Consider the following 71395-nt stretch of genomic DNA (forward strand, 5'->3'; position numbering starts at 1 on the left):
TGAATCCACATGGTTTGTATATGCCTCTTCCTGTTCCTTCTATTCCTTGGGCAGATATTTCGATGGACTTTGTTTTGGGATTGCCTAGGACTAAGAGGGGGAGGGATAGCATTTTTGTTGTTGTGGATCGTTTTTCTAAGATGGCACATTTTATATCTTGTCATAAAAGTGATGATGCCGTTTATATTGCTGACCTCTTTTTCAAAGAGATTGTTCGCTTGCATGGTATGCCTTCTACTATTGTTTCAGATCGCGACGCTAAATTTTTGAGTCACTTTTGGCGCACTCTATGGAATAAGTTGGGTACAAAACTATTGTTTTCTACTACTTGCCACCCACAAACTGATGGCCAAACGGAGGTAGTGAACCGCACTTTGGGTACCATGTTGAGAGCTATTTTGAAGAAAAATTTGAAGATGTGGGAAGAATGTTTGCCCCACGTGGAGTTTGCTTATAATCGGGCAACACATTCTACCACCAAGGTAAGTCCTTTTCAGGTAGTGTATGGTTTTACCCCTCGCGCTCCTATTGATCTTTTGCCTTTACCTACCACTGAAAGAACACATAGTGATGCTAGTGCACGTGCTGATTTTATTCGTAAGTTGCATGAAACAACTAAAATAAATATCGAAAAGATGAATGAAAAGTATAGAATTGCTGGTAGTGAAGGTAGGAAAGAAGTCAAACTTGAACCGGGTGATTTAGTGTGGTTACATTTAAGAAAAGATAGGTTTCCAGAGTTGCGTAAGTCTAAATTAATGCCAAGAGCTGCTGATCCTTATAAGATAATTGAGAAAATAAATGATAATGCATATAAACTTGAGTTGCCACCCGAGTTCGGGGTTAGTCCTTCTTTTAACATTGCAGATTTGAAACCTTACTTGGGAGCCGATGATGAGCTTGAGTCGAGGACGACTCCAATTCAAGAGGGGGAGGATGATGAGGACATCACTCCCTCGGATACATACAATGATCCTCCATTGAACTTTCAAGGTCCAATCACAAGAGCTCGCGCACGACAATTAAATTTAGAGGTGAGCTCGTTCCTAAGCAACTCTTTATATAATTTTGAGAATAGATTACTACCTAATGATTATGTGTTGTTTAGGAATCATGGAGAGGACAAGGAAACACATAGAGGAAGGCTTGGAGGCGTGGAGGAGCAGCTAGGACGTCCAACAACAGCAGGAGGTCCAGTCCAACTCGAGTCCGAATCAGCCTCGGCCTCCAGGACCAGCGAGCAATAAAACGGACGCCCAGGACGCATCCGGACTTCGTTTTCGACGATTCACATATGGTTGGAAAGATAATTTCATAAGGAAACCAATGGAGTTGGTTTGAGGTCCAAATTCCTTCTGAGTCAACGGAAAACGTCGAAACAAGTCAGCATCCAGAATCTGTCCCGGTGCTGCGTCACCGTTTTTGGTCCGTTGGGCCATGTATCGTGTTGGAGTCCATTAGGGACGCGTCTAGGGGTCCTTGGCCGACCCTAATCCTTTATATACAGTAGCCGCCGCCCTAATTAGGGTTGGGTTTTGCTTAGATTATTCTGTCAAGAACAGTTTCGCCGTTTCGTCGGTTTGTGAGACCCCAACTCGTGAGATTAATCATTCATCTGCAATTTGGTTGCATTCTTCCTTGTTCTTGCTTGTGTTCTTCGATTCGCAGGCAAGGATTTTAGCCTTCTTGGTGAGGTCAACCGTGCAACGCCGGTTGATAACCAGAGGAGACGTGGTGCTGCGATTGCGGGGTTTCGGATCGTGTTGTTCGGAAGCCGGATCGACTTGTGTCTCGTTTCCACCAAATCGAGAGTTACCAGAACCTTTCGGAAGATCGGGAACCCTTGTTCATATTAAAAGCCTTAATTGAGTAGAGCCACCAAGTCATTAAGGTAAGACCTCACCATAAGCCTCTCTTCCGGTCACTTGCCGCTATCTTCACTTTGGAGCTTGATCCACCAAGGCAAGGGTCCGTGTCCCCGTACAAGAGCCTTGTCGCCGCTCCACATCAAGTTGGAGGGTCAACAAGTATGTGCCACCAAGGCTCACGATGCCGGCGAGTCACTAAGACTCCAAGGTGCTAGTATACCACTTGGTACAATGTAGATCACTCCTTGATCCACTCTCTAGGCAGCAACACCTAGCAACAACTCTCTCTAGGCCTATTCGTACTAATCACTTTCTAATCATATGCTTAAATGCCTTGGATGATCACTTTTAACACTTTACTGGCTTGGATATCTTCTCAAGTATCTATGAGCTTCTCTAGACTCCAGCACCTTCAAATGACCGAGTGGAGGGGTATTTGTAGCCTTAACCTTGTAGACTAGCCATTTCCCCAACGTCTCAACTTTACTATATACGTCGAATGATCCGATGTAGACAATGTTGAACTCACCGGACCATCCGGCATGTACACCATCCATAAACTAGTCATTACACTCCACTCAAACTCAATCTGAACATCAGATATTCCGGTGTGTTCATCAACTCCATAGCGAGACCATCCGACATGTAGATCTTGCTCTGCCAACCGAGCTATTTCTTCTCTGCACAAAACACTCTAGCGTATAGATCTTCAGGGCACTAGACCATCTAGCGTGTAGATCTTCAGTCTTCCATAGTTGCAACCTCCTCTGGAATAAATGCTCTGGCGCAACCCTCCGGTGTTTACAACTCAGATTGCCAAACCATCTGATGTGTAGCTTCATCTACTCCTTCCTCTGAAAATGCTCCTGCGTGTACTCAGTGTTAAGCACCGGACCTTCCGTTATGTACAGTTTCCATGAGCTGAAATGTTCTGATGTGTACAAACTTCTCTACGCCGAACCATCTGGTGTGTGCAATTTCTCTAGGACTTCTTCAATTCAATCAACTTTTGTCCCTGCTTCGGTGACTTCTTTATGTATTATATCCATAAGACCTACTAATGCATATACTTGACAAGTATGTTAGTCCTGTTGACTATATTGTCATTAGTCATCAAAATCACATACATACCCCAAAAGAACCATGCTCGCTATAATCTCCCTCTTTTTTTAATTGATGACAACACAACCAAAGCAAGAGGCAAGTAGATAATTTCCAAATATAAATGAAAGAAATAACGAATATCAACACTTGAATAATATCTTACCACTTTGTTTGGATACATGTTCTTACCACTTTTATCCTCCTTTTGTTGTGGCTCCTCCTTTCTCTATTGCCACTATCTCCCTTGATCAACCTATGCAAGAATTCTCCCTTTGTCAATCTTGGCATCCCTAGGCATCTTGCTTCATTACTTATTCTCCCTTAGACATGTCATCTTGCTTTGGTCGCCAAAATTCTCCCCTTTTCTTAATAATATCAAAAAGGCTATAACATATATTGAACTAAAGGGAAAATGTTAGAGCACTTGGGAGAGAGTTTCAAAAATCAAGATTCGATAACAAATTGTACAACTTGTAGCAATGCAGTTGAAAGGATTATATGGATACCAATTGAAGATAAAAATAATAGATCTCAATTCATGAAACTCACATAATATGATCTAAACTCCCCCTATATGTGTTCATACATATGATGAGGGTGTAACATATGTACAACTAGACAATATATAAAGATAGGAAGTTTAAATCATATTATGTATGGAGATAGCTTAAATGTACAAATTAATTGTCAATGATACCAATTAAAGTCTTTAAGCACTGCATACCTTCAGGACTTGTAGATTACTCTATGATACTACAAAGGATATCACTTGCAATATATATTAGTCTCAAAATCACAACCCATAAGATATGCTCCCCACAAATATGTGCATAAAAGTATTGAATACTTGTGAAAGATATGGACTTGTCATTGATAACAATAGAGAGGTTACCCTATAGGTTGATTCATGACACATAAAGGATACTAAATATAAAACTAGTGTCATATAAAGAATCTACAACTAATAAACCATATAATTCGCTCATATGTTAGAGAGAAACACAAGCAACCTACCATATGAAAAACATACACTAGGTGTTGCAATAAATTGAAATATGTACAAGCAATCCTAGACAAGTCAAATGTTGTCGGAGGGTGAACTCCTGTCGCAGGGATCCCGAGATACCCCTTTTTAGAGATTCGGCCGGGGGGATGATCCTGAACGAGCTTGTTTGGGAAATAAGCGGGAAACGGAAATAAATGCAGTGGCTGGTGGGAGATGATCGTCCTAGTGCGAGAAAGATGGGTGCACCGGGGTTTAGACAGGTTCGGGCCGCACGGGGGCGTAACACCCTACTCCTGTGTGAGTGCTATATCTATCCTTGAAGGAAATTCTTCAAGGATGTATCTGGTTACAAGAGAGAGCCACTTACAGAGAGCTTGAGGCTCTCGTATTCTAGCTTGGCTTGAGCTGGTTCGAGCGTCTGCATCCTCTTTCTTTTTTCACCCCTTTTACGTGTTCTCCATCCTTTCCTTTTATAGGCGCGCCGACCTCGACATATCCTGAATGGGAAAGAGGGGGTGCGAGTGCCAAGGTGCCACGGAGAAAGGCGTCATCATTCCGTCTTGGCGAAATGACAGGGGCGGTGGAAAAATGCGGCGCGCATCCGACCACCCGCCACTGTGGATGCCCTCGGGCGCCATTAAGGGGGCCCACGGGTGCCCGGTGCGCCCACCCTGTCTTGTTCTTCTGCCAGGGCAGGGTGGCAGGCGGAGCGCTTCGATTCTGGCAACGTTATCCCGAGGCACCCGGATGAAACGGGACGGGACCCGTGCATTTAATGGACCCACGCCCCCCTGCCAGTGCATGGCAGGGTCTGACACTGGGGCGTGGGCAGCTGAGAATGTCAGGATGTCAGGCCGCGCGTGCCTATTAAATGCGGCATTGGGCCTTTGACTGGCTGACACCCCGACGATGGGACCCTTCGGGTCGTCGGACGATCTTGCGCGAACCTTCGGGGAACCGAGTCCTCGGGGGCTGCCACGTGCAGCCCCGAGCACTCTCTCCCGAGCACTTCGGTGAGACTTTCGGGGAACCGAGTCCTCAGGGGCTGCCACGTGCAGCCCCGAGCACTCTCTCCCGAGCACTTCGGTGAGACTTTCGGGGAACCGAGTCCTCGGGGGCTGCCACGTGCAGCCCCGAGCACTCTCTCTCGAGTACTTGGGTGAGACCTTCGGGGAACCGAGTCCTCGGGGGCTGCCACGTGCAGCCCCGAGCACTCTCTCCCGAGTACTTGGGTGAGACCTTCGGGGAACCGAGTCCTCGGGGGCTGCCACGTGCAGCCCCGAGCACTCTCTCCCGAGCACTTCGGTGGGACCTTCGGGGAACCGAGTCCTCGGGGGCTGCCACGTGCAGCCCCGAGCACTCTCTCCCGAGCACTTCGGTGTTTGGATCATCGGGGGACTACAGTACTCGGGGATAAGTGAGAAACCTTCCAAGCACTTCCTTCCCGGTACTTGGACTCTGCGGATCATCGGGGAACTGGGGTGCTCGGGAACCTAGAGGCTACGGCCCCGAGCACCTTCCCCCGGGACTTAGTTTCTTCTTATCCTGCAGGGTGGACCTCGCGGGATGGTGACATGTGGCGGATGGCCGGCCCGGTCTCGGGATTCAGGGGCCCCTGGTTCCTAATACACCGACAGTAGCCCCCGAGCCCATTGGTAGGCGACGGGACGGAGACTGCGAATGGGCCCTTCGTCGCGGCCGAGGCCGAGGCTGGCGCAGACGCCATGTGGCAAGCTTTCGAGAGGTGGCCCTTGCGGACCCAGACCTCAAGTATGCCCCAACGGGAAAATGAGTGGACGCGTGTCCACACAACTTCCGAAGGGTATGATGACCATACGGGCGGCACGCGCGGTCGCCGCGCAGATCGAGGAAAATACGCCTGGCAGCCGCTGACATCGCGCGATCGGCGGGAGATTCGCCTGGCAGTTGCGTCGATCGAGGCGACGCTTCGCCGAGCGAACCGTTTGGGCGGCAGTTTTTGAACTTTGAGATATAAAAGGGGGAATGGATCGGTCCGTTCCCCTCTTTACGCTTTCTCGCATTTGTGCTCTTGTCTTCTTTGTGCTCCGAAGCCCTTAGGAAATTCTCAGGCGACCGGAGCATTCTTCCTTCTCTCTCTCTCCACCACCAAAACACCTTCCATCTTTGCCGAGATGACGAGGGTTGGAGGACGACGCCGGGACAAGGCTTCGGATAGCATCTTGCCGGAGTCTCGTCTGAGAAACGAGGAGGCGGCGGACAAAATCAGGAAACTGCTGGTGCCGGAGGGGCAAGAAGGTGCTGTGGTGGTGAGGCCGGCGAGCCTGACGCCGGCGACGACCGTCCCTGGGCGGACCGTCCTCTTCACCTCCTTTGTGGCGGCGGGGTTGGTGCCACCGTTCTCCGCCTTCTTCCTGCAAGTGCTGGAGACGTACGGCATTCAGCTGGTGCACCTAAGCCCCAACTCTGTGGTGGTGTTGGCGACTTTCGCGCATCTCTGCGAAATGTTCATAGGGGTGATGCCGTCGGCGACGCTGCTTCGCCATTTCTTCGTCCTTCAGCCGGTGGGGAAGAAGAGGGGGCACTCCACGGCGGACATCGCGGGGTGCTGCAACCTTCGGCTCCGGGACGGCCTGGGGGATCATTACATTCCCCAGGTGCTGCGCAGCAAGTGGGAGGAGTGGCGACGGGACTGGTTCTTCGTCGACGTCGACCCCCATGAGCGCCTCGAGCTGCCGGAGGCGGCGGCGGAACCTCGGCAATCGACGTGGGAGGCGCCGCCGCCAGAAGACGCGAGGCTGAAGCCGGTGTTGGAGCGCATCCTGGAGCTGCGCGAGTCTGGGCTGACCTCCGTCATGGTGGTCGTAGACTTCCTGCGCCGTCGGCTGGCGCCCTTGCGAGAGCGGGCCCAGCCGAGTTAGTTCTATACCGGGTCGGAGGACATCACCAGGACCCAGATCGGCGCGAGCTGGGATCTGGGGCAGGCGGAACTGCGGGGGATGACAAGGGTGATCACCGGAACGGAGGACATGGGCCGGACGGAGCTCCCGTGGCCGGAGATGGCGCTCTGCGCCAACCCCAACCGGGTGGCCATTATGGCGGGGCTGCCGGAGTTCGACGCCCAGGGGCCTGTGGACCGGCCAAGAAGCCGGAGTCCCGAGGCCTCCAAACTCCCCGGGCTGGAGGAGCTACTTGGCGAGGAGGTCGCTGGCAGCTCGTCGCGGGCTGGCGAAGGGGCCGCCGCAGGCGGCAACCGCCGTGCCAGGGAGGAGGGCGCCACCGAAATTGTTGAGGAGGTGGCGCCGGGAGATCGGGGAAAGCGTCCCCGGGCCCTGATCCTAGTGCCAGACTCTCCGCCGTCGCCAACGGCAGCGGCGGCATTTCTGGTGCTGGAGCCGCGCCTGGTGCAGATGGGGCCTGCACCGGCGCCCGCGACCCGCATGGCGGAAACCGAGACCCGCGCGGCGGCACACGAGGCCCGCACGGCGGCGCCCGAGGCCCGCGCAGCGGTTCAGCCGAGCCCCCAGCGGAAGAGGCGGCAGGAGGAGTCCGGACCGACGGCACCAGACCCGGACATCAGGCTCCCAGCGGCCAAATGGCGGTATCGGTGAGTCTCCTTTCTTGCTTTTCCATGGGCATTTCTGGCCCAAACTAAGCTTCAGTATTTTTCATTTGTCTCCCGTAGGCCGACCGCAGGTGCTACTGCGACGGAGAAAGAGCGGGCGCCGAGACCAGAAACGAGCCCGTCTGCAGCTCCGACGGAGGCGGGCACCGGAACGGTGGAGGCGCCAATCGTCGTGGCGGCCAGCGGAAGAGAGGCGGAGGCGACGGCCAGCGGGAGAGAGACGAAGCAGCCATCCGAATCTTTGGTGCCGGCGGAACCTACCCCAGGCGCAGAGCCCGGGGCGGATGATGGGGGAGGTGGATGCCCTGCCGGGGCCGGTGGACAGGGCGGCCGATGCGGGAATGCGGCCGCTGTCCAAGTCTTCGGCGCCGGCGGAGCCTACCCCGGGCAGGCAGAGCCCGGGGCGGATGGCAGCGCGGGGCCCTTCGGAGAGCTCGACCCCCCTGGAGGCACTCCGCGGAGAAGCCTGGGCCCCACCGGTGGCGGGACAGCCCGCCGACCCTTTCCTGGTCGCCATTGAAGGCGTCCAAGTAGCGGTCGGGCGGTTGGGCGCAGCGGTGGAGGCTAAGGAGGGGGAGCTTGAAGCTGAGCGCGCCCGCCTGGCGTGGGAGAAGGCGCAGCTGGCGGGCGCCCAGGAGGAGGCCCGCGCGGCGGCCGCGCGGGAGCAGAAGCTCTTAGATGACATCCGTGCGGAAGCCACGCGGGAACAAGAAGTTTTGAAGATCGCGCGGGCAGAGGCCGCGCGGGAACGAGAAGACGCCGCCCGCCTGGCTGAGGCATCAAAGCAGCAAGCTGCCGAGGCCCTTGCCAGGATGGGGCAGGCGCAGGAGAGGGAGATGGCAGTCGCTGCCCGGGAGCAGGCGGTGGAGGAGCGGCAAGCCGAGATGACCCGCCGGGAGGGCGCGGCCGAGAAGACGCGCGCCGACCTCCAGCGCTGGGAAGACGACCTCCGGAAGATCAGAGAAGAGATCCACCGCTGGGAGGAGAATGTCTCCATCCGGGAGGTGGACAATGAGTTGTCGGCGTCGGACCTCGACGCCCGGGAGAATTCGGCGGCCCAGAAGGAGGACGCGCTGGCCCGGCGGGAAGGCGAGCTGAGTCGCCGAGAAGGCGAACTGAGTCGTCGAGAAGGCAAGGCTGATGCGGCGGCGGCGGCCATAGAGACCAGGGCGGAGCAGAGCGCGAAGCATGAGGCGGAACTGGCCGCCCGCGAACGCGCTTTATCCGAGATGGTGGCCAAGACGAAGCAGGCTGCCGCCCTCGCAGCAGTTGGCGGTTCTTCCGGTCCGGTCGGGAACCAGGGACTCGAGGCGCAGCTACAGGCCGCCAAGGAGAAGCTCGAGACCACCTTTGTCTCGCGGGTCAACCTCGAGCATATGCTGGAAGATATACTCCGGCGGATGCGGCGGGCCGTAGAGAAGGGTGGTCTCGGACGGCTCGTTGGAGGCGAGAAGGGCGATGGCCCCGCACGACAAGTGTTGGGGCTGCAGCAGGTCTGCGAGCGCCTCGAGGCCCTGCCTTGGGCAGTCCAGGAACTCGCCGCCCGGGAGGGACGTGGCTTGGCACATGCAGTGGCCGAGCACGTTCTGGCCTGCTACCGAAGCAGGGACCCAAACTTCCCGCTGGAGCCGGCGCGGGAGGGAGTGGTCGAGGCTGAGGGAGAGGCCGCCCGGGTAGCGGTTCGGAGTACCGCCGCCATGGTGGCGGCCGGCTTTAGGCGAGAGGTGCCGCCGCCGCCAGCCCCCGGGGACGACTCAGAGGATTCAGCTGACGCCTCTGCGGCCGACTAGATCTTTTGTAGTCTTTTTTCTTTTGTTGTCTTGATGAATGTAGATGTAGGAGTGAACTTTTAGAAAATGTCTTGTATCTATCCTGTGAATATTAATGGCAGTTTTTCCTTGAGCTCGCAACTCCAATTTCTCTGAGTGTTTGATGCTTCTTCTGGAATTTTGTCCGGAAGTCCCGGGGAGTACTCAGTCGGGCCGTTCCCGACCTTCCCGTCCCCGAGAATGAAGTTATCCGGATCGCTGCTGCTGGCGTAGTCGGCCTTCGAGCTCTCGCGAGTCCGCATTTGCCTAAGTTAAGAAACAAAGACACAGACTTCCTTGCCCGGGAGATAGATCGATCCTGCTCGGAACACGCCATACCTAGTGAACACTTTTTCACTTTGCGACCACTCAGTTAGTAGAAGGGAGACGCGTGCGAGCGAGAATGTGACCAAGAATCCTCGTGGTCCGGTGGTGCCCAGGCTTTAAAACGGGTCGGACCGAGCACTGACAGCCCGCCCCCGAGGCCTGAGCTCCGGACTACTCGAGCAGCTCGAGTGATAGGATTACCCAGGGTACCCGAGGACTCGGTAGTGCTCGGGGTCCTTAAAAGCGGACCGAACACCACGACCACCACGAAGGGCCTCGGTAAGACATTACCGCACGCGCGCTACTCCTTTCTAAAAACCACTCTATCGTTCTGGAAAAAAGTAGACACGTGGTAGGGTTTTTGCGTGCGAGGAGACCACCTCGCCGAACAGATTAAAGCGCGAGAGCCCCCGAGAGTGACTCGAGGACATAAATTTACTTAAAGCAGACTTGTCTGAATATAACCACTCACCGGACAGCTATCGGCCTTTCGGCCAACCGATCCAGGAGGGGTGTGCTTCCGAGCTCGGGTGCCCGGGGACTTGATTCTTTCAACGGAGCGCCCGAGTGCCCAGAGGCATATGAGGCTCCTGGGGTCGGGTGATCTCGACCACCCATGCATAAGTGGTAGGATCACCCGAGGACCCTTGGGGCCGACCAGAGACTGGGGCATCGAAGCCCTCGCGGCCGAACTGCTCGCGATTGCCAGCCTGTGACTTAAGAGAGAATATAGAATTTCTTTGTCTTGTGCGCTCTGTTAGTGCGGTACTTGCTATAGACTGCTCTCGTTTTCGACCCGAGACCTCTCGAACACCCAAACCGACGGACAAGAGTGGGCAGAGGCATAACCCAGAGGTCCTATGGTTCGATGGCGCCCGGGCATGACAGACCAGACCGAGCACCAACAGCCCGCTCCGGGGGCCCGAGCTCCGGACTACTCGAGCGGCTCGAGTGATGGGATTACCCAGAGCACCCCGAAACTCGGTAGTGCCCGAGAGCCTGCCACGACACCGAACACCACAGCCTACCATGCCGGACGTAAGTCAGCGGCGACTGCTCGCATGCATACCGGTTGGGATTCTTTTATCAGCGGGGAAAATGAGAGAGCGAACTTTTTCAGATTAAACATACGGAATCCAGAAAAAATATTTTGACATAGTAATTGCTCACCCTCAGAGTATGCATGCACTCGAGGGGAGCCCAGAGTGAGCTCGGAGGGGAGGACTGCTTCGGCGCCATAGACGAGGAAGAACGGAGTCTCCCCGGTGGCGCGGCTTGGCGTAGTCCGATTGGCCCACAGCACGGCTGGCAGCTCGTCCACCCATCCCTTCCCGTGCTTAGCGAGCACGTTATAGGTACGGGTTTTGAGGCCCTTCGGTATCTCCGCGTTGGCGCGCTCGACCTGCCCGTTACTCCGAGGATGAGCGACGGAAGCGAAGCAGAGCTTGATGCCGAGATCTTCGCAATAGTCCCCGAACAAGGCACTTGTGAACTGGGTGCCGTTGTCGGTGATGATCCGGTTCGGGACGCTAAAGCTGCTGGTGATGCCGCGGATAAACTGGAGTGCCGTGTTTTTGGTCACCTTGATGACTGGGACCGCCTCCGGCCACTTGGTGAACTTGTCGATAGCGACATATAGGTATGCATAGCCCCCGATTGCTCGGGGGAATGGACCCAGAATGTCCAAACCCCAGACCGCGAAAGGCCATGACAGGGGAATGGTATGAAGAGCCTGAGCTGGCTGGTGAATCTGCTTTGCATGGAACTGGCACGCCCTGCAGCGCCGAACCAGCTCGGAAGCATCCTGGAGAGCTGTAGGCCAGTAGAAACCTTGCCGGAAGGCCTTCCCGACCAGCGTGCGGAACGATGAATGGCCACCGCACTCGCCCTCGTGGACCTTAGTGAGAAGATCGACGCCTTCTGCCCGGGAGATGCATTTCAGGAGGACACCTCCTGCGCTACGCCGGTAGAGATCCCCATCTACTATGGCATAGCGTCTGGACTGCCGAGCAACTCTTTCGGCAGACGCCTCATCCTCGGGTAGGAACTTTTCTTTCAAGTACCCTCGGATGTCAGACATCCACGAGGCATCTTGAGAACATTCGGCGAGCACAGCGCACTCGCCAGACGGCGGCGCCCTGACGGGGCTTCCCACTGAGGGCACCGCCGGGGTCCCCTGAATTGAGTTCGAGGTTTCCCCTTCATCCTGTTCAGCAGGCAGGACGGAAGGCCGTGCGAGTCTTTCTTCAAAGACTCCGGCAGGGACGCACGCACGTGAGGAGGCCAGGCGAGAGAGCTCGTCGGCCGGAGCATTGTCGCGATGAGGGATATGCCGCAATTCGAGGCCGTCAAAGCGTCTCTCGAGCTTCCTGACTGCAGCCACGTACGTCGCCATTTGAGGATCCGTGCACTGGTACTCCTTGGATACCTGGTTGATGACCAGTTGGGAGTCCCCTTTGACCAGGAGGCGATGAATCCCGAGCCCCACCGCAGCTCGGAGGCCGGCGATGAGACCTTCATACTCCACCATGTTGTTGGATGCGCGGAACTGCAACTGTACAACGTACCGGAGCTCTTCACCCGTTGGGGAGGTGAGAACCACTCCGGCCCCTGCGTCTTTCAGCGAGAGGGAGCCGTCGAAGTGCATGACCCAGTACCCGGGCGCGTCGTGCCCGGGATAGGCAGAGACCTCTTCTGGGATGACGCAGGGGACGGGCGTCCACTCTGCCAAGAAGTCGGAGAGCGCCTGGCTTTTGATTGCCTGGCGACTGACGAAGTGTAGGTCGAACTCCGCCAGCTCTACTGCCCATTTGACAACGCGCCCGGTGCCTTCCCGGTTCCGGAGAATGGGTCCCAGTGGATAAGTGGTAACCACCGAGACCTTGTGCGCCTGGAAGTAGTGGCGCAGCTTCCGGGAGGCGATGAGCACGGCATAGAGTAGCTTTTGCACCTGGGGATATCTTGTCTTGGCTTCCCGGAGGACTTCGCTGACGAAGTACACCGGTCGCTGCACCCGGCGAGCCCGGACGGTGGCTCCACCCGGGGGGCTACTGCAGCCCCCAGGGTTGGCGGCACGGTCGGGGCTGGCCGGGCACTCGGGCTCGACTCCTTGGCTGGGAAGAGCAGTGTGCTCGGGCTCGACCCCTTGCCCAGGGGGAGCCGCGAGGACAAGTGAGTGGTCGGGGGCCTCTGGGAGCTGGGACCCAGCACCCGGCCCCAAACACTCGTCGCGCTCCACCACCAGCACTACGCTCACGACCTGAGGAGTGGCCGAAACGTAGAGTAGTAGGGGCTCACCTTGAAAGGGAGCCACCAACACGGGTGGCGAAGTAAGGTACTTCTTTAAGTCGCGGAAGGCCTGCTCGGCCTCCGGCGTCCAGTCAAAACGACCGGATTTCTTTAAAAGCTTGAAGAGGGGGTGCCCTCGCTCCCCGAGCTTGGAGATGAAGCGCCCGAGGGCTGCCATGCAGCCGGTGAGGCGCTGGACCTCCTTGAGTCGAACCGGGGGTCGCATCTGCTCGATGGCCCGGATCTTTTCTGGATTGACCTCGATCCATCGGCCAGAGACCAAGAAACTAAGGAGCTTGCCCGCCGGCACCCCGAAGACACACTTCTCCGGGTTGAGCTTGAGGCGGGTAGAACGGAGACTGTTGAAAGTCTCGGCAAGGTCCTCGAGCAGGGTGGCACGGTCTCTGGTTTTGACCACGAGGTCGTCGATGTAAGCCTCGATGTTACGGCCAACCTGCGAGTCAAGAGTAATACGAATAGCGCGCTGGAAGGATGACCCAGCGTTGCGCAGGCCGAAAGGCATTGACATGTAGCAATAAGTCCCCACCGGGGTGGTAAAAGCAGTTTTTTCCTCGTCCCCTACGGCCATGCGAATCTGGTGATACCCAGAGTTTGCATCTAGAAAGCATAAAAGATCGCATCCCGCAGTTGAATCTATAATTTGATCAATGCGAGGTAAGGGGAAGGGATCTTTAGGGCAAGCCTTATTTAGGTCGGTGTAGTCCACGCACATGCGGAGCTTGCCATTGGCCTTTGGGACGATGACTGGGTTTGCTAGCCAGTCGGGGTGGAGGACTTCTTGGATGAATCCGGCGTTGAGGAGCTTGCTGACCTGCTCGCGGATAAACTCCTGGCGCTCTGGCGCCTGCCGCCGGACCTTCTGCTTCACCGGGCGGGCATCCGGACGCACCGCCAAGTGATGCTCGATCACCTCCCTAGGGATCCCGGGCATGTCGGACGGTTGCCAGGCAAACACGTCTACGTTAGCCCGGAGGAAGGCGACGAGCGCGCTTTCCTATTTGCTGCCCAGGTTGCTGCCGATACGGACAACCTGGGTAGCGTCTTCGCCCACCACGACCTCCTTCGTTGGAACAGAGGTGTCGGCGGCGAGTCGGGGTTTGGATGAAGAGGGTCCCGGGCCCCCTGTAGAGCCATCGACCTCGACCTGCGCTGAGACCAGAGCCATGTATGACTGTTCAGCGCAGGAGACGGCGCCGCAGGAATCGGCGAGCACAGAGATGGAGCCTGCGGGGGCGGGCATCTTAACCGTAAGGTATGCATAATGCACGGCCATCATAAACTTGGCAAGCGCCGGACGCCCGAGGATGGCGTTGTAGGGGAGAGGGAGCTTCGCGACATCGAAGAGGACGCACTCCGTGCGGAAGTTGTCCCGGCTCCCGAACGTGACAGGCAACTCAACCTGCCCGAGGGGCAGGGAGTGCCCAGGGGTCACTCCACAAAAAGGGAGCGACGGCTTTAGGCGTCGGGAAGACACCTGCAGCTTCTCAAAAGCCTCCTTAGAAAGGAGGTTGAGGCCAGCACCACCGTCGATCAGCACCCTGCCGACCTTGACATTGCAGACAGTGGGCGACACTACCAAAGGTAGTCGCCCCACGGCTGCAGTACTGGCGGGGTGATCAGCCATGCTGAACGTGATCGAAGTATCCGACCACCTTAGGGGCCTTGCGGCCTCCTCGCTCGGGGTTGCCGAGCACACCTCGCGTCGCATGATCTTGATGCCACGGCGCGAGGAAGGCGTATACGGGCCCCCGTCGATGAAGGCGACGGTGTGCTCAGGCTCCTAGAAGCCGAGCTCGGTGTTGTCGGGGGCGACCTCAGTATCGCCTCCTCCACGGGACTTGTCGCGCTCCCTCTGGCGCTGCTCCACGAGTCCTTTGACCGTACGACACTCCGTGAGGTCGTGCCATCTGGACTGGTGTATGGGACACCATTTACCTGGCTCGGGCCCCGCGGGAGCGGGGGCCCTCGCTGGAGCGGGAGCTCGGCCAGGGACCGAGGCTCTCGCTGGAGCTGGCGCCCTTGCTGGAGCCGGGGCCCTCGTAGGCACGGAGGCCCGAGGAGGAGCCCGAGCAGGGGCCCTAACGGGGCGTCGATCGACACCCGGCCGGCGCTCTTGCCGGTGATCGGGCTCTTGCGGCACCCTGTGAGCGGGGACCTGGGTTGGCTCAACGGGAGCGGCCTCGCGCTTCCTTCTCTTCTTCTTTTCCCGCTTGTCGGAGCGGGAAGAACTTGGCTGGTCGGAGGCGGGGGGAGGAGCATGCCACGCCCTGGCCTCCGCAGCCATGGCGCACTTATCGGCCAGTGCGAAGAGTTCCGCAGTGGTCTCGATCTCGTGCGTACCTAGCTTTTCGAGCATCCGCTCATCGCGGACGCCCTGCCGGAAAGCAACAATAACAGCGTGGGGGCCACTCGTGGAATGGTGTTGCGAACCTGGCTGAAACACTGTATAAAGCGCCGTAGCGTCTCCCCTTCCTGCTGTTGGACGGTGTGGAGGTCGCACTCCAAACCGGGACGTGTAAACGTGCCCTGAAAGTTGGCCACGAACTGGTGGCACAGGTCATCCCAGGAGCCGATAGACCCTGGGGGTAAGTTCATAAGCCAAGAGCGGGCGGAGCCCCTCAGGGCAACATGAAAGTAGTTTGCCATCACCTTTTCGCTGCCTCCGGCCGCTTGGACGGCCGTTGTGTAGATCTGGAGGAACTCGACGGGGTCGATGGACCCGTCGTACTTCTCCGGCAGCTCGGGGCGGAACTTGGAAGGCCACCTGACCCGGCGGAGCTCGGCGGTGAAAGCACGGCAGCCGGTGCCGTACCCCGCAGCGCGAGCGGGGGTCCTCGGTGGCGAGTGGCGGCGAGCCAGGGATCCCCGGTGGCCTTGGGCCGGGAGAGAGGAAGCCTGGTCCTCTGCCCCGACCCCCTGCCGGGTCTCCCGCTGACGCTCGAGAGTAACTCGGGCATCCTCGTGGCCCCTCCGCTCGTCAAGGCGCAAACGAAGGTCCTGGGCTTCAGACACGACTAGGGGGACGGCACTCCACCTGGAGACCCCTCGGCCCGTGCGGGTGTTGCCCGTTGAGGAGCCGGCTCTGGCGGCACCATGCCGGGAAGTGGTGCAAGGACTCCCGGCCTGCACCTGGCGACGAGCAGTGCCGACCAAAGCGATGACATCTTGTATCCACCGGCCTTCCGGAGTGTTCGGCATGGCCTGAACGGGCGGGTGCCTAAGGAGAGCATGCGCTGCAAGCAGCGCGCTCCCTGGGCTGGCCTCGTTGAAAGCGAGCTCGCGTCGTGGTGGCACCCGACGCGGTCCAGAGGTGGATCTGGCGGCCGGGGTCCCGACCACCTGCTGGGGGTCGGAAAGTGCGTCGGCAGCGGCGGTGGCGGCCCTGATGGGCCCAGCGCCTTGATCCCCTTGAGCGGGAAAAACCGCGCACGTGGATGGTGGCTGTTGCTGGTACGCAGCAGCGACTGGGCCTCCTCTGGCGTCGGGCAGCGCCCCGTCACTGGAAGTGGAGCCGGAACGCTGGAGGCGATGCCCACCGGCCATCTTTTCCTGTGGAAAAAAAAAGTGAAACAAACAATCCAGGGATATTCCCCCCTACCTGGCGCGCCAGCTGTCGGAGGGTGAACTCCTGTCGCAGGGATCCCGAGAGACCCCTTTTTAGAGATTCGGCCGGGGGGATGATCCTGAACGAGCTTGTTTGGGAAATAAGCGGGAAACGGAAATAAATGCAGTGGCTGGTGGGAGATGATCGTCCTAGTGCGAGAAAGATGGGTGCACCGGGGTTTAGACAGGTTCGGGCCACACGGGGGAGTAACACCCTACTCCTGTGTGAGTGCTATATCTATCCTTGAAGGGAATTCTTCAAGGATGTATCTGGTTACAAGAGAGAGCCACTTACAGAGAGCTTGAGGCTCTCGTGTTCTAGCTTGGCTTGAGCTGGTTCGAGCGTCTGCATCCTCTTTCTTTTTTCACCCCTTTTACGTGTTCTCCATCCTTTCCTTTTATAGGCGCGCCGACCTCGACATATCCTGAATGGGAAAGAGGGGGTGCGAGTGCCAAGGTGCCACGGAGAAAGGCGTCATCATTTCGTCTTGGCGAAGTGACAGGGGCGGTGGAAAAATGCGGCGCGTATCCGACCACCCGCCACTGTGGATGCCCTCGGGCGCCATTAAGGGGGCCCACCGGGCAGTCTCAGAGGTGCCCGGTGCGCCCACCCTGTCTTGTTCTTCTGCCAGGGCAGGGTGGCAGGCAGAGCGCTTCGATTCTGGCAACGTTATCCCGAGGCACCCGGATGAAACGGGACGGGACCCATGCATTTAATGGACCCACGCCCCCCTGCCAGTGCATGGCAGGGTCTGACACTGGGGCGTGGGCAGCTGAGAATGTCAGGATGTCAGGCCGCGCGTGCCTATTAAATGCGGCATTGGGCCTTTGACTGGCTGACACCCCGACGATGGGACCCTTCGGGTCGTCGGACGATCTTGCGCGAACCTTCGGGGAACCGAGTCCTCGGGGGCTGCCACGTGCAGCCCCGAGCACTCTCGCCCGAGTACTTCGGTGAGACCTTCGGGGAACCGAGTCCTCGGGGGCTGCCACGTGCAGCCCCGAGCACTCTCTCCCGAGTACTTGGGTGAGACCTTCGGGGAACCGAGTCCTCGGGGGCTGCCACGTGCAGCCCCGAGCACTCTCTCCCGAGTACTTGGGTGAGACCTTCGGGGAACCGAGTCCTCGGGGGCTGCCACGTGCAGCCCCGAGCACTCTCTCCCGAGTACTTCGGTGGGACCTTCGGGGAACCGAGTCCTCGAGGGCTGCCACGTGCAGCCCCGAGCACTCTCTCCCGAGCACTTCGGTGTTTGGATCATCGGGGGACTACAGTACTCGGGGATAAGTGAGAAACCTTCCGAGCACTTCCTTCCCGGTACTTGGACTCTGCGGATCATCGGGGAACTGGGGTGCTCGGGAACCTAGAGGCTACGGCCCCGAGCACCTTCCCCCGGAACTTAGTTTCTTCTTATCCTGCAGGGTGGACCTCGCGGGATGGTGACATGTGGCGGATGGCCGGCCCGGTCTCGGGATTCAGGGGCCCCTGGTTCCTAATACACCGACAAATGTACTAGATGCAAACACAAAGAATGCATGAACAAAAAATCCTAGCTACCATTATCTCACTTATCTTTGGATGGGGATTTGTGTATATGATGATCAAGATCTTCATCAATATGCTCAATCTTGTACACTTGACTTCTTTGCTTGAACCTTTACTTTATCTTGTAAGCTAAGTCTCCAGATCCCCATGCCGACCCGTGGACTTCAAATCTTCTTTGAAACCCAAACCGACTGGGGCACCTTCATATTGGTGATGACTTTCTTAGGCACCTAAATGGGTTGGTTCCACTTCCGATCCTTTCTCACAACCATGTGCGCTACCATCTTACCATTGTCCTACTTCTTGAGCTTGTAGTGGTTGCTCTTGGTCTTGATCTTGTAGTTGGACTTGGTGTAGAGGTTAGAGGTTTTGTTGGGGAGATTCTTCATCATCTTCTTCTCCTTTGTCTCCTTCTTGACTTTCTTGTATTGGAAAGATTGTGGCCTTCTTGATGGCACTTGAAGCATGTCACAATGGACCCCTCCGTAAGCTTGTTGATCATGTTGGCACCGTTATCTTAAGGAGGTTGGACATATTTTTTTGTCATTTAATATTTCCAAGTCCTTTATGAGCCTTTCCACTTCTTGCTTGAGCTCGTCATTTTCTTATGCAATGAGTTTGTTATATGGTTCTATAACAACATTGTCAATACATGTCTCATTGCAAATGGGTGAGCTAGATAAATCAATTAAATCATCACAAAAGGTGGAAGCATCTACCTTAGAATTGAAATTAAAGAGGGAGATAGATTGCTTCGAAGGAACCTTAGATTGAGATTCAATGCCCTCAAGTTTTGCCTAAAGCTCGTCAAGCTCCTTGTTTAGCAATTCGAATTTACTCCAAAATTATTTATAATTAGAAACAAAGTAGCATGAATTTCATTAAAGGCATTGAATTTCTTGAGTTCTTTAGCTTATTTCTTTAAGGGCTTTTTGTTCATTGATCAATTCAAGAAGTTCTTCTTGAGATGGTGAATCCTCATCGAACTCATCATCACTTACATCACTTTTAATACCTTTGGTCATAAAGCACTTGCGTGATGATGACCTTGAGGAAGAGTTTTCTTAGAGGAGTAGATGGTGAAGCTCTCATCACTTGAGCTTGAATCTTCATCTTCACTCACCCATCTTCCTTTGCTTGCAAATGTCTTGCTTCTTTCCCTTGTCTCCCTCTTGTTTTTGATCTTCTTCTCCTTCTTGATATGATCAATTGTGTTGATCAAGTCTTTCATGGAGATTCGATAATCAATCTTAGCATTAATTCTCTTGATGTTCTTCCCCACTTGTGAGATGAGCTTGGCAACATTGGGATCAATCTCTTCATCATTTGAGGTGCTTTGCTCATCTTATTCATCGCTCTCTTGATCTTTATCACCATAATTTTTGTTTGAGCTTGACTCTTGCTCTTGTCTCCTCATCTTTGCCTTCATGTGTGATCATAGTATTTTCTTATTTGTGAGAAAAATGTTCTTGGCATCGGATAAGGAATAAGCTTCCTCCCCAATGTTCATGGTCATCTCATGGGCGGTGATCTTGTCGAGTACTTAGCTTAGAGTCATTTTGGCAATATCGTTGTTGTCGTAGATAATGGAGACTATTAACTTGTACTTTGGAAGAAGGGCTTGAAGTATTCTTCTTACCACTTGATCGTCTTCAATTGGTGTCAAACTTAGCCTATTGATCTCATTGACAAGAATATTTAAATGTGAGTACATGTCATTAGTATTTTCATGGGTAAGTTGTTTGATATTATTGACCTTAGAGATCAGCATATGATATTTTTCATTTCACACATCCTTCGTGCCTTCATATATTTCAATGACACTAGTCCAAATATCATGTGCATTAGTGAGAGAATAAACACGATTAAATGCATAAATATTTAAAAAATGATAAAAGGATACTCTTTACCAATGCATCACATTGTCTCTCCTTGTTTGTGAGACGTGTCATCATTCCCTCCTCAGTGACTCTCCAAACATCTAAACATTTGGCTTACAAATAACAAGTCATTAGAATTTTTCATTAGGGAAAATTAGTGCTATCAAAATGTGAAGCGCTATGGGTATCCATCCCAACCCGGATGTCACAACTCTAGGTGGTTAAACCTATCAAGAGCACGAGGCTATGATACCACTTGTAGGGATCGGTGATGTCCTAAGAGGGGGTGAATTAGGACACTTAAAACTAATCAACTCCAAAAATTTCACAAGATAAACATATATCAATTTCTATCTAAATATACTCTAAGTTCATCTATTATGTCTACTCTACCGTTCAAAGGTTTGTAATCTATAGCCAATCCTAACAAACTACTCTATGAAAGTAAATATGCAAGGATAGATTGCAAGAAGTAAATGCGAAAATATAAAGATGGTAGAGAGAGTAAACTCGACACAAAGAATTTTTATCCCTTGGTATCGATGGCATAAACACCACCCCTAGTCCACATTAGAGCAGCCACCTAAGCTATATCTCCCGGGCAACACCCGATCACGACCCATGAGCCACCAAGGCCTCAAGTGGGTAGAGCAAGCAAGCCACCAAGGCAAAATCTCATCACAAGACTCTCTTCCAATCACTTGCTATCGTCTTTACTTTGGAGCTTAAACCACCAAGGCAATGGTCTCTGCATCCCCGTACAAGAGTCTTGCCGCTGCTCCACACTAAGTCGGAGGATCAACAAGTATGAGTCACCAAGGCTCATGATGCCGATGAGTCACTAAAACTTCAAGGTATTGGCGTACCACTTGGTACAATGTAGGATCACTTCTTCATCCCCTCTCTGGGCAACAACACCTAGCAACAACTCTCTCTAGGCTTATTAGCACTAATCACTTTCTAATCTTAGATGATCACTTTTAGTACTTCTGTGGCTTGGATATCTTCTCAAGTGTCTATGAGCTTCTTTGGACTCCAAAACCTTTAAATGACTGAGTGGAGAGGTATTTATAGCCTCAACCCTACGGACTAGTGTTTACCCCACGACTCAATTTACTGTATACGCCGGATGATCTGGTGTAGACAACATTATACTCATCGTACTATCCGGCGTGTACACCATCCACAAACTAGTCGTTGGAACTCCACTCAAACTCAATCTTAAGACCTGATATTTCGGTGTGTTCATCAACTCCATCATCAAACCATCCGGAGATCTTCCTCTGCCAACCAAGTTATTTCTTCTCTGTACAAAACACTCTAATGTGTAGATCTTCAGGGCACCGGACCATCTGGCATGTAGGTCTTCAGTCTTCCACAGTTGAAACCTCTAGAATAAATGCTCCAGCGCAACCCTTCGACGTGTACAACCCAGATCATCAGACTATCTAGCTTGTAGCTTCATCTACTCCTTCATCTAGAAATGCTCCTACGTGTACTCAGTGTTGAGCACTAGACCTTCTGGTGTGTACAGTTTCCATGAGTTAAAATGCTCTGGTATGTACAAACTTCTCTGTGTCAGACCATCCGACATGTGCAATTTCTCTAGGACTTCTCCAATTCAATCAATCTTTGTCCTGGCTTCGGTGGCTTCTTTGTGTATTGCATCTATGAGACCTACTAAGGCATATACTTGACAAGCATGTTAGTCCTATTGGTTATGTTGTCATTATTCATCAAAATCACATACATGCCCAAAGAGGGCTATGTTCGCTTCATTCATCGCCGTCGTCCTCGTCGTCATTGTCGTCATCGCTGTTGCCGCTGTCTTGCTCGTCCTCCTCCTCCGAGCTCATCTCGGCCTTCTTGGCCCTCTATGGCTCGTCGATGAAGTCACCCTACACCTTGTCATCTAAAATGCCAGAACCGAAGGTCAGGGGTGCCTCGTCTGTCGGGGCCTCCTCCTCCCCAGACGAGGATGCAATACTACTACAAAAATAGGCTTCACTGTTGACTCCAAAACCACCTTCACTACCAGTTTTGGAGTTGGAAGTGGGTAACGGGCAGTGAAAGTCGGAGGACTATCATTGCCGATTCCCAAGCTAACAGTGTTGCCCCTTCTAGAAAATAAAATATGCTGACTCGACTACTGCTCCCGTCACCGCTCGACGCGGTGCTCCCGCTGCCGTTTCGTCGGGCACCGATGCCACCGTAGAGGAAGACGGTGTCGTGCCCGTGCTCCAACCCCCGCCACCACCGCCCCAGGCCACCTTGCCCTACATTCACCACTGCACCGAGCAGCCGCCTTCACCGCTCCCACTAAGGAGCCCCCATGGAGGACCTCGTCAAGCTCAAGTCGCCCTCACTGCCCATGGTCACCTCACCTGGTGGCCGCCACCACACCGAGGAGCCACCCTCACCGCCCCTACCAAGGAGCCGCCCTCATCGCCTCCACGCGCAAGCACCACGCCCTACATAGAAAAATGCGGTGGCACGAAGGCCACCGCTGTAGAGAAAATGGCCCTATTAGGCCATGTGTGTAATTTTGGTGATTGATGATAACATAGTTAATAGTACTAATATATTTATCGAATATACGCTTTAGCAGGTTTCATGGATGCAATGCATGAAAAAGCCACCGCATCCGAACTCAAGATTGATTGAATTGGATGAGTTCTAAACAAAATGACTGTACCGGATGGTCCGGCGTTCAGGGTTGAACTCACCAGAGTATTTTGTCCAGAGATAAAGTGAAGGCTGATGACTTCATCGGATAGTCCAGTGCCCTGTGTGTTGAACTCACCAGAGAATTTGTGCAGCAAAGTTACCTTAGGGTAGAAAGATTTGAAGGCACCGGATAGTCCGGTGATGAAGGGTATAAAGCACCGGAGTATTTCTTGCAGAAGAGAATCGAAGCACAGAAGGATGAAGATCAACTCACCAGAATGTCTGGTGCATGTGTTTTACATACCAGATACTTCACACCAGAGTATTTCCTACAGAAGCGTTTCCGAGAGTTGAAGATCGAAGAATACCTTACTGGATGGTCTGGTGATATGTGTTGTATACACAGGAGGCTTACACCGAAGCAATTCTTATAGAGAGGGTTGCGGGTGTTGAAGATCGGAGAACAATAGATCGAAAGGTCCGGTGATGGGAAGTGTGTACACCAGAAGATCACACCAGAGTATTTTGTGCAGAGAAGAATGAAATGACTCGATTGGCTCAAGATAACTCACAGGATAGTCTAGTGATGGTTTGAAGGTTATGCCGTATAGTCCGATGCTCAGGATGACTTTGAGTGGGAGTCCAACGGCTAGTTTCTAAAGATGTACTCACTGGATGATCCAGTGTTAGTACTACTGTTCTCATCGGATCATCCGGTGTTAACAGCTTTCCTGAGCCATTGGGAAAATGGCTAGTTGGCTAGTTTAAGGTTATAAATACCTCTTCACTTAGTCATTTGAAGTGGTTGGAGTCCAGAGAAACATAGAGACACTTGAGAAGATACCAAGCCACCAAAGTGCTAAAAGTGATCATCCAAGGCAATTAGCATATAGATTAGGGAGTGATTAGTGCTATTAGGCCTATATAGAGTGTCGCTAGATGATTGCTACCTAGAGAGTGGATCAAGGAGTGATTCGAGCTTGTACCGAGAGGTACGCCTGTGCCTTGGAGTCTTGGTGACTCGCCAGCATCTTGGGCTTTGTGGCTCAAGCTTGTTGACCATTTGACTTGCTGTGAAACAGTGGCAAGACACATATACGGGAACACAGAGACCCTTGCCTTGGTGGCTCAAGCTCTAAAGTGATCACGGTGGTAAGTGAACAGAAAAGAGGCTAGTGGTGAGGCCTTACCTTTGTAGCTTGATGGCTCATTCAGTTTGAGGCCTTGCATTGGTAGCTTGGCAGCTCAAGAGTCATGACCGGGTACCGACCAGGAGCATATCTTTGGTGGAGCTCCAACATGGACTAGGCGTGACATTCATGCCATCGATACTATAAGATAAAAATCTCTTATGCTGAGTTTGTCTCTCTACATTATTTATATTTTCGCACTTATATTCTTGCAATTTACCTTGCTAGAGTAGATTGCAATCTAGTTGAGTGGCAGAGTAGACATATTAGATAAATTAAATGCATATTTAGATAGAAATTAAGATAGATTTATCTTGTGAAGTTTTTGAAGCCTATTTTGATTTAGGTTTTCAAGTGGGGAAAAATGCAAAAAAAAAACTCCAAAAGTCACTTGGATTTTGATTTCCCGCCAGAAGTTGTTTTGTTGCAAAAAAAAAAAAAGAACCCCAAAGGTTCGGCTTTGTTGCAAAAATACCACCAAGAATTCAAAACATTTAAAAAATCACAAAAATTCTAAAAAAAATAGAGACAATTCTAAGACCTTCTGTGAATTTTTTTAAAAAAATAATATCCTTTGCATCATAATTCATGGAGATGAAGTTTGAAAAAAAAAGGAAAGAAAAACGTGTAGCTCATTTATTAATTTGAGTTAAATGCATAGTTAATTATTTCCTAATCCAAAAATCATGAAACCAATTTTTTCAGTCTTCGTACATGATCCTCTATCTTCTAAAAATACATGAAATCTTGAAATAGTTATTGTAACGTGCAGGATTGAGTAAATGTGTTGCAGATAGATTCATTCATAACTAATCCATAACACCCCCAAAATTAGTGAAACCACTTTTATTAGTTTACTTAAACAATGGATTTGTGTAGGAAAAATAATGGTAGACATGACAAAGTTAAAATAACATGAATTAATAAATGAGTTGCACGTTTTTCTTTTTTTTTTCCAAACTTCCTCTCCATAAAATATGATGCAAAGGATATTATTTTTGAAAACAAATTCACGGAAGGTCTTAGAATTGTCTCTAGTTTTTTTTAGAATTTTTTGTGATTTTTATATTTTTTTGAATGGGGGGAGGGGTTGCAACAAAGTCAAATTTTTGGGAAGTTTTTTGCAACAAAATAACTTCTGGGGGAAAGTCAAAATCCAAGTGACTTTTGGGGGTTGCATTTTTCCTTTTTAAGTGTCCTAATTCACTCCACTCTTATGACGCCACCGATCCCTACAACTACGATAGCACACATCACACAACACGAAGGTCACCGCCATAGCACGCAGATCCTCATCGCCGACCATCGCACTCTGTCAAGCTCGCCCACAGCTCGAGCTCCTTCCCCTTCCCGAGAGCTCTCCTTCTCCATCGCACATGACCGAGCGCTGCTGCCAAAGCTCATCATCGCAACAACTGCTTCGACAAGTGCCACCATGCCACCGCGCCCCTCTGGCTGCACCGTCAACCTTGTCTCCACCTCATCTCCTCCCTCTTTACCTGGGGATGAAGGAGAGAGAGGAGGAGGGCGGTGGCAGCCAGGCACCAGTGCACCCCCACGCCATGGATCTCGATCTAGATCGAGTTTCAGAGAGGGAGAGAGAGAGAGAAGGTGGAGAGATTGAGTGGAAAGGATCGAGCCAAACGTGTAAAATATCAGCTGACCTAAGCATGAGCGGGCGCGAGGCCGAGTGAGCCAAAACCAGATTCAATGAAAACTTTGGGTCCAGACTCCTTATCACTGCTAGTTCAAATTAAAAATCGACAGCGATACTATCACTGCCAATTTTTAATACGAGCCGATAGTGATAAGTTATTTTCACTGCCGGCTAGTTTCTATAACCAGCAATAATACCTTTTTTTATGAACCTACAGTGATAATATTATCACTGCTGGTTTTTAGCGATCCGACAGTGATGAGTCGGCATATAAAACCTATTCTGTAGTAGTGCAGGTGTGGGAAACATCCTCAGAGAAGGTGGTGGAGGCGACAGTGGAGGCCACAACGGATCCATGGATCACGCGGAGGTGGATCATTGTCGCTTCTTGTTACTAACTGATAGAGTTAATCACTGTCACTGCTAGTTTTTGTTGGCTCGATTTTTTATGTATAGCTAAAGCTTACGAACTGGCAGTGATATATTATCATTGTCGGTTATTTTTAAACCAGCGGTGAAGAGGGGTATGTGTCACCATCTATGGTTATATGATATAAGAAAGATTTAGTAGATTGGCTACAATAACACTAGAAAATAATGTTTGGAAAAGGTTGCATAACATAATTGAAAATTTTATATAAGAGATGCTAGAAGGATGACACGTTTCATCTAAAAGATGATTAGTTGTTAAGACTAGAGTTCTAAAATATGTTTTTTTGGCAAGATGTAATTCCTAGAAAAAGCTATGTTACCGACGTAATAAATAAATAAATTTTGGAAGTACCTTTCTTTATACTCTTATCGGAAATGTGATTTTTCTTATACGTAGAGCCTAATTTTAAATTTTGTAATGAGCTTCTAATTTCTCAGGTACTGCTTTGCCATGGTCAACCATAGACTGGCCAACGTAGTGCGAGAACTTCTCGGCCCCCGGTATTGCGGCCATGAGCCCATGACTAGCGCCTTCCTCTTGCTCACGCGTGCAACGGAAGCGGTAGCCGCAACTGTCCCGGCCATGGACAGTACAGCAAGGCAGCAACATGGAGCAGCAGCACCCTGGCGAACCCATTGTATGCGTTGCGAGCAGGGCCATAAGTACTGAGCAGAAGAGAATGCGAGAATCAGGTCAAAGGGACCATGGCATCGGAAGGAGAAGAAGAACAAATGCAAGAAATGGACAAGTGCGCTGCTGCTGCTGTTCTTCCACCGTTTCTTGCAGCCGGTTGGCCGCATCCGGCTACCATCGTTGAGACGATGACGCCCCCGTCGCTGCAACACCCGAGTGGTCCGTTCTTTGCCTACTCGCCGGGACGCCGGCAACGCCAGAAGTATACCACTCTGCTTCGGCGGGCGTCCAGTCGGAGGAACCGGCGCTGCACACGTGGGGGTCTTGCTTAGCGGTAGAAAAAACCAACATTGCGTGCTCACATCTGAAAATACACGGTTGCATGTACTCAAATGAGAAAAAAATCGGACTAACTGATCGCCAAGTTTACCTAATTCAGTCAGTAATTAATCAATGCAGTTTCTTGCTGCTTTCTCCATCGCCCGCCTGACAGGTTGCATGCTTTTCTCGATCACGCAGGCGGTGGCCGGTCAGCGCGAGACCTGGTCCAATCTGAACATCATGCACCTTTTCCTGGCGGCGGCGGAGACGAGAGCGCGCGATAAGAACGAGACATCGAGCACATGTTCTCCTACGCCTCATCTGTACGATTCATCTGCAGATGCTTCGTCCATCTATATATGCACGGTCCGTTCGTCCGCCTCGTGCTGAGAACGGATCGACTTGTGCTTTGAACTTTGTCTATGAGCACGGGTTCCAGTTGCATACTTGCATCCCGTCGATTCAAAGTCTCTCCGCACGTCGTACGTGCTAGCTAGCCAGATCCGTCGCATGCGAGAAGCGGCGGCGGCATTTGCAGCCCCGTGCGTGGTGTGAGATGGCGGCGGGAGGCTGGCCCGCGGAGGATGACGACGACGGAGGGGCCGAGGCTTCGGCGGCGGCGAGCGCGGTGCTGTCCGGGGAGTACCAGGCGCTGGAGACGTCCACGATGGTGTCGGCGCTGGCCCACGTCGTCTCGGGCGGCGGCGAGTACCCGTGGGCCGGGCGGGGGGATCCGGCAATGGCCGGCGGCGGGCATGCGCATGCGCAGGGAAGCTACTCGGCTGGCCCACCGGCACCGGTGTTCGCGGCAGGTGAGCATGCGGCGTGCGTTATTCTATTTCTAGATCTTTTGCAGTAGATAACAAAACATCGAGGAATCCTAACAAAAACAAGTTAAACAACTGCTTCGCGTTACGTGTGTGTACGTGCCCTTTAAAGCTTTTTTAGTTGAGCTTTCTTTTCGTTACGGTTCGTGTTTAGCATGTGTTAGTCATGCATGCGGAATCTAATTAAGGTCGTCGGTGTTAATGTTCCAGTGAATACTACGTCAGAACTAACCATGGATTACACGCGGCGAACATTCCTGGTCTTTGATTCCTTTCTCAGATTTTCTTTGGTCTAAGACGGAGCAATGAATGCTAGAATTACTTTCTGATCTAAAAACTCATCAACTTGGAGGAAAAAACGTAAAACAAATTTGCCTTTTAAAAACAAATTTGCCTTTGGAGTAAGTTTCAAGTGACCGAAATCTAGGTTAGGGCTGGGTCGTCTCTTTTCCTGTGCTGTGTATGTGGGTTGTGGGAGGCTGTTAGGGGATGCACATTGATGACACTAATTTTTTAAATTTAGCAAATTTTTTGAAAATTAATGCACTTGATTGAACTAAATAGGGTTGGTGTATATCTTAGGTTAATTAATTTGCACAGGTGTTGTAAGAGGGACATTAGCACCATCGCAAGGGCCAATGGGAGGCCGAAGGAGGTAATGGGAAAGGTCAGGCCAATGGTCTTTGTTGGCATAGTTATGGGTGACATGTTATCTACGGAATGTTGAAATTGTGCGTTATAGCTAGATACTCCCTCTATCCAAGAATATAAGGTATATTTTATTTCGAAAGAGTCAAACTATATAAGTTTTAACTGACAATGAGTTAAATTATATGTATATTTAATAATATACAAAATTTGGTTCAATAGATTTGTATTTCAAAATACTTTTAATATGATTTTGATTTTATAATAATTGACATCATATTTTAAGATAAAATTAACGATCAAAGTTTACTTTTGATAACTTTTTTCAAAATAAAATATGTCTTATATTTTTGAACGGATGGAGAAATATTTAGTAGCACCAATCTTTTACCATTCCCATCTATCCAAAAGTAACCGATGGTTAAACAAATTTCAGGCAACTATCAAATGGACAGATCCTTATATATTCAGAACTTGCAGTTGCGTTGCCACCAAATTAAATGCACAACACCAAAAATGCCGATTTGACCGAGCATAAGCCAACCATTTGCCGGTATCTGAACATGCAGTTAAATGGACTGCAAGTGTGCACCACATGCATGCAAATGAGCCTGCATGTGGATCCCACCAAGAAGATTAGGCAAGTCCAGCTAGCGAGGGCTCTTTCTTGCAACTCCCACAAAAGGGGGAAAAATTCAAGCTCGATTCGTGCCATGGAGGTGAGCGGTTGTTGGCTCGCTTGGAGTCATGGCTTGATGGCTGGAATTCTAGAACCGCTCACCGCTCGGAAAGGTGGGCACAGCTTTCAGATCGATGTTAGGAGATACGTGGTGGTCATCGCAGGGTGCTGCAGATAGAGGTGTATGACCGTTGAATTTTTTTTTTCTCACAAAATTAATCCACTAGAAGAAAAACATCTCATGCACTGCACGTGTGCAACGCCACAAAAATACCGCCGATACGTTGCTAGACACTATTTGTTTCCATTCTAAATTTCGTATTATGGATTGTAAAGTTTATTTTTAAGTGGATTGTATTATAAATCAGATATATATTTACGAAATTTACATTCAAAATCTAACCGTTTATTTATAAAATTCATAATCCCCAATATAGAATACATAATATAAAGGCAAACAAACATGCCAAACTCGTTAGGAAGGTATTGTGTATAGCAAAGATCCCTCGGTGTTGTCATACGCATGACCCGTGTGCAGGTGTCCTCATCGACCGTCCACGCACAGGAGAAGAGAAGAGCCACGACGTGCAGGGAGAGGCGGCCATGGACGAGCACTCGCCGACGGCCGCCGCCGAGGCGGGAGGCGGCGGGCGGCGGTACCGTGGCGTGCGGCAGCGGCCGTGGGGCAAGTGGGCGGCGGAGATCCGCGACCCGCACAAGGCGGCCCGCGTCTGGCTCGGCACGTTCGAGACCGCCGAGGCCGCGGCGCGCGCCTACGACGAGGCCGCGCTCCGCTTCCGGGGCAGCCGCGCCAAGCTCAACTTCCCCGAGGACGCGCGCCTGGCCACCCCGTCGACCGCCGTCGAAGCTGCCGCGAGCGCCGCTCCCGCGGCGGCGGCGGCCTCTCCGGCGATGGCTTCGACGGCGGCGTACCCGGCCAGAGCGGTCGCGGAGTACCTGCAGAACCAGATGATGTTTCTGCAGGGAGGAGGCCATGGCGGGTTTCCTCTGTACTATGGCGACGGCGGGGCTTACGGTGCCATGAGCAGTTCTTCGGGGTCATACTCTTGTCCCGCCTCCTCTGTTACTGTGGCTTCGGTGCCGTCCTCTTCAACCTCTGCTCCGGGATACGGCGAGGCGGCGCAGTGGACCTGGCCGGAGAGCGCGTGGAGCTATCCGGCGACCACGGACTCTTGGTCTGGTTCAAGCTACTATCCACCGCCACCTCGTCCTCCTCAATAGGCCATACTCCATACCACTTGCATGATCCTTTTTTTTCGTCTAAAGAAATAGTTGCTTTTCCTGGTGAAGATGATTTTGTTCAAGATGCCTCCGTGCAAGAATCCAGCCAAGGCTGCACGATGACATTTGTGTGTTTCCTCTTCGTTTGGTGGTGTTGATCCTGTATTAATCATGTGATGATGATTTTTCATGAAACTTAATGGAAAGCACGTGATAAATAATGTTAAAACTGTCGATGAGGCATGTTATGACTAAAAAAGAGTCATGTAATCCAGTTATCAGCCGCGCTAAAATAAGGCTATTGATTTGGTTCGAAGCATAGTTTGTCTTGTCAAATTTATACCAAATTTATCCACTGATTTTTCTTTTTCCTTCTTAAAAAAGTGCAATATTCTCTTTCTTTTTTTGGAAAAGAGAACAGGAGATCTGTCATTCATTAAAGAAGAACCAATTACTCTACTTTTTAAAATGAGGGGACGAGAAACTACAAAAGATCAAACAATAAAGGTGTTAGCATATAACAACATAGAACACCTCTAATATACACATAAAAGAGAGAGCTAAACAAATGCTCAATACACTCATATTTTCATAATGACGTCTTACTTTGCTAAGATTGAAATTTGACTTAGTTGAAGATTGGAATTTTAGAAAGCCCTTCTATTTCTCTCCTCCCAGATATTCTAACTCGCGTAGATAATAACGACATTAGTTGTCTTTCTCAAGGGCTTTGGAACTACTGTTATTGTGGCTGCCCACTAATCAACAACGTTAGAAGAAATCTCCATTGACATGTCTCTAAATTCATGCATTTGCGCCCAGTCTACCATCTGCATCCAAACCTTCTTTGCATACACGTATTCACAAAATAAGTGGCCTTCTTTGCATACACGTATTCACAAAATAAGTGGATGGCCATCTCTTGTTGTTGATCGCAAAGAACACATACATTGTTGCGACACCAATTTTCCTTTGTAAGATTATCTGAAGTGTTAGCTTATTGTGCGCCAACAGCTATGCAAATAAATTACATTTGTTTTCAGCAAGATTCTCGTTCCATTTGCTTTGGAGCTCATCGTTGTTGCCAAAACTTGCCAAACTATCCTATGACCTATTTGGCGAAGAAACTTTTGCAAGATTAGTTCGTCTTAGTCCTAGCTAATATAGAGTGATTTTTATACAACTCTAGTATCCTCTCTAGTCATAAATACTTAGACCATCTCCAACCATATTCCTTTCATTTCGTTTCCTTCTCGATTCTCTTTCCCGTTCATATTCCCTTTATTTTCTGTTATCTCCAACAGTTTCACTTCAAGGGAATCGCGAAGAGAAATGAGAGAGAATTCCGTCATAAAAGGAATGACCTAAAGAATCTCTTCGTGACATGATGAAACTGTTGGAGCGCTGAAGAGAATGAAAATTCCTTCACGAGAGGAATATAGACTGCGAAGGAAAAACATTGGCCATAGTCTTAATGCTTCCGACAAGATCGGGTCAAACTTTGGTTATTAATAATTTTAAAAATATTTATTTGAAAAATTAAAAAATTATATATGTAGATTTAACTCGACAAATACTTTCACAACTCATAAATTTATTAAATTTTATAAATATATTTTAATAAAAAATAATAGTTAAAATTATATATCGGAAACTGTGCCAGGTCAAAATCTAAGTTATCTTTTAGCCGAGACGGGTGTTTAGTGTCAGACCGACTCATGTTTTGCAGGGACATGTGGCGCCTCGAAGGGTGGTAGATCAGCTCAATGCGTCAATAGTGGAGCTAGCGTAGCGGCGAGGGTTGACGACCGACAATCCACTGCGGAGGCGGCGGCGGCGGCGGCGGCCCGTCGGGGTGGGGAGAAGCGGCGTGTGCCCGCTTGGTGGATATACCTCTGCGGTCACCATCACAGGCGTCCTCGTCAAAGCCGAAGCGGTCCGAGGATAAAACCACGGACGAACCGAACACGACAGCGACCGTGCGGGTGCGGCGGCTTCGAAATCGAACCGGTCCCCGCCGCCCGCCCGCCCGCCCGCCCACGCACGTCACGGGCGGGCCCCACGTACACCGTACACGTGGGCCCGCGCCGTCCCAGTTCGCGTGGGCAGTCCGGTCACTTCAGGTGGCGTCTCCCTTTCGAACTCCGCCGCCAACTGCTTCCGTAGGTACTGTTTGGTAGATGCTGCGGGTCTGGTAGCTGGCAGAACCCAACCACCTTGCCCCCCCCCCCTCCCGGTCGACTCCGCCCCGCCCTCGAGAAGGCTTCCGGAAGTTTCGGGAAGCAGTATCCGGCCCTGGATCGCAATGCCGGAGGAGGAGTACGCGCCCGTGCCGCTCGGCCAGGCGGCGGCGGTTGACACCGAGGACCCCGTCAAGTCGCCGCCAAGGCCCAGCTCGCCCGCCACGTCCACCCGCAAGGTGCGGATCCGTCTTTCCTCTGAACCCTACCCCGCAAGACTTTTACCAAATCCCAGTCGCTCGGATCTGGTCGAGCCTGTGCGGCTGCGCTGTTCCGGTGCCCTTTCGCCCTTTGATCTTCCGGCACCCGTTTCGGGAGGGCAGGAGCTGGGCATGTGCGGAGACCTGACCACCGCATTCTGCTGTCAAATTGACGCTTTGTTTTTTTTTTTTTCTTATCGGTTCGTTTAGTGCGTTATGTGCATATATGGGGAGAGCGCTCATCAAATTCACCGTCTATGTCAAAAGCCAATGGCTGTGACAATGTGGGGGCGTTATAGTATCGATCCTGTTGGGAAAAATATGCGAGGCATCTAACGTAATTTCTCGTTCGTGACACCAAATGCAGGCCACGCTCCTGCTTGATGCGTCAATGCTCTTTTAAAAAAAGCAGAGCTTGCGGTGCGTAAAGTAGGCACAGCTGCACATAAGTTTAAATGGGGGATTTTAAAACAAGTATAATTCAATTTCTGTGCCTACTTGTTCAAAAAGCGGAGCTGTGTATGATTCTACTGTACGTGAACTTGAACTTTAAACAAGTCTTGGCATATGTTGCATGCCAATTGATCTTTTAGGTAACGGAATGGTTTAAAGAACATCCCAGGATGCCAAATTGACCTATAATAACTAATGGATATTATTGGCTTGAAAAGTGTCGTACAGAGGGAATGCATATAAAAACTAGTCCTGCAAATTTGTTGGAGAATATGCACCCAACAATAGAAATATGATAAATTAATGCTTTTGAGTGTTGGTCTCTAATCTATCCCAGTGGACAAACATTGGTTCACATATTTAGGCAATCTAATCTATCCCAGTGGACAAATAGAGGTTTACTTCATTAAACCTTCATATATTTGCATCATTTGGATACTATAGTAATAAATTTGTTCAAGCAAATTAAACAAAATGAGTAACCAATCTTGTCATATTACTTTCTTGTTTTTCTTGATGTATCCAAATAAATTCTACCTCTCTATATGCATATGCCAGATTGCTTTCGGACAATTGTTTCATACCTAATTACCTTGTACACTTCAAATAGGCATGCTTTGCTGTTCTTCAAAGTTGGGTGTCAAGAAAATTTATGACCGGATGGTATGTTTCACAACGACTAATTCAGACTTTGCAAGAGCTACAATATCTCAGTGCTAATATCTTCTTTTGTTCCCCTATTTTTTCTTTGCAGTGTGGTTCTTTTCCCAATTGCTGTCACGTTCTTCATCACTTGGTGGTTTATTCAATTTGTTGATGGCTTTTTCAGCCCACTCTACGTGAAACTTGGGCTTGACATATTTGGTAACTGTTTATGCTCCATGCTCATGTCTTGCTAATTTTTGTCATGGTATATTACTAAAGTTGTAGTATTAGAGATGTGCTATTTTGCATATTTACTCATTTTATATGTATATTGTTGTTATTGCATTAGTTTACAAGGGATTTTTCCCCTGGTCTCTTATTTGTATTTGATCTAGATTTAATCAAACTAGGAATGCAAATTGGAGCTCAGAGAAATATAGGTGGTTTAGTTAGGCAATTTAGTTTGTACTACTTTCCTTTTCACCGTGGTGAAAATTTGGTCCTGAACTCTATTTGATAGTGCCAGTAACCAGATTCCTTTAGGTTATTGGGTTCATGGTGAGCTTTCATGATTTGTATAGTGCATATAATCTCTTTCTTGAACTCATTTTTTATGAAAATATTTCAGGCCTTGGGTTCTTGACCTCCCTGGTATTTATACTTCTTGTTGGAATATTTGTCTCTTCTTGGGTGGGTTCAACTGTCTTCTGGGTTGGAGAATGGTTTATAAAGAAAATGCCATTTGTAAGGCACATATATTCTGCATCAAAGCAAGTCAGCACTGCTGTTTCACCAGGTAATGTAATTTGTACACAGTTCGAATTCTACGTGCACCAGAATGTTCACTATCTGTATTATTTCTTTTCTTAAAAACTGTCATTTGCGCTTTTTTAGGGAGGTCATTTACGTTTTCATTGCCAGCACATGACTCCTGTATCTAAAAACTGATTAATTTTAAATCAGATAAAACAATTTGGGGGTTGCAATTTCATTTTTGAAGCCACATGATGTTTTTATGACTATTTTTCTGTTTGCTTAAAAAACATTATTGCCATATGAGCCGTGCCTCACATGATCACCATATTTCTATGCACTACATGTTGTGTTTATGTAGGTATCAACAGTTTGGTTGATCAATTTAATCTTTATTTTCAACTTTTTTGTAGTTCCTTTCTTCAGCCAGAAATGTTTCTTATAACATATTTTTTTTCCTTTGACAGATCAAAATACAACAGCATTTAAAGAAGTAGCAATAATTAGCCATCCTCGTGTTGGTGAATATGCATTTGGATTCATAACGTCGACTATGGTTCTTCAGGTACTTGTTATGCATTTTACATGCGGTAGATGGCTTAGGCCAGCCGATGGTGATCTTCTGGTGCTTAATTTTATATAGCTCCCTTGTTAATATGCGTCATTCCATTATATTTTGTGTTCTCTTTTTCTTATGTATAAGATTGGCCAAAATAATTGAAGATTAAGTCATACATGGCCCCCTTTTATTAGAGAGCTTGTTGGTCAATCTTATATAACCTGGTAATGTAGGCCTTTCCATAAGCCTCACTCTTCTTTTAGCTACATGCCATTGAGTCATCTGTTCTTAGTTTAAGACATTGATGATAATTCTTGGTGAACCCTGAAGTGATCATCTGTTTTTGCAGACTGACAAAGGTGATGAAGAACTGTGTAGTGTTTATGTGCCAACCAATCATTTATATATTGGTGACATCTTTTTGGTAAACTCTGCCGAAATTATAAGGCCCAATTTGTCCATTCGAGAAGGCATAGGTTGGTTCCTTGCTCTCCTTTTAAGCTTGTCTCTACTGCTACTGTCCAGAGAAAAGAAACGATTTTGCATCTCTTGTAACAACCCTTTTTGAATGATTCGGTTTGAGATAGGAAGCTATTGTTAAGTTGCTCCTTCCTTCGAGAACCTATTCAGATGTTCTGTCATCTTCCAGATGCTAGATTATTTTGCAAGTGTCCCAAGCTAATACAGGCTGAACATTGACTTCTGATAGCACTTTTCTTATATTAGCTGATTATTCTAATATTAAGATTTTGCCTGTTATGCTTTCTGCAGAAATAATTGTCTCTGGAGGAATGACCATGCCACAGGTGATCGCGTCATTAGAACCAACGCCTCATAAGAGCCAGAACGTCCGTTTAAATAGAGTTATGACTGTATGAGGCATGAAAGCCATGGGTATATCAGGTATATAATCTTCTGCTCCAAGAAGGGCTTGAAAACTATTTTTTTTAAGGGCGCTTCCTGTTTCCACTGCTACCAGCTTTTGGTCCATTTTCGAGTGGATTGGACTGATATTAACATGTAGCCTTGCAGCTACGTTGGATTGCAGACATCTGATACGTTCGGTTTGTGGATTACAAGCTGGGACACGGAGCATGATAAAAGCAACTTTTGTAGATTGCATCGAGTGTAAGCAGCTCAGTGCAGCATTGGCAGATACTTGACAACCTGCAATGCCATGGTCATGCACTGCCCTTGATCGTGTAACAGAAAAATTATAGCTTCACTTGCAAGCACCAGATTTATTCCAATTAATACTCCAGTGGCGTGCTAGATCGTGTTAGTATGTGATGCTGAACAGCTTTCTGAACCAAAGTTGCATCAACCAGCGTTATTTTTATCAATACCAAGTCTCATTATTGTCAAAGCTTGCCTTTCGATCCTGGGCAGTAAACACAGCGCACTGTCATTTCTAGCTACGTCACAAAAAAAAACATCCCCAGCAGGCAAAAGATATGAAATGACAAGCAATCCAAACACAAAATCAACAGGCCTTCTAACTCAGAATAGCACAACACCACGGGGTAAAATCTTTTGGTAACCTAATATCCAGGAGGAAAGAAACAGAAGAGAAACCCTTAGTGCAAGAAAAAGTGGAGAAACCAAGTCTGGGAGAACAGCGCATAGGATTCACATCTTTAAGTTCAATGCTTCCTAAATAAAACTCGCAGGGGCAGAGTGGCTCGAGAGCTTTCTGTAGAAGAGTTGGCTATATACTCTGCATCTGGGAGAAGGAGATCCGGACGGTGTTCCCCTCGAGTGAGCTGGCGTGCTTCGATACGAGGGCCTCCGTTGCCTCCTCTTCAGTCTCAAACAAGACGAGAGCCTGCCTCTTGCCATTCACCTCGAACAGCTTCGTGTTGACAACAGAACCATGTTCATTCACATGGTTAAGGATTGCATCCTCGGTTATCTCTTGTGGGAGAGCAGAGATGTGTATCATCTTGGTTGGAGCACAGCAGTGTCGATAGTTCTTGACCACATTGCTGTTAAACCGGTTCAGGCTTGAATTTAAGTAGTCATGCGCGTCAGGGGCAGGTGTAATGTTGGGGTACTTCGAGTAGTTAACTTCCAGTTTCTTCCCAAATAGTATTGCCCCCTGCAAACAAATTGGCATCCCAAATAAAAGGTGACAGTCATACGTATGAACAATAGGAAGGTAATTGAGAACACAGATACCAGTGAGTGTGAATGCACCTTTAGATAATGCACCGCTAGCTCAGCCTGCAACCCATCAGCCATCTCAACTAGGGCATGATCTGGTTTGTTACGCAATATCTTGATTCGCACTATGTTTCCATACAAAGAAAATAGATTGAAAAGCTTGTCCTCATCAATTTTCTGCACATAACAATGAATGGTTACAGATAAGGACTAAACATTGGAATGATACTTAAAAACCTATCTGGCAAACTACTAAGTTAAATAAAAGCTTAAAAGCACAGGAACTCACCAGCCACTAGCATAAACTAATATTTGGAAAAAAAAAAGGAATATAGGAATCTAAACACAAAGTAACCAAATGCATTGCGCTAGCTTAAGCTTGACAATAGCAAGTAGGAAACAATCCTTGACAGGTTCAAAACAGCTCAAGACTTACATCAGTGTTCAAATTACTAACTATAAGTGTGCACCGTTCATTGGTACCAGTCACTCCATGAGGTAAAGTTCCACCAAATGCAGCCGCAATCATTGTAGCCCTTCCCATCTGGTATGCACCAAATGCACATGCTTTGTATGAGTGTCCACAGGAATTAGACAAGCCACAAATGAAGCAGATAAAATGTATATACAGCTAATCAATTTTCTGCTCAAAATACAACACTGCAGAAACCATTCAAACACCAACCTGTGCATATGAAGCTGCAAACCAAAAAGAAAGGTAAAATCAGATATTTTCACTAATACCCAATAAATAATTAATCCAAATGTAACCAAAGTTTAAGTGCACTACCTCCAGGTTGTTGGAAGGCATAGAGACCAGCTGGATCAGGATAACCTTGCTGCTCCAATAATTTTGAAACAATAGAAAACCACACTATTTAGCTTTAGAGCATCAAAATGGTCCGGGTAAAAAATGTAGACAGGAAAAGTATCACCCAACCTGAGAGGTCCTTGGACGTTGTTCTGTAGGCAATGATGGATTTGTGAAATCCCTGAAGAAGAAAATGGAATTGGAAGCAGGTGACTTTCATGCCTCAAAGAATATAATTTTTTGGTCACAGAAAGAAGACCCAGGCGCTAACTTTAGTCACAAGTTATTAACTTTGTAAGATGTTAGTAAAAAGTCTCTAAAGGGAAATGGCGCTAACACACATTGCAACATCACTTGTAGGGATGAGAAGTCAATATTACCTAGACCGATCATTGTTGTAGTGGACTTGCAGTTCACTGAGACTGGATATTCAATAAAAGGAAAGAAGAAAATTAAGCTATAGAAAATGAGAAAAACAAATTTAAGCTAAGAAATGTTACAGCTCATACTTTGAATATTGAATGTCTAGCTGGCAGCAACCATCATATATGTTCCTTCCCTGGAATATTTTATTTTGTAAGAATGGAGTAATATCACATATAGATGCACAATTCAAAGACATTAGTGGAACCATATAATATTACATGCAAAGAACCAAATGCTTCCACAGCTTCTTGGCGCGAATGATACTGGATAAGGGCTTGAAAACCTGAATCAAGCAAGCAAAGTGTAAAGAACGTTCCTGTTTGTATTACTAAAGGTGACAAATTTGCTTGTCTCTGGCAGGAAATGAATGTGACATAAACTAAAAAGAGGAAAATACTAGAACATAAACATTTAATCATACTCCAGGGGGAGAATAGTAAGTATGTGAACAACGCTTTGGTACAGACATCATTCAACTTTGTAGCAATCGGGCATCAGGTTTAGATGTACAAGCTGTACCGCAGCTATTTGCAGACGCAACTAAAACTTGTGATCAGTTGCTATGTACGATACATAGCGTTGTTAGTTGTTACAGCAGTTTGTTTACACTTTACTTTTTCAAACAGGGTATAGCCCAACCCACATTAGAAAATATAAAGCTTATACAAATTGACAAATCCGCCTTACCATTCACGTGCAATCTGTAAGTGAATGAGAACATGTATATCAGGTGTACGTGTGTGGAGAAAGAGATAGAGAGAGGAAAATCTGACCGGCTGACTTTTGAAATGTGACAATCTTCTCCACAAATCCATAAGCTTTGAAAACTTGATGTAGAACCTCCACTGTTATAGGATAGATCATGTGGTGGATAGTAACTAAGAGGATTCGGTTGGGTTCAGACTCCTGAGGCCAAGCAGAAATCAAGCACCGAGACAGAAAAGAGGAGATAGAAAGAAAAGAATAAATAGGGAGGAATGTGTATATCTAGTTGGAAAATAAGAGCAGATATGACATGCAATCTAACTCAGTTATCCAAATGAGGAGGTAGGAAGATATAAAATATAGCCAATCATACTTCCAGTCGATACCTAACATTTAGCCGCATATGTCAATGATTTTAGTGAACCAGTTATACCACTATGTTGCAATCATATGTCTGTTTACAAACAAAGCCCCATTCTAGCCCTCATCACACTATAAATAACTATGTATAATTATGGAGCCTATTGACAACTAAACCAAGCAAAAAGGATCATCCTCTAGACATGCAGGGAACCAAACCAATATTGTGGAGTCTCAAGGAGTATCAAGCGATGTTTTACATTGTACAAACTAGTTAAAAGTGAAAGTGTTTGATAACTTAAAAGGTATGTCCTCGTACCAATAGTGGACCTACAACATGGACATAATAAATCTGACTCTTTTTTTGTCTGAAATCAATGTTCTATTGCTTACATGCCTACATTTCGGATCATTTAGAGAAATGTAATGTATTAATTTTACAGAACAGGATTGTGTGGCATACCTGATCAGAATTCCTTCCATGAGAGCTCTGGTCAGTGGTAAGTTCTTGGTGCGATGAGAATTGCATGTATACATTCCTTCCCCTAACATGGCAAACAACAGTGATATGCAAAACAATCGCATACCAAATTAAAAAAAAAAGGTTATCCTTACTAAACAAGAATGTAATCACAAAAGAAAGCACACAAATCTATGCTTCTCGGTATTCATAAATTTCATGGAACACACATTAACTATCCGGCAAGAGTCATAACTACTATCAGTTTACATTGCAAAACCTGTACGAAATCTCTCTTTTTGGGTCCCCCGGCAAACATAAATCATCACAGCCAATAGGCAATAGCTATATTACCTTACGCTAGGTTGAACAGTGCTGTAATATTGCAGCGCGCTCACGGACGCATGCATGTCCTCCATCTGCAGAAGAGCCTGGACCACCGAAACAACCACAAGTCAGCGATGCCAACAAGTCTGATATCTCAAGCGAACGAAAGAAGAACTCACCTGGTTCTTTGCACGCAGCATGACGATCTTGGAGACCACCCCGAACGGCTGAAGCAGCTGAAGCAGATCAGACTACAAATACAAGAGCACAGTGAGCAAACACCCAAAAAAGATCAAATCTTTCGCCGGAAAACCAGATAAGCCGAATTAAAAATCATCCCAGAAAACACAAAAAAGGGGAAAAGATTCAAGATTTCCCCTTTTCTCATCCTCTTCTCACCTCGGCAATCTCGTGCCCGACGTTCCGGATGTGGATTACCTTGGAGGGCTCCGCCATCCTCCCGCACTGTACCACAGGCAGCAACCACTAATCACCACGAAATTCCTTGGATAAAAGGTCTCGAACCAATCGGGAGAACAGAATCAGCCAGAGATTTAGAGCGAAAGCTCGAATCTTTGGACAAGAAAAGAAACACTACCTTCTTGAGGGTTTTAGCGGGAGGGAGATCTAGGGTTTTGCCGGCGACTGCCGCTGCGGGAGAAGGGAGAGAGAGAGAAATAGTGGGGAGACTGGTGGAGGGGACGAGGGGCCTAGCCGCCAGGGGTTTCTATTTTCCTTTTGGATTCGGCCGGAAAAGTAAGGTGACGCCTCCCTCTCTATCCTGTTTGTTTTGTGTAGACCATGGACATGGGCACGCACCCGAGAACATGTCTCGTTTCGTGCAGGCCACTCTACGACTGGTAATTGGACTGGTGGTTTTAGTATCCGCGAGTTTTTATCTAACGGTTAGATTTGTATTATAATTTTTTTATGAGTTGAGTATCTAAATCAGTTGAGTTGGACTTTGGTTTTGTATTTCACCTGTGAATGTCTGAGTCAATCGATAGAAACATATGAAACAGCCTAACCCAACCAGAGCTAGGACTTTGGGCCGTGTTTTTTGGCTGGCTCAAGCCTGGCACGGTCCGATCCAGCCTAAGCCCGATTCGGCATGAGCACTGATGGGCTGGGCTGACCCGGTCAGATTTATGGGTCGGGTCAGGTCTTGATATGGGGCTCAATGGGCGGTCCGGCCCGGTAAAAAAATGGGTCCGCGTCCTCTAGTATGGTGGAGTGTGGTGGTGCTGGGCCCGTGCCAGTCCGACCCGACGAGGCCCATCGTGTATCCGTGCCGAGTCTGGGCCTAGCTGAAGGTGGCTTGGGCCAGCCCGGTCCGAATAGTTTCTCGAGCCATCCTAGCACGACCCGGAAGGCCCGAGGCCCGAAGAGGTCGGGTCGGGCCGGGCCGACTCGGCCCAAGTCCCACCTCTAAACCCAACATTGCTCCCGTTGTTGGGCCTTCCCGTTGCCTAGCTAGCGCCTCGCGCCCACTGCTCCCATCGCCCGGCCGACGCGCTGTGTCGCTCCATCGCCGCTTCCGTTGCTTGGCCGCCCGCCCACTCGTCCTACCACTCATGCCGCTACATCACCCTATCATGCCACGTCACGTCGCTCTGCCACCCTGTTGCTGCCCCACCCCACTCGCCGCATTGCCACTGTCGCAGTGCCAGTGCCACCGCTCAACAGCCGCCATGCGCCCGGTAGCCTAAACTCGACGGGCGTCCGACGGGTTCAGGTTTGAGTTTAAATTTTCACCCATTTAATACTTCAGACATGTGTTGGGTTAGAGTTAATGGGTTTCAGGTCGGGTATAGTTTTGCTCCACCCAAACTCGACCCCGACCCATTACCAGCTAGGGATGGCAATAAGGCTCTGTTCCCTGATAACCTGTGGGGAATTCCTCTATTAGGGGATAGGTATGGGAAATTTTAATCCCCGCTAACTTATATGGGGACGGGGACAGGAAAATACTCCCCATTCACATTCCCCGCTATATCCCTGATATAATATTTTTCTTAATATATAAAATATACAAATATTATATTATGTAGGGAAAATGATAAATTACTTTTATATTTTTTTATCTGACCTACGATATTTAATCTATATTATATTAATTACCCTCGTATGTATCAATAAATTACTTATTTATACCATGAACATATTATTAATATATAGAAATAATCAACTATAATTTAATTTTACATCTTATTAGGATCTGATCCACGTAAAATTCTCCTTGAGGATGGGAATAAGAATGAGAGAAAACTTCCCTTAATAGCTAAATGGAGACAGAGATCCTCAACAACTTCCCTTAATCATCGGCTGTGTAACTTACAAAGTCCTCAACAACGCAAAAGCAACTTGTACTCTCATGTGGAAAGCTATTTGCTCAGACGCAAATCAGACTGTATAACTTACAAGATCCTCCATAGCGCCAATAGGTAAGATGGATATGGACATAGTGGCCAGGTCTAACATGTTGAAACTGTGGTGTCCTCCGAATCCTTTTGATGACATCACGAGGGAAGTCCACAATGTCAATGCAGCACCATATCCCTCCAAGGAGGGCACGACGAGGAGCGAGCCCGAGTGGCGAGCGACATATGTAACGATAGAGAGTTGGTCGTAGGCAACAGATCTCCCTGGCAGGTAGCAACATCAGGACTTCAAACAACAAATCCATGGATAGGATACCGTTAATGGCGGTGCTATTGCCGCAGTGAGAGGGGCGGATGCAGGCTGGAACTTTAGGGTGGACTCAATTAGGCAAGAGTAGGTGGTGGGCTACTTGGTTGAATGGCCCAATTGGTATTTCTTACTCTCATTGAAGCCCACAGAGATTATATTATATGATCCCTTTTCAACCTAGATGGCCTTAGATACACGAAATTGCATAAAAAACTCCTTCAACCTCATAAAGCAGTGCTCTCTCCTCATGGCCTCATGACCCATGCCCTAAAAATTGACACCCCTGGCCACGAGCGGCTCTAGGGATGGTCGACGGCTTTGGCGATAACATTGCAGACACCTACAACACGCAATAGGCTTTCGTCTGTTCGTGCCCTCTCGTCAAGTTGTTTTACGTGGAACAAACGCTCCTAAGGATAGCACTTTTGTTGTGCTGTATGTAGGAAACTAGAATCTGAGATGGATGTCGATCGTCACTCGTCAGCTCTCATAGTATTAGCCCATTACCGGGCCCATAACCAGAGATGATAGTGGCTCGACTCCAAGTAGAATCATCCAAACAGATGCCCCACATGGACAAGCTGCAAGAGGTGCTGCTGCGGGTGCCACCGTCCAAAGCTTCTCTGACGTCTCCTCACCACCTGCGAGGCGCGCCAGTCCATGCTCTCCTCCTCTCCTCAGACTGATAGGGTTGTTGATCGACCAGGGAGGTACGAAGTCGTAGATTATTCATGGTCCGCATGCCCCCAATTAAACTGCTTTAGACTATCTTTAACACATCCTCTGATACCTTCTTTTTTTTTCATCTTCAACCTTATTTTCTACCTTTATTGTTCTCCTCTTTTTTCCCGTGTGCTACAGTGATAGGCGCCGCGTATGACTGTAGCGCCTGAAACTGCAGGCTGCCCGAAGCGGCAAAATCGCCAGAACCGTTTGCCGGCTCTAGGGCTGGGCTTAGCATACCAATGCGTAGGATGCCGAATTGCCGATTGCTGAACGCAGTGAAATGCAAAGTTTGCTAGTAACAAGGAAAAAAAACGATAGCTACTACTGCCTGCAGCTTAGCATCGAACTCTTTACATCTTCCATGCATCCAAGCACATTGCTATCTATCTATCAATCTATGAGCTTCCATGCATGATCGAGCAATCCTAATTTGCAAGGGCTACATTACACATGCCTATGAACTACTACCAGATCTCTTCTGGTCTCCTTGCTCTCCTCCATGAGGATCACCTCGTCGCCTCTCTTATTCTTCCTCAGACTCTCGCCTTCCTCGTTGGCCACTCTCTTCATCTTCCTCGGACTCGCGTCTTCCTCGTCGCCCGCTCTCTTCTTCTTGGTCTCCCTGTATATATCAGCGATAGACCGGAACCTCGGCCTCTTCCTGGCCTTCCCGTCATCGACGAGGCCGTCGCAATCTTCAGCTCCAGCGCCATCCTTCCGTGCAGGAATCCTCTCGGCTCTCCTACTACGGCTCTCCGCCGTAGCCTCCTTATCCTTCTCCCTGCAGCAGCACTTGACGCTGTCCGCGCTCTTGGTCTCCGACTCGCCGTCGCCCCCGGTCAGCTGGATGAGCTGCTCCGCGGCCTCCAGGTCGAGCTGATCCGTCCCCGCTGGCGCTTGATCCGGCTTGCCCATGGCCGCCTCCGCCTCCAAGAACATGGCCACCCGATCACTAGACAATCGAGACACGCAGCGCCGTAATAGCGTGATGAGGCTGGCCGGTGTGGTTGTGGAAGGCGTGCGTGCTTAAATATAGGAGGCGACGGCGTGTTCGGGGCGAGGGAGGTGCTGATGAAAGACTTGGAAGGTTGCGGGAAGGAGACGCGGCCTTCCCGGTTTCAGCCCTTGCTTGGAGCCTTGGACTCGTGTGTTTGCTTCGGCAAAGTTTAGAAGCCCTGCGCTAGCCGCTAGCTGCTGTAACGCCTTTGAGACTTGGACCCCGTCCAAGCGTCCTGATTGGAACCCGGCCTTAATCTTGTATAGAGACAGGAGAAACTTTTGATCTAAATGCCTATGTTGCTCCAATGTCATCGCACTCCATTCCAAATAACCACGTCTAATCATGCATACGTGTATAGAGACAGGAGAAACTTGCGTTGGTCTTTCTTCCGTCGTGCGTACAGTCAGAGTCAGAATTCAGGTCTGGTCTCTGGAGATTGGTCCAAGTACGACGGCAGGTCGTGCGTACAGTCAGAGAGTCAGGATTTCCAGTTGTGGTTCGTGGCGATTTGCGTGGCAGTTTCGTCACTCCGATTGCTTAACCTTTGAAAAAGATGCTGATCAATACTTAGTATATAGATAAGTCGTCGGCAAGACCAGGAAAGTAAACTAGCAAAAATCGAGTTTACCATATTGATCCCACACGCAATGATCCCAATACATCAATGAAAACCCGGGCTCGAAACCAGGAAAAAAAGAGGACTAAGGTTGCACCAGGGGAAGTGTCAACCGTTACAAGATCTTGCCTGGCAGAACGACAGAGAACACAGCACACAAGCTACCAAAACTGGAAAACAAAGTACATTCAGCAGTCTACTCCAAATTATCTACATAGATGCAAAACATAAAGGTGCCTATACAAAATTTATTATTTTGACTACATTCTAAATCCTTGCAACATTTTCTTACAAAAAAGAATATAAGATCTTGAAGCAGTCAACAAAGACTACAATAACAATGTTAACTAAAATCTCTATGCATTCAACTAAGAAAACTGTACGCATTCTAGTGGTCCAGACATAAAAAAAAAAACTCAGGATTTCTGATAGTACTGAATCAATCATCTGCACCTTAATCTATTGCAATTATGACACACCCAACTGAGATATACATGAGGAACACAGGATACAGCACCAAGGCCTTCCTCCGTGGGTTAACAGCAGCGCTCATGAACGGATAAGCTGCCCAGAAGCTCCATGCTAACGTTACTGTTACCACACCTATCTTTAACATGACATTGTCCTTCAGCATGCAAATCAGAGCCCCGACATCCAGAGGGAACAGGCAGTATCAAGAAGACTGAGGTCTGTTTGTTTTAGCGTTTGAAGAAGATGATGTGCCCATCCTATAGTGGAATATTGTAGTCATAGTCAAAATTACATGTCAGGTATCAGCCGATATGTTCCGGCACTGCGGCACGTCATAAGCAGAGAGAAGTGAAAAGAGAGGAGGGGCGTACCAGCAGTAGACATTGAGCATGAGAACTGTAGCACAAGCAGTGTTGGGAGAAAAGCTCAGGTTTATAAAGAAATTCATGTAACATATCAGCTCATATAAAGACTCAAGGGTCTTCTTATCTTTCTGTCTTACCTATATAAAAGATCCAAAAGATCAAAGAGGGAGGGCTGATCCCTTCCACCGCACTCCCTCTCTTTGTTCGGATCGAACCCACTTCGCATGCTGAAAGATAATTCAAGCGTCATAGCTTAATCTCTTTTGTGATAATTGACCTTCACTTGGCACATAATGTTTTCTGGCCGCCAGTTTAAGAATTATGAGACCTGCGCGGTGAACTGTGTGATGCGAGGTAGAAAATAATGTATGGTTAATTACAATTGTTTTGTGTGCATGCTGTATCAGGAGGAGTCCTCACGTGATGCTATGTTAATTACTGTGTATTATCTGACCGCAATCGGAAATGGAAATGAAGTGCTGTTTTTTCTATACGCGCACCAAAGTCCCCATCCTTTGCACCCGTGCATTACATCACGTGCTGAAGCGTTTAATTTTGTCCGTGCTGGCATTTCATAAAATGCATGAGTGCCTGCTATACGCTTGTATGCCGGAGTATCTCCTTTTTCTCACGCTTTCATCATATCTGCGTCGAACTACCTGATTTTCTCTTCATACTTTTGTGCGGAGCATTTGCTTTTCAAGCGTTTGCAATTGATTAAACGTGTCGATGTATCTACTCATCGCTCGATTGATGAAGCGCCAACTTTCTAGCACTTAAATTGAATAAGTGTGTCTTATCTTTTTACCCTTCATACATTTGATGAAACGTTTACTTATCATGCATCGGTTTATTTATCCTTTGCCCATATGTCGAAGCGCTTATTTTTCTTGCTTGTATGTTGAGATTATCTTATTCTTCACTCTCATGCTGAAGTGCTCATTTATCTAACCCTTCGCCTATATGCCAAAGCGCTTACTTATGCACGCTCGTATGTCAAATGCATTGATATATGTGTTTCTACCCTTCACATGTTTTTGCAGGCCTTATCTCTTTCCTAGAGTGTTTCTTGCTCTAATTTGCAGTCTCAAACCTTCGCATGTTTTCAATTCATTCAAAATCACCTACGGATTTGCAAGTTTACTCCTCAAATTGCAGGTTTTTACTCTTTGATTAAGATAGTATATTCCGAATGCTCAGAGCATTTTCTCTTCGTGCACTTATATAGTATATGCACTGAAAATTGAATTTTTTTCGCATGTTTATGCTCACTTGCATTGTTTATACACCGAACTACTCACCCTTCGCTCGTGAGTCGAAGGTGTCTCCTTTTTGTAGGATTTATCCCTCTTCATGAGTATCTCAATTATTCACGGTTTCTAACCCTTTGTCCAAGAGACTATCTTATTACATTCGTTTGTCTAACTCTTCGCTTGAAGGATCTTGTTCCTCAATTACATGTTCTTACCCTTCGTGTAGGGCAGTAAATGCATCGAAGAGTTTGCTTTTACCCTTTGAACCACATGCAAGCGCTAACCCCTTGCAGGTTTCAACCCTTCACATACAATGATTCACTCTTGTATACCGAAGCACTTGCAGTAATCTTAATCGCTCTTCACTTGATTGCCAAAGAGGCTATCTTTGCGTGCTCATTTTCCATTCACGCCAAAGCTCTTTCTTACTAACATGCAGGTTTTATCCCTCTCTGAAAGTTTTTTCACTATCACATATTAACCCTTCACTTGAATGACTTTATATCTTGAATGCACGTTTTTACCCTTCGGCTAGGATTTCTACCCTTCGTTCAAGGAAGCAAATTTTTTATGTCAAAGGCAATTATCCTTCACCTTCAATCATTACATGCATTTTCATTACAAATGCACCTTACTTTATCCTTCGCCCATATGTTGAAGATCTTTCTCTCGTGATTACAATTCACTCATGCCGAAGCGTTGTTCTCCATGATATATATGTTGTTACACTCTTCACATGAATGATCTCGCTTATGAGTTCTAAAGCATCTTGTTTCTATATATGCGATGCGTCCGTGTGCCGAAGTATTTAACTTCATCATTCTTGCTTACGAGTTTGAGCGATTTACCCTTCGTATGAAAAGCGAAGTGTTCTATTTTGTGTAGGATCAATCGCATCAAAGTGTTCACCCTTTGCTTATTTACCAAAATGTTAATCTTCACGTGCACCCGAATCTTAACACATGTTTATTGATTACATGCTGATCGCATTATGCTTGTTGTGCATTTTGTCATGACTCATCAGAGTGTGCTTTTAAATGTATACATGCCAAAGTGCTTAATTTTCACATATGTCTGTTGCATTGCCGCATAAAGTATCCATTCTTCACATAAATGATGAAGCATTACCTTCTATATATTTAATACATAAATACATCAAAATATTTGTTTTTCACATATGCAGGTTCTTACCCTTCGCTCGGGGGAATATTCATTCCCCGTTCACAAGTTTTAACCTTTGCTTGTAAAGCATATCACGAATCACTTGCAAGAATCGTAGGATGAAGCTGACAATCATTTGTTGATAATCCTTCACTTCTATCTATATTGTTATGTTGAAACACTGATTGCACGGTACACAAGACGAGGGATAACACTCGCCTTTGCAAAAATTGTAAGACGAAGTGATGGTTGACCTCAATAAAAGGTAACGCGCCTTCGCGGCAATGAAAAGACGAAGCATCGATTGACCTCAAAACTGAGGCATCGCCTTCGCAAAAATTGTAAGACGAAGTGACAGTTGATCTCAATAAGAGGAAACACGCCTTTGTGACAATGAAAAGACGAAGCGTCGATCGACCTCAAAACTGAGGCATCACCTTCACAAAAGTTGTAAGACGAAGCGACAGTTGACCTCAATAAGAGGTAAAGTGCCTTCCTGGCATTGAAAAATTGTAAGATGAAGTGCAGGTTCTTACCCTTCGCTCGAGGGAATATTTATTCCTCATACAAAGGTTTCAACCTTCGCATGAGAAAGCTCGTATTGCTCTTATATAGACTTTTAATCTTCGCAGGATGGGCTTATCCCTCATATATCGAAGGTTTAATCCTTCACTGCTAAATTTATCATTATGCTAAAGCATGCACTCTTTGATTGTACTTTTCCTGCATCCTATTTAACACATGCACAAAAGATGAGGGCTAAGAGTGCCCGCCCCTGCACTGAAGACAAACCATGTCTTCGGATTACATCAATGCATTTAAGTATTTATTTTTCATGTGCACACACCGAACATACATCGATTATAATGTGTTTTTCGTCTCCACAAAGGATGCGAAGCACCTATTGTCTTGCGGGACAAGAAGTCGACGTGCCACTGGTCCTTAGGTAAAGGCAGCGCACAAATCGACTTAAGAGGCGGATAAAGGCCCGTCAAAGAGGACCGATGTACCTCTCAGCTTTAGGTAAAGACAATGCTCCACTCGGACCTCAGACCACAAGTCTTAAAAACACGACTCTTTGCACTTCATGGAGCTGAAGGTCCCTTCGTACACGGTCCACTGCCGATCAACTTCATCGACAAGGGCTACTCCTTTGGCTACGTTGGCAGCTTTGACATTGACTCAAGAAGGAGTAGTCATCACCTTCAGTTTCAACATTTACCCGAGAGGGTCGTTGTCGCTTTTGCCTTCGATGTTGACCTAGATGTGGTCGCCGTCGCCTTCAATTTTGACTATGTCGACATTGACTCAAAAGGAGTCGTCGTCGCCTTCGGCATCGACATTGACTCAGGAAGGAGTCGTCGTCGCCTTCGGCATCGACATCGACTCAGGAAGGAGTCGTCGTCGCCTTCGGCATCGACTTCAACTCAAAAAGGAGTTGACATCGGCTTCGACTTCAGCATCGACTCAAAAAAAGTCGTCCTTACCTTTGACTTCAATTCTGTCGGCTCAGACTACGCCGACCAGAGGAGCTTCGGCTGCAACGACTTCACCTTCATCGGCTACGACTACGTCGACAAGAGGTTATTCGATCGCGTCGACTTTGCCTCCGTCGGTTATGAGTATGTTGACCAGAGGGGCTTCGATCATGTTGACTTCACCTCCGTTGGCTCCAACTACATTGACTTCACCTTTGTCGGCTACGACTACATCGACCAGAGGGGCTTCGGCAGCGTCGACTTCACCTCTGTCAGTTATGAGTACGTCGATTAGAGAGGCTTCAGCCGTGTTGACTTCTCCTCCGTCAACTCCAACTACATCGACCAGGGGGGATTCGGCCGTGTCAACTTCGCCTCCGTCTACTACGAGTACGTCGACCAGAAGGGCTTTGACGTCATCGAATTCACCTTCATCGGCTTCGACTACGTCGACCAGGGGGGCTTTGGTCACATCAACCTCACCTTTGTCGGCTCCCACTATGTCGACCAGAGGGGCTTCGGCCGTGTCTACTTCGCCTTCGTCGACTACGACTGCATCGACTAGATGGGGGCTTCAGCTGCGATGACTACGCCTCTATCGACTATGACTACGTCGACCAGAGGGGCTTCAGCCGTGACTACTATGCCTCCGTCAACTATGACTACATCGACCAGAGGGGCTTCGACTGCGATGACTACATCTACATCGACTACGACTACGTTAACCGGAGGGGCTTCGGTCACGACAACTATGCCTCTATAGACTACGACTACGTCGACCAGAGGAGCTTCGGCCGCAATGACTACGTCTATGTCGACTACGACTCCGTCGACCAGAGGGGCTTCAGCCGCGATGACCACGCCACTGTTGACTATGACTTCTCTAGCATCGACTTCGACTGTGTCGACCATGTGGCATCCTTCACCACTCTCGAACACCGGTCAGATGGCCTAGGGGGACCTAAGTTAAAATCCTGTAAGACCCCAAATTACCGGGGGCTCCTATGCCTCCTGTATTAGTCCCTAGATTAAGTAGCTGATACGCACAGTATAATAGTTGTAATATCACTGTTGGCGATCATCCCCTGCCGTCCCCGCACCAAAGGGCAACTGCGAAGTTAGTTGGAGTTGGAGTCGCTGCGAGGCAACCGCCGTGTCGGCAGAATCTTCCACGACCGGTCCGGCGAAGGCGAAGACTGGTCTGCCCCGACTGCCGGGCGAAGCTCCAGTCCGTGTTCCAGGCCTTTGTCTGGAGGTGGCGAAGACGGGACCAGCCCTTCGCCTGGTGGTGGCGAAGACAGGATCAGGGCTTCGCTCGAAGACGGTGAAGGCAGCTCTTCAAAAGGCTAGGCGGAGAGGGCTTCGACACCCTTCGGTTGAGAAATAGCTGGATAGTGGGCCCAACTGTCATGGGTACTGTTGTGGTTATGGGACCATGCTTAATTGTACCATATTACCCCCGAATATTCCGGGGATGTAGCAGGTTAGGGGGTAATAAGTGTAAACCGGGCCCGTGATCGCCGGGTACGGGCTATAAATAGAGCCCCAGTGTAAACATGAACATGACTCCAAGACTGTTCATCTTCCAGTACACGTCACATAAAGAGCCTTTGCCAGTTCTACCCCCGAAGGCCCATCTTATCGGGGACTTCGATCCCAACAGTTGGCGCCGTCCGTGGGATCGAACCCACGAAGGAATGCCACCCAAAAAGAAAGCGAAGCCACCTGGAGAAGCGGAGGAGCTACTAGAACTACCAGCGACAGTCGGACCTTCGGCCGATCGAACAGCCCCGGTGGTACTAGAATCAGGAAATGCCTCAACCGGGAGGGCTTCGGCCGCACACCACCAGAGTTGCGAAGTTGACACAGCGCAACAACAAACTGCCGATGGCCGACATGATGACACACTGCGAGCGGACAAGGAGCAAATGCCGATCATGGAGCCCATAGACCGCATTCGCTTCGATGTTCCAGAAAAACAAGGCGACAGAGAGCGAAGCGAAGAATGGGAGGACCTGGGTGACTTCGCCGACTTGGAACATGATGAAGAGACAAACGAAGAACGAAATGCCAGGTTAGAAGCTGAGGAATTGGAAACACAGATTGCGCACAAAAAGCGTATGTTGGACGGCCTAGCAGCATCCCGGAAAGCTGCGGAGTACCGCTGTCGGGCGGAGGAAGCAAGAAAGACGTTGGAAAGGCTCCAGGACGAAATCGATATACTACAAACAGAAGGCATGTCTCGCCGACCAACACCACCAAGAGATTACATGCGGGCTTCGCAAGAAGTTCGGCGAAGATCTTCCACAGGAGATCCTGAATCACCCCTCGCAATGGACCTACAAAATCAACCATGGCCGGTGGGATTCAAGATGCCCAGGGTGGTTATGTTCGATGGAGAGTCGGATCCGAAGGAATTTGTCATGAGCTTCGAGGCAGCCGTGGAGTCAGCTGGAGGTGACGGTATAACTTTGGTGAAGGCCTTTGTTTTGGCAATCAAGGGAATAGCAAGGTCATGGTACTCCGCCCTACCCTCGGGGTCTATACGTTCCTAGGAGCAGCTACGGGCTGCCCTATACAGCAACTTCCAAGGAAACCGAGCAGACAACGTTACCGCAACTGACCTCTTCGCCCTGAAGCAACAACTGACAGAAACTTTGCAAAGCTACATGCGCCGATTCGTTCACATACGATGTCAGGCGAAGGGATTGAGCGAAGATACCATCATCGATGCTGCAATTCAGGGAATCAGAGGGTGCCTTTTGGCAGCGAAGCTCACTAGAAAAAGACCCGCAAGCGTTCAAGAGCTATTGAACAAGATGGAAGAATACTCAAGATCTGAATTAGATCATCTACGAAGGAAAAACGAGTTTACTGCCTCAAGAGCAAAACATGCACCAAATAAGGAGACAGTTCCGGGCAATCCGAGAGACAGACCTCAGCGACAAAGAAAACCCGAAGGTCCAAATTATCCACAGCAAAAAGAAATCAACCAGATCAACCCTGGCCCGCCCGAAGCAGTCCAAAGTTCGTGCGAAGCCTACAGTTCATCCAATAGAGGGGGCCGAACGGGCAGGGGAAGAGGCCGCGGAGGTAGAGGAGGTCGACCTTCGCATGACCCGGCAAACCTTTACTGTGAGCTGCACGGTGAAGGAGCAGGCCACCGTACTAAACATTATCCACAAGTCGTGGTGATGAAGCAAGGTTTAGCGAAGCAGACAGCAGAAAACGAACGAGCGGTTCACCACACTACAGGCTTCGCAAGAAGCGAATGTTGGCAGAACCACAATCAAAGTATGATGTTTCCAAACCAATGGCATCAAGTTCCAGCACCACAATTTGCACCCGCACCACCAATCCAATTTGATCAAAACAGACAACTGAACATTCAGGGTGATCTGCCCCCGCCTCCGCCAAGGCCAGCAATTGAAGCACCACCAGAAAGTAGTAAATCAGTCAACACATTGACCAATGGGTACAATGTGGTGCTGGCTATCTTAGGGGGGTCCAACCAGCAAACGGAATCCAAAAGACAGCGAAAAGAATACGTACGAAGGGTCAACCACGTCGGAGTAGGACCAACATACATCAATTCAAGATGGTCTAACATCCCCATTACATTCTCGCAAGAGGACATGAGGGTATTAGATTATCCGCACATAGATGCCCTAGTAATTTCTGCGAACATTTCGGGGAGCGAAGTACACAGGATATTGATCGATGGAGGAAGTTCTGCAGACATTATCTTCGCCGATGCCTTCGATAAGATGGGGCTGCGAAGGGATGACTTGAGACAAACTGGGTCGCCGCTGCTGGGCTTCGGCGGAAGCACAATCAACGCCTTGGGAAAATTAACAATCCCAGTATCATTTGGTGAATAGACAAACTTCCGCACAGAGGAAATCACCTTCGACGTGGTGGATATTAATTACCCATACAATGCGATATTTGGAAGAGGGTTCCTCAATAAATTCGGAGCAATTCCACACCACGCTTATTTGTGCATGAAGATGCCTGGACCAGAAGGAGTCATAAAGGTCCTCAGAGATCAGCGAGTTGCTAGGCGGATCAAAGTAGGCATAGCCCCATGGAGAAGAAATGTCCACAACATTGAAAACCCTTCGACGGGGGCCGAAGAAGGGCAAAACACGAACATCGTAGAGAAATGCACGAAGCCTGCACCAGAAGGACCTACCAGAGTAGTACTGCTAAATCATGAAGAAGATAAGAAGATTACGATAGGGGCAGAGGCCCCGGAAGAAGATTAGCAACAACTTGTCATGTTCCTTCGCACAAACAGCGACGTATTCGCATGGTCCCCTAGGGACCTGCAAGGAGTAAGTCGAAACATCATTCAACACAAGTTAAATGTGGACCTTGGAGCGAAGCCAAGGAAACAGAAGCTTAGAAAGGCTTCGGGAGAAAGAGAGGAAGCAGCAAAAGTCGAAGTAGAAAAATTGCTTGATGCCGGAGTAATACGCGAAGTTATACACTCGGAATGGCTAGCCAACCCAGTATTAGTAAGAAAAAGTAGTGGAAAATGGAGAATGTGCATCGATTTCACAGATCTAAACAAAGCTTGACCAAAAGATGACTTTCAGTTACCTAGAATTGACCAGCTTATAGACTCCGCAGCCGGGTGCGAGATGTTGAGCTTCCTTGATGCCTATGCTGGCTACCATCAAATATGGATGGCAAGGGAAGACGAAGAAAAAACAAGTTTCAGAACCTCCTTCGGAACATACTGCTTCGTGAGGATGCCTTTTGGACTCCGCAATGCTGGAGCAACCTTTACAAGATTGGTGCAAGCTACGTTAAAGCCGCAGCTGGGACAAAATGTATTGGCCTATGTTGATGACATAATAGTAAAAAGTACTAGGAAAAGCAAACACATCGAAGACCTCCGAGAAACATTCGATAATCTGCGAAGAGCAGGTTTAAAATTAAACCCAGAGAAATGTGTCTTCGGCGTGCAATCAAGAAGACTTCTAGGATTTCTAGTGTTGAAGAGAGGAATCGAAGCGGATCCTCAGAAGATACAGGCGCTCTTGGACATGAAACCACCACATAACAGAAAGCAAGCCCAACGCTTGACAGGAAGACTAGCAGCATTGAACAGGTTCATCGCAAGGTCCGCCGAGCGAAGTCTACCACTTTTCAAGGTGTTAAGAAGTTCTGAACCTTTCCAATGGGGTGCCGAACAGCAGGCTTCTTTCGATGAACTAAAAGTATACTTGACGAAGCTTACAGCATTAACCAGCCCCGATCCGGGTGCAGATTTGCTGTTATACATAGCAGCTTCGCCATCAGCAGTCAGCGCTGTTCTCGTGCAGGAAAAAATCGAAGATACCAGACTGCTGCAAGCACCAGTGTATTACGTGTCCGAAGTACTAACAGGACCGAAAAAGTCATACAACGAGCTGGAAAAAGTGGCGTACGCACTTGTAATGGCATCCCGCAAGCTTCGCCACTATTTTACTTCTCACAAGATCACAGTGCCAACTTCCCTACCCCTTCGAGACATGTTCGAAAACAAAGAGGCCATCGGAAGAATAGCGAAGTGGGCGATAGAGATAGCTCCTTTCATGATTGTCTTCGCAGCACGAACATCATTAAAATCACAAGTATTGGCGGATTTTGTGGCAGAATGGACACCTTCAACTGAAGCTTCGGATGACGAAATAGCAGAAGCAATCTGGACCGCATACTGTGATGGAGCTTGGGGAGCGGCAGGAGCAGGAGTCTCGGCGGTAATATTTTCACCGTCGGGGGCGAAGCTGCGATACGCTGCAAGGTTGGAGTTCCGATCCACAAATAATACGGCGGAATATGAAGCTATACTCCTGGCACTTCGCAAGGTGAAGGCTTTGGGAGTTCGAAGAATACTTGTCAAAACAGACTCGAAGGTTGTAGCAAGCCAGATTGAAAAAACATTGCAGGCAAAGGAACCAGAACTTGTCAAGTACAGGTCAGCAGTGCGAAAGATGGAAAAGTACTTCGTCGGATTCACGGTGAAGAGTGTATCAAGAAATGATAACAACGAAGCAGATGACCTAGCGAAAGCAGCTTCGCAAAACATGCCCATGCCTCCAGATGTCTTCTATCAGAAACTAAGTAAACCGGCCTACGATGACAATTCCAACCAGATACAACTAGTCGCATCGGTTGAAAGCGAAGACTGGCGTTTCCCGATAATGGCATATCTGCGAAGTCAAAGGAGTATCGAAGATCACGACGAAGAAAAGCGCATGGCTCAAAGAGTAAGAAATTACAAAATTATAGACGAAGATCTGTACAAAGCAGGAGTTTGCGCACCATTTTTACAATGCATATCTCAGAAAGAAGGCCAACAACTGTTAAGAGAAATTCACAGCGGGCTGTGCGGTTCACATATCGGAACAAGGGCTTTGGTAGGAAAAGCATACAGGCAAGGCTTCTATTGGCCAACGGCTGTAAGTGATGCAGACCAACTGGTACGAAGTTACCAACAGTGCCAATTTTGGGCGAAGGGATCAAACAGACCGACAACGAAGATACAACTCATTCTGCCGATCTGGCCATTACGGCGATGGGGAATCGATATTGTCGGACAACTGCCGCCATCCCCAGGAAATTTGCGCTACGCCGTGGTGGCGGTAGAGTACTTCTCAAAGTGGGTAGAAGCAATGCCACTCGTTAGCATAACGTCAAAAAATATACAAAAATTCCTATGGCAGAACATCGTGTGCCGCTTCGGGGTTCCGAGCGAAGTAACCGTGGACAACGGTACTCAGTTCGATAGCGCTGGATTTAGAGAATTCTGTAATAGCCTGGGCATAAAGTTAATGTTTGCATCAGTTTACTACCCGCAATCCAATGGCGCGGTTGAGAGAGCAAATGGTATCATCTTCACAGGAGTCGTGAAGCGTCTTCAAGGATTGCCGAAAGGAAAGTGGGTCGAAGAACTACCCAAGGTGTTATGGTCATTAAGAACAACGGTTTCAAGACCAACAGGCTACACGCCGTTCCGCCTACTATTTGGCGAAGAGGCCATGACCCCCGAAAAGTGCAAAGCTAAATCATTCAGGGTCGGGACTGATACAGAACAATGCGATGAAATTTCGTCAAAAGATGCCCTCGAAGAAGTAAGATTGCAAGCCGCCAAAAACCTGGCTACTTACCAAGAAGAGACAAGAAAATAGAGAGACAAGAACGTATCTGAAAATGCCTTCGCACCAGGAGATTTGGTATTGCGAAGATTTGGTACAGCAACATCGTTTGGCAAGCTTCATAGCAAATGGGGTGGCCCCTTCATAGTTAAAAGATCATTGAGACCCGGTTCGTACCATCTGGCGAATATGGAAGGTGAAGAGATTCCACACACCTGGAATGCAGACAACCTTCGCAAGTTCTATGCTTGAGAATCGGCAGCATAAGTCCGAGACTCCAATGTAATTTTTATTTTTTTATTTATTTTTTGTTTTTTCTAATTTCCGTAATAGTCCTTGTAATTATCATGTAAGGGTACTGCACTCTTTTCCTCACAGGGGGACCCCTTCGCTAGGGGGTGAGGTTTTTAACGAGGCAGAAACCCATATGAACAAAGATAGTAGCCCCCAAAAATATTGCTTGTCTCGAGTAGCACTACCTTTCGTCGAAGTGCGTCACCTTAGAAGATTGGCGCACCAATCGACGACCATAACAAGGTGCAAAGTGTAGGCAGGAAAGCATACACTTACGACCTTTGTGGGATTATAAAAATCGCTACCAAACTTCGATAAAAGTCGGGGGCTAAGAGTGCCTGCCCCCGCAACGAAGGAAAAAATAAATCTTCGCTTAAACGAAGTATCGCCAAGCCAAATGAAAGGAAGCGAGCTTCGCCAAAAGTCGGGGGCTAAGAGTGCCTGCCCCCGCAACGAAGGAAAAAACAAACCTTCATTTAAACGAAGTATCGCCAAGCCAAATGAAAGGTAGCGAGCTTCGTCAAAAGTCGGGGGCTAAGAGTGCCTGCCCCCGCAATGAAGGAAAAAACAAACCTTCGCTTAAACGAAGTATCGCCAAGCCAAATGAAAGGCAACGAGCTTCGTCAAAAGTCGGGGGCTAAGAGTGCCTGCCCCCGCAATGAAGGAAAAAACAAACCTTCGCTTAAACGAAGTATCGCCAAGCCAAATGAAAGGCAGCGAGCTTCACCAAAAGTTGGGGGCTAAGAGAGCTTGCCCCCGCAACGAAGGAAAAAACAAACCTTCGCTCAAACGAAGTATCGTCAAGGCGATCGATAGAAAGTGAACTTCGACGGAACTCGGGGGCTAAGAGTGCTTGCCCCCGCACCGAAGGAATAAACAAACCTTCGACGAAATTTTCCCAAATCCAACCAAAATACATAACACTTTGTCAAGTACAGGGGGTTAGCACTGCATACATAAATATCAACGGTGAAAACAAGTAGAAGCCGGAAAACATCGAAAGCTAAGAATCAGACACTGATCCACCCAAAACAGGCCGAAGTTACCTGCGAGTAAAAGTCGGGGGGGGGGGGGGGGGGGACGGCGCTTCGCACGAGTAACACTAATTAAGATAAGATTACCAACCCAATAGAATCGCAGGAAACAGCGGCGAAAATCGGGGGATGGTTATCGTCCAGAAAGTCACCCCGGAGAATTCAACTTACGACCCGAGAAAAAAAAAATCCGCACGATGTGCGATGAGAGTGTACAAAAAAACAAGCCACAGCACAAACCAGGTTTATTCCGCATCTAAATCAACCTCTGGATCAACAAAATCCTTATACAAATGACTAAAATAAAATTGATACTCGATGCCTTCGCTGGCATGGAAACGCGATGATGGGGCTGAAGTGGCCCCAACTTGATTACAACACGTCGGCGTGGAAGATCTATCATTACTACCACTTCGCCTAGCTACTAGCGAAGAGGGACCACGCCGATAACACAATTGAGGTCTCTGGGAAAACGGCTCCTCGTCTTGCGGTTCAATTTTCGGTTCAATGAGTACCGATGTACCGTCAATGTCCCCTCTCGCCGCCCGGTGAAGATTTCTTTCAACTCGCCGATTAACTATCGTTGAAGGACAAACAGATTTCCAAAACGCCTTCGTCCTAGCATTCATATCGTCATACGATCTACACTTCGCGTGCCAATAATGTTCCAAGTCGATATTAGCATGGCGACGGTGAAATGATTCCCAGCAGGACCAGGAAACATAAAAATTATCCCTCATCATAGTCAAAGGAACAACTTCTTCAGCTACCTGCGCAGTGTCCGAAGCAAGGACCTGCGCAGGGAGCGCAAAAAGATCAATATCACTTTGACATTAATACATAATGTATTACACAGCCACTATATCGCATCATTAATGACAAAACCAAAATATAAAAACGACCCTTCGCGCCAATTCATCCCACCTTCCCAGTATCTTCGGCCGCCACATTAGTCGGTTTCGACGAAGTGTCCTCCCTCGCCTTGGCCTATAAATTTCAACAATAAACACATTATTGCCACATAATAACCACTTTCATCACCTTCGACAAGAAAAAACGCAAGTTTAGTATCTGTACCCTTTGATGATTCACTTCGGCCTCTCGAAGAGCTAGCTCGCGTCCATGCTTACACCAATAATTAGTGGTGAATGAACGGGCGATGCTCTTCACCAACTTGGTAACAGCCGAAGTTGACAGATCTGAAGGATACTGGAAGGAGGGTCGTTGAAGGGAAGTATGATGGTCGCAACCCATCATCTCCACAGACTGCACGAGAGTCCGGGCGGCGACCATGGCGCAGAAATCGCTGTATAGCTGAGCAGCTGGAAGCAGGCTGCTGCTGGTCTCGTTGATCCAACCAATAAGTCCACCCAGTCCAACGAGTTCAACTGATGGAGGAGTTGCCGAGGCGCCTATACCTTCAAATGTGTGGTTGATTGCTTCGCAGGCGGCTACCGCCTTCGGCTCAAGCTCCCCAATGACATTAAGGGCATCTTTGTTATAAGCCTTCGCTTCGCTCAGTTCAATCTGCAGCCGCTCCTCTCTTTCTCTCTCCGATGCGCACTCTGATTGCAACCCGCAAACTTGCGCTTCGGAGGATTGCAAATTCTGGCGAAGACAATTCACTTCGCTGTCAGCAATGTCCTTCGCTGCTCGCAGGGCTTCAAGCTCCGCTTCAAGCCTCTCCGATCGCAATTCTGCATCCTTCGCCCGCCGTGACAACTCGCGCTTCTGGCTCTCGGCTTTCTCCGCCCGTTTTTGTAGCAGTTCAATTTGGCCCTCAGCGCTTTGGGCGCGGGCTTCAGACTTTTCTGCTTGTTTGCGCTGAGCTCGGGAGAGAAGTAAAACCTGAAATTTCAACTGACAACTTAGAAAATACAAAATTTCCTTTCTTCTCATTCTAAGAAAATATACAATATACCTTCACGATTGCCACATCGGAAGCATCAATCAATTCGCTCGAAGACTTCTGACCAAGCGGGATCTCGACCTCAGGGAGAACGAAGGAACCAAAAATCCTCTTCGCATCACTTACCTCCCCGACACTCGGCTCAAAAGAGGCGGGCCGCAAAGCCTCGGGAGCAAGGGCCTTCGCGTCAAGCAGCCCGCCAAGACCCATAAGGCCCTTCCCTCTCCGACGCGGCGCACTTGGCGTCGAATGTTCGCTTTCGGAAGATGAGGTCGACGACGAGGAAGGCGACGAATGCCCTGCCACCTCTACGTCGTTGCCACCCTCATCAGCAGGCTCCTCTGGGGCACCGGGCTCCGATGCCGCGCCCGCCCCCGTCAATTCCTCGTCGTCGCTCAGGATTAATGTCGGAAGATCGACGCGTGTGCAAAACATAGATTTCGGTGCTTGGGCCTCTTGCACTCCTTCCGAACTCTCCCGACGGGTCAGGCCGCGCGAGGCAGCGGAGCCCTCTGGTGACATTTCCACGTGATGCTCCGATGCAGCTTCACGTGGTCTTTTGCGCAGTGCGACAGCTTTCTTGGTACGCCTAGTTTTTGGCGATCGTTCCGAAGCCTTTCTTTTCACCGGAGGGCAAGCGATAGGCTCTTCGCTTACTTCCACTGGTGGGGAGCCTCCCACGTTGCTCTGTAGAACAGCCGAAATCTTCGACCGCTCATCGTAAGACAATCCAAGGTACTCAAAGATCCTGTTCAACCTATGGTTGAGACTCTGATCCGCGCAGAGCTGCGCTTCGCCAGGGGTAACCTTCCCAACCAACATCACAGCCTTCGCCTCAACTTCGGCCACTGACAAATCTACAAACAAAGTTATCATTAAAACAACTGTTAAGCAACAAGATTTAAATCAAGTCATAGTGCACGTCCAAGAGGGTACCTGCGAAGCCCTCTACAGCAGGATGAGGACGGCAGAGCCCCTCATGCCCTTTCTCTCCGAAGGCCGGGATACTCCAGCCACGGCTGAGGGGCCAAATCCCGGCCGCTAGAAACTCTTCGACCAGGTCACGAGTCGACAGATGTTTCGTGCACTGTGCGAAGGCTTCAAGCGCCGTTTCTTGAGATGCTTTCAACCGGACATCTGGGGCGCGATTTCCCTTTACTCCTTCGCACTTCAATACAAGGTACTCTTCGCTTTCAACCTTGTGGTAAAACCACCATTGGGTCCAGTCGCTCGGCCACTTGTTCTTGTATACGACTACGGGAGTGGACAGGCCGGCGCGATATGCGAAATTAAGGCAACCATAGTGCACTTTGCTTTGCACTCCGCGAACAAAAATGGGTTTTGGTTGATGGTGCAAGCGGTGCGCAGCAGAGAATGCCCTCGCGGAAGCCTTAACTCCCTCAGATCGGGCAGCCCAAGTGAACAGACTCATTCTGACTATGGCATTGGGTGTTAACTGATGCAAGTACACTTCAAAGAGCTTCAACACCTTAATTACCATTTCATCGCAGGGAAGTCGAAGGCCAGCCCTAAAGTAATGCACAAAAACAATGGCTTCATCATCAGCGGGTTCTGGGATCTCCTGCTTCCCGGGAAGCCGGACTTTAGATACATCATTAATCAGCCCCTCCCTGACATGGCCGGCTAATACTTCGCTATCCACCTTGGACTGTCCAATCCAATATGTCTTCAGATGCGACGATTTGTATTTCGGCGCCATCGAGTTCAAAGGACCTTCAAGCGGTGCGAAGGCAACAACAGGCTAAGTCTAAGCTGTCCGAAGGACTCGAACTTACTTCGTACGAGAGCAACGACTCTAAACAAAGGCACGGTGAATTTTTTTTTTTGACTGCTTCTGTATTTATAAGAGAAGTCGAGCGCGTTTAACACCACCAGCATCGAAAGCTGAACCGACGCCGGAAAACGCGCTCAGATAACTACCATGAACATTAAATGCAAAGATTTACCCCTAACGTTCAAAAAAAAAAACCAAAAAACCAATTGTTTATGATAATAACAATAATATCAATAATAAAAGCAAGCATTGGCTCCAACTAACTTCGATAGGCCGAAGGGGGACGGCGCTTAGATGTCTCAAATTCTACAGGCTCGGCCTATCGAAGATAAACCTTGCCAGTAGGGGGCTACTGTTGGAGATCATCCCCTGCCGTCCCCGCACCAAAGGGCAACTGCGAAGTTAGTTGGAGTTGGAGTCGCTGCGAGGCAACCACCGTGTCGGCAGAATCTTCCATGACCGGTCCGGCGAAGGAGAAGACTGGTCTGCCCCGACTGTCGGGCGAAGCTCCAGTCCGTGTTCCAGGCCTTTGTCTGGAGGTGGCGAAGACGGGACCAGCCCTTCACCTGGTGGTGGCGAAGATAGGATCAAGGCTTCGCTCGGAGACGGTGAAGGCAGCTCTTCAAAAGGCTGGGCGGAGAGGGCTTCGACACCCTTCGGTTGAGAAATAGCTGGATAGTGGGCCCAACTGTCATGGGTACTGTTGTGGTTATGGGACCATGCTTAATTGTACCATATTGCCCCCGAATATTCCGGGGATGTAGCAGGTTAGGGGGTAATAAGTGTAAACCGGGCCCGTGATCACCGGGTACGGGCTATAAATAGAGCCCCAGTGTAAACATAAACAGGACTCCAAGACTGTTCATCTTCTAGTACACGTCACATAAAGAGCCTTTGCCAGTTCTACCCCCGAAGGCCCATCTTGTCGGGGACTTCGATCCCAACAGTTGGCGCCGTCCGTGGGATCGAACCAGGATAAGGCTTTACGACATAGTTTTAAGCAAGAAGCAGGTTTTATGCAGATTACCAATTGTATCAACTATGATCGATTTCAAGATATTTTAGGTAGTTTGAAACCAATGACGAGCTATTTCTGGGGTTTCTCGGTCCTGGGAGGGGCTACACCTCACTCTGTAGTCCCTTTTTATCACATCTGGTGTGCCTCTAGTACCACATAGCTTCTGACGGAGTGAACTAGGAACCATATCACACGGACATCTAGTCCACACACTCACTCATCAAAACTCACACTCATCAGAAGTCTATTCAAGTGTGATCATGCCTTCCCGTGTCCATGATCGTGGACACGGCTATTCGAATAGATTTACACTCTGCAGAGGTTGTACAACTTTACCCATACAATATGCTCAGCCTCCAACCCTTGCAAGCGGAGAAGCGAATCATACCGAGACTCTCCAAGCACCTTTCCTGCTGGGCTTTTCCACGAGACACGCCATGTCCCAGAGCTGCATGTTTCGAAGGCCAGCCTCCCCTTTTAAGCCTAAACTGGTCCTTGAAACCTCCAAACAGCGGGACAGATAGACCCTTGGCTGCTCGTTGCTCTCAGCCTCCTGGTATGATGCCCAACTCAGTCTAGTGAAGGAAAGTCAAGTCCTGCCCATACAGAACGCATGGTTGCACGGGATGGCTAAGCATGACGGCACAAGACTCGGTCCTTAAGCGGCCGGGCTAGGCATCTTCATGGGCAATGAATACCACCATGTAATTCAAGCCCTCGAGAGTATCCTCCCTGGAGGACCACTCTACCTGCCCGCGCCAAAACAGTTTTCACCCATTTTTTTACACATCACCAGCCATGATCCCCATGGCATCAAGGATTTCACGACCATCATGGAATTCACAACCATCAAGGAGGCATGGTATATGATTTGTCATTGATAATAGTAATTCTTGCCTCCGAAGAAAAATGTTTAAAAGCGACGTCTCCGAGGAGACGTATTCCATCCTAGGCATGCTAGATGTCAATGTGTCATCTATCGTTAATATATTTAACAATAGGTATTCCTAGGGTGATATGTATTCTGAATGATGATATGTAAGGTATTGTAGTGTTGATAGGATTAACTACTACAAGTAGTTTTGAAGAAAACGTAATATATAGCACATGCGATAATAAGTCCGGTTTTAGTTGATCATGTATATTATTTGAAAACATAGGTTCAATATGATCAAGGAGATAGGACTTTCCTTCTCCGGAATTTTCTTTGAAGTCTTGATCGTAATCGGGGTCCTCCTCACTACGGATACTTCCGGCGCAGCACTCGCAGAACTCGGGTTGTCTTGAAATTGCGACTACGATCAATAATAGTGACATTAAAGAAGAATCAATTAAACACCAAATGAAAAGCCAAATGAGCCCTAATGGATACCACAACATGAGAGATGAGTAGATCTCAATTTTAGATGAATTTCGGCGAAAGAATCGCCGAAATCGGAGTCAGAATGGAGAAGTTATGGCTCCCAAAAGATTTGATCAAAATTTAAATCAAGAAATTAATAAATGGTACTGTTCATAGGCAGAGCCCACATGCACAGTAACTCGGGCCCACATGAACAATATGGTTTTGGGCTGAATGGGCTTGGATGGGCCGGATTTGAGCCTAGATGGGCCTGGGCTAGGTTTGGTACGGGCCGGCTACACAGTGATGGGCTGCATAATGTTGGCCTATTCGGGTTTTGGGCTGCCTGGCTAACGGGCTCTAGGAGCTGGGCCGGCCCACTGGGCACGGCCTTTGAACGACTGGGCCAGCCTAGCAGGCCAGCGGTGCTCGGGCCGAGCCGTGGCTCAACTGGCCAGGCCGAGTCGCGGCCTTTGGCCGGCCCAAGCAAGTGCGTGGGTGCGTGGGCGAAAGCCGGCGCACGCGAGCGGCGAAGGGGAGGGGGAAATGACCGTTGGTGAAGAATTGACGACGGCGCGCACGGGGAAACTCATCGGAGAAGCATTTCGGCCGAGGCTCCACGAAAACAAGTGCACGCCGTCCAACTACGCGCTACGGCAGACTCGGCTAGGTACTCATCGACGGCAGCCGGCAGCAAGAACGGCACCAGATCCTAGCTGGAGAGGAGGCAGCGGTGTGATGCAACTGGACAGCACCTCCCCTGCACTGGGAGGTGCCAACCTGCACAGAGAAATGGGCCTACGGCCTCTAGGCCTCATTACACGACGGTCGGTCATGCGATTGGAGCACCAGCACGCCGGTGGCGACAGCTACACGATGGCGGAGAGCAGAGCTCACAGTGGCACGCGGCATCAAGCTAAGAGAGAGTACGGGGATGCCTACACGCTATCTAGGAAGGGGTGCTAGGGGCTTGGGGTGCTCACCGTGCTTAAGGACGACGAGAAGCGGGTCGGCGGCCGGTGATTCGTCGAAGAGGCGACGGCGGCGCTGCTCGGTTATCGGCGTGGATGAGCTCCTGTCGGGCTTCCGGTGAACGGGCAGCGGCACGGTGACGACGAGGGTCCCCTGGAACCTCTTAGCAGCACGTTGACGGGGAATGGGCGATGGCGAGGTCGCAACGGCGGAAATGGAGGCGACGGCAGAGCGGTGGCGTGGCAAATGAAGAAGAAGAGCGAGAGAAGGACTAGTTGTGCTACTTATAGACGGTGAGGGAGCACAAGGAGGGGGTGTGCGCGCTGGCGTCATGAGGACGTCGGCGGCGAGGTGGCAGCGGCGCCCACCTTTTTCTCCGGGGCATGGGTGTGCTTTGCACCGGCCAAGCGTGGATGTGGGCGCGGAAGTCACACGGTATGGCACGAAGCATGGGCAGCAGCAGAGAGAGAGAGAGAGCAAAGAAGCGAAGGTCGGTCGGAGCGCGGGATATTTCCGGTAGGAGAGAGAGGCCGGCGGTCGGCAACGAGCACACCGCGCTGGAAGGAGGAGAAGGCGAGAGCGCACGGGCACGCGGTTGGATGGGCAACGCGTGGCCGGCATCTTGCTGCGGATGCGCGAGCACGCGCGCGCGAGCGGGCCAGCACGACACAGGGAGTTGGGCCGCTCAGCATTGCAGCAGGCCGAGCTCAGCGTGTGGCGGGAGGAGAGAAAGAGAAGAAAGAGAGAAAAAGAAATGTGCCGCGGTTGGGCCGCAAAAGAGAGGGAGGAGAAGAGAAAAGAGAAGAAAATAGGAAAAAAAAGAAAAAGAAAAGAGAGGGGGGGGGGGAGGAAAATTGGGAATAATTTAGAAATAGAATATTTTGAATTGAATTTGACTTGGGGTTAAGATTAACTCCATTTGGAATATTTGAACTTGGATTTGAATTTGAAATGCAATCTTCGGGGGAAGGATTTGAATTTAAATTGGATTGGAGCCGATAAGAGTTTAAGAGTAGGTTTGAATTTGAGAGACATTCAAATTCAAACCTCCACATAAGAATAAAAAAATCTCAACTAATGCATACAAACCAACTTAATGCAGAGATTTATCTAAAAATTGATTTTAGAGCACTTCTAATTACCTAAGCAACTTATAGACATGAATGTATATGTATACTAGTATATATACATCCACTTACCTATTTTCTTAAACCATAGTTAGCTTCCCTAAAAAGTTTTAATTTAGAGTGAATTTTTTAACTTGTTAACATGCTCAAATCAGGATGTTACAAATCGTGTCCTGGGTCCCAAGAGTTCGGCCAACGCACTGAGTGGAGACGGAGACATCATTCGCTTCGGTGAGCCACGATGACAGCCTTCACCCTCTGCTATATCGACTACGCATGACGAAGCCTGTCGAAGCCTCGGCAACAACCTTCGCTGATTTCTTCACTGAAGACCTCTACACTGAGCATGATGATGGTGTGCCTTTGACTTCAGCTATGGATGAAGTGCCTTCGCTAGGCACCGAAGTCTTCAGCCTTCGCCGAAGACCCCTTCATTGGGCAGGGTGAAGCATAGTTATAAGAGTGTATCTAGCCACAACAAACATATAAAAGAAAGAATCTATGCAATGTACGCGTTCTTTTCTCCATACCCTTTTTTCCCACTGGGTTTTTGGGATGGAGTTTTTAGCGAGACGTACATGTCAGCAATAAACCTAGACCATTTTCTAGTTGTAGCTGTTCGCCCCGCTATCCCATTGAAACTTACAGCTGAGGGACTACTATTAGGGGAAAGACTTAGACTTACAAAGAAACTCATGTAACATATCGGCCCATGTAAAGGCTCAAGAGCCCCCTTATAATACTTGTACCTCACTAAGGGTTGGAGAGAAATTTTACATCTCTCCCTCACCTATATAAAGGACCCAAGAGGTGAAGGGGGGGGGGGACTGATCCCTTCCACCTCCACTCTCTCTGTCTGGATCGAACTCACTTCAGTCGCTGTAGATAGAAATAGTTCCAACAAGCAGCTAATATAGCAAAGGCAACAACAAACACTACAGAATACAAAAACAAAAGTCATGTCATAGAAATTAAAATGCAATACATTATCCACTGTATTACATGAAAGAAGCAATATTGCAACCAAACACAAAAAAGGAGTTGATGCAGTTTGAGTTGTTAAGTCTAAAAAAATACAGGTGTATTATATGTTAAGGTTCTAATGAAAGGAACATCTAAAAAAAAAGTTCATAGGAGAGAACGACCGTAGCTTAGTCGCCCGCTTGTGTTCGAAGCCTGGCTTCGGCGCGGGTGCTCACCAAGGGGTTTTAACCTTCAATTGCTCCTGGGATGGGTCCTGGGCTAGGGTGTGTACACGCGTGCGCATTAAGTAGGATGTGCGTCCTTGCACACTGTGAGTTTAGCGTGTGTTTAGAACGTACCGTGTGTGCGAGCGTGAGGCATGAGTATGATGTGTGTGGATCGTGTGTTTCGGTTGTACCTAATAAAAAAATCAAAAAAAAAGTTCATAGGAAACAAATTACTATATGCCTATGGACAACAATGAAATCAGATCCACTACCAGTAGAACTTCAGAAGGAAAGAGCTAGAAATGGCATATTCTCAACCTATGATATGACAGCAAAATGTTTATCGTTCTCAAACACTCTTGAGGGTGTTCTGCGGACCCACAGAAACATTAGAAGAACATCCTTAACCCACAGAAAAATGGTTCACGTCGGTGGATATTTCATTTTCACCAAATGCCTGGCCTCCTGTCCTTCTGAACATTCATCACCAATGTACACACCTTTCAATTTTTGGAGCACGGGATATGGCTAGAAAGTTAGCGCAAATAGCCATATGTTGAAACGGTCATACTGCTTATTAATGCTCAATGTTGAAGGGTCACATGAGAATATGGATTCAAGCGTTCAGCGTCCACTTAATTAAAACCTTATTGTGCATGCTCTCTTTTCACAAGGAAAAAACACACTGTCTCTTTCCCAAAACATGCTGCCTTCCAATAGCATTATTGCCAAACTTCGCTACTCCAGCATCATGGACATGCCACGGGAGTGACTTTTTGACATCTTGATCCCACCATGAAGTGGCTGAAATTATTTGTCATTGCAACTCCAGGTTTCACGGGTATAGGTGAACGCAACAACTGCAGATAGCAGGCAATTAAGGAATGCCTCCACACTACTGCAGCAACAGTGCGATAAGATTGGGTTGAAATCAAGCACAATAACTTAGATGCTTATGAACAAAGTGTTGACATATATGCCATAAAATGAGCATGTATATAATTTCAATCATATAAATACAATAACTGAAAAGAGAGCCACCTATACACATGTAGAACAAATGTATATCTGAAAAAGGATGACAACACATATGAAAAGAAAAACTTGATTGCTCTCAGATTTAAGTCAAACAATTGGCCCCAAGACTTAAAAGTCTTACCCCCTAATTGTTCTAATGATCTCATCAATGATTGGGCTATTACTAAGATCTCAAGTAGTATTTGTAGCTTTGACAGATCAACAAATTCTAGCACTGGACAGTGATAATTGAGTAACAAAGGGTCTGAAAACTGAATGTCTAAGTCAATGTTATTCTCACATGTATTCAGAAATTAACATGTATATACAATGACCAAAATTCAGTGACATAAGCCTTCTCTGAACATATGAAATTACGAGTTCAGAACTGAAGCAAGGAGACCACAGCCACTGAACAGAAAGAACGCTATCTGAACATGTATGAAATTTAGAACAGGATAACAACCAGAGCCGAACAGCTCACATATCCAGTGCATCACAAGCCTAAACACTATTGTACTCAGCTAATAGCCCAATCTCAGATCATTCACAGTCATCACAGAGCATAGTGCTGACTAGAAGGAGGAGAAGAGGATACTCATAGTGAAATTCGACCAAAATCGAAATTAAGAGAGGCTAGGCACGGCTCGAACGCCGCTGTCCCAGAAAACCTAGCACCCGCCGTTGCCGGCGACGTGAAGGAGATCGGAGATACAAAGCCAACAGCTCTGCAATCGGCACGAGCTGGCGAGCCTAAGCGATGCAGCTCCGGATTCCAACAGGAGGAACACCGTCGGCCGTCACCACCGAGCGCGCAGCACTCGGTCCAGCAAGCAACAGCCAACCCAAGAACAGAGAGATGCAAGTCACTTCCTTTTCCTCTTTTCTATCTCTTTTCTCCCACGGATTTGAGAGGAAATCAGCCCCCAAAATATATACGAGAGACTCACCTGGCTCCCATATCCGGATGAGCACTGATCTCCCTCAAAAACCGGCCTCAATCCACTCCCTTCTCCTCATCTCGCAAGCCTCAGATGGAAGAGACAGCAGGAGAATCGGAAATCCCAACTGAAGCTGCCGCCGCCGCACTCTCCAGGGAGAGCACGGGGTCCTTCTCCCCTAGGGCAGAGCCCTCTCTGGAGATAACGAAGCCGGCGGGCCATGGGCCGAATTAGAGTGTGGACTAGCAGAGAGAGAAGAAGCAGGGAAAAAGTCCCAAAGACAATTTCCAACAGGAAAATCCCAAAAGTGACAACAATCCCCACCAATTTTAATGTTGGAAATACCGGTTTAATATACAGGTTTTAAGAAACATGTACCTTTCGAGTTTGAACACATTACCGATCCATACAAACTTTAGCCCACACAGGTAGAGGAGGACAAAACCTTGATCCTCCACCTTGGTGTGTGGACCTCCATTCATATAGCACCCTGTACGAGGCTGCCTAACTTTCAGCTCTCAGGTTGGACTTTTATGGTCATGTCTAGGTATCTTATTCATGAGTGCCACATAGAGAAGTACCCATTTTCTCTATGATTGCGACCACACAATCACACTCATATAGGTGAATTGTCCTAGATGTCCTGTAGGACAACATCTATTGCCATATGGCACATAATTCATTAAGAGCTTAAAAGCTCAACCTCTCCTACAGAAGAGCGATGCAGCAAATGGGATCAATTGCTCTTGTATCCACGCAGCTTGTTTTCCTAGAGCCTAGTTCACAGGATCTCCGATCTTCTAGGATAGGTTACTGCCAACGTGAACCTTTTTCAGTGGGTAGTAATCCCATTCCTCTCGACGCTGCCTGAATAACTGTTTTAGCCATTCCTTTGGTGAAAGGATCCGCAAGGTTCCTTTCAGATTGAATATAATCCACCGCGATTATACCCATCTCTAACGCATGCCTTAGCGACTTGAGTCGCCGTTTTATGTGCTTCGAAGACTTCATATTGTCCTTCCTACTCTTCACCTTAACCAGAACGGTTTGATTATCGCAGTAGGTGAGAACAGCCGGAATTGGTTTATCCAATATCGGCAGGTCAGAAAGGAGTTCTCTAATCCATTCTGCCTCTACAGCTGCTGAATCTAGCGCTACTAGTTCAGCCTCCATCGTGGAGCGAGTAAGGATGGTCTGCTTAGATGACCTCCACGACACTGCTCCGCCTGCTAGAGTGAACACATATCCACTCGTAGCCTTCATGTCATCCGAGTCACTGATCCAGTTGGAATCACTGAATCCCTCTATGACTGCAGGATGGCCAGAGTAGTGAATTGCAAGGTTCTTTGTCCCCTTCAGATACTTGAGAATCCTCTCCAGTGCTATCCAATGATCA

The 71395-nt window shown here is 48.6% G+C and overlaps 3 protein-coding genes across 3 annotated transcripts; 2 read left to right on the forward strand and 1 right to left on the reverse strand.

Annotated features, from left to right (window-relative positions):
- The first annotated feature begins 27282 nt into the window (after window positions 1-27282).
- Window positions 27283-30633, forward strand: LOC133928949 (ethylene-responsive transcription factor ERF110-like). The gene is made up of 2 exons (XM_062375489.1): window positions 27283-27765; window positions 29646-30633. The coding sequence occupies exons 1-2, from the start codon at window positions 27510-27512 to the stop codon at window positions 30347-30349; spliced, it is 960 nt and encodes a 319-aa protein (XP_062231473.1). The 5' UTR covers window positions 27283-27509; the 3' UTR covers window positions 30350-30633.
- Window positions 30634-32575: 1942 nt separating this feature from the next.
- On the forward strand, window positions 32576-36544 carry LOC133928951 (protein LIKE COV 2-like). The gene is made up of 8 exons (XM_062375492.1): window positions 32576-32768; window positions 33853-33905; window positions 33997-34106; window positions 34516-34683; window positions 35108-35205; window positions 35549-35675; window positions 35971-36102; window positions 36232-36544. The coding sequence occupies exons 1-7, from the start codon at window positions 32655-32657 to the stop codon at window positions 36075-36077; spliced, it is 777 nt and encodes a 258-aa protein (XP_062231476.1). The 5' UTR covers window positions 32576-32654; the 3' UTR covers window positions 36078-36102; window positions 36232-36544.
- A 110-nt stretch (window positions 36545-36654) lies between these two features.
- Window positions 36655-41225, reverse strand: LOC133928950 (polypyrimidine tract-binding protein homolog 3-like). The gene is made up of 15 exons (XM_062375491.1): window positions 41050-41225; window positions 40851-40916; window positions 40631-40702; window positions 40479-40555; window positions 40128-40209; window positions 39373-39505; window positions 38818-38882; window positions 38683-38732; window positions 38554-38595; window positions 38303-38354; window positions 38153-38201; window positions 38048-38061; window positions 37799-37906; window positions 37396-37539; window positions 36655-37297 (listed from the first exon to the last, which is right to left on the reverse strand). The coding sequence occupies exons 2-15, from the start codon at window positions 40905-40907 to the stop codon at window positions 36908-36910; spliced, it is 1335 nt and encodes a 444-aa protein (XP_062231475.1). The 5' UTR covers window positions 40908-40916; window positions 41050-41225; the 3' UTR covers window positions 36655-36907.
- Between the last annotated feature and the right edge of the window lie 30170 nt (window positions 41226-71395).

This window comes from Phragmites australis, chromosome 9, assembly GCF_958298935.1.
Source record: "Phragmites australis chromosome 9, lpPhrAust1.1, whole genome shotgun sequence".
Taxonomy (NCBI): domain Eukaryota; kingdom Viridiplantae; phylum Streptophyta; class Magnoliopsida; order Poales; family Poaceae; genus Phragmites; species Phragmites australis.

Bases quoted from the DNA above. Each gene is read 5' to 3' on its own strand.
- LOC133928949 (XM_062375489.1), top strand. From the start codon at position 27,510: ATGGCGGCGGGAGGCTGGCCCGCGGAGGATGACGACGACGGAGGGGCC. The intron at 27,766-29,645 runs GTGAGCATGCGG...ACCCGTGTGCAG, and splicing joins GGCACCGGTGTTCGCGGCAG to GTGTCCTCATCGACCGTCCA.
- LOC133928951 (XM_062375492.1), top strand. From the start codon at position 32,655: ATGCCGGAGGAGGAGTACGCGCCCGTGCCGCTCGGCCAGGCGGCGGCG. The intron at 34,684-35,107 runs GTAATGTAATTT...TTCCTTTGACAG, and splicing joins CAGCACTGCTGTTTCACCAG to ATCAAAATACAACAGCATTT. The intron at 35,206-35,548 runs GTACTTGTTATG...CTGTTTTTGCAG, and splicing joins CGTCGACTATGGTTCTTCAG to ACTGACAAAGGTGATGAAGA.
- LOC133928950 (XM_062375491.1), bottom strand. From the start codon at position 40,907: ATGGCGGAGCCCTCCAAGGTAATCCACATCCGGAACGTCGGGCACGAG. The intron at 38,596-38,682 runs GTATGAGCTGTA...TTGAATATCCAG, and splicing joins CTAGACATTCAATATTCAAA to TCTCAGTGAACTGCAAGTCC. The intron at 37,298-37,395 runs GTGCATTCACAC...ATTTGTTTGCAG, and splicing joins TAGCGGTGCATTATCTAAAG to GGGGCAATACTATTTGGGAA.